Source organism: Hirundo rustica, chromosome 3 (genome assembly GCF_015227805.2).
Source record: "Hirundo rustica isolate bHirRus1 chromosome 3, bHirRus1.pri.v3, whole genome shotgun sequence".
NCBI lineage: Eukaryota > Metazoa > Chordata > Aves > Passeriformes > Hirundinidae > Hirundo > Hirundo rustica.
In genome coordinates, this window is record NC_053452.1 from 17425217 (window position 1) to 17479795 (window position 54579).

The 54579-nt window shown below is 47.2% G+C and overlaps 1 protein-coding gene and 1 long non-coding RNA gene across 2 annotated transcripts; one reads left to right on the forward strand and one right to left on the reverse strand.

Moving 5' to 3' along the window:
- Positions 1-3554: 3554 nt before the first annotated feature.
- Positions 3555-33479, forward strand: EHD3 (EH domain containing 3). Its single transcript, XM_040058299.2, has 6 exons — positions 3555-4072; positions 10762-10938; positions 15645-15742; positions 28543-28955; positions 29914-30078; positions 31459-33479. The coding sequence occupies exons 1-6, from the start codon at positions 3846-3848 to the stop codon at positions 31984-31986; spliced, it is 1608 nt and encodes a 535-aa protein (XP_039914233.1). The 5' UTR covers positions 3555-3845; the 3' UTR covers positions 31987-33479.
- Positions 33480-35863: 2384 nt separating this feature from the next.
- Positions 35864-43997, reverse strand: LOC120750100 (uncharacterized). The gene is made up of 2 exons (XR_005699907.1): positions 43835-43997; positions 35864-37071 (listed from the first exon to the last, which is right to left on the reverse strand). It is a non-coding gene; the product is annotated as an uncharacterized LOC120750100 (long non-coding RNA).
- Positions 43998-54579: the final 10582 nt, after the last annotated feature.

Consider the following 54579-nt stretch of genomic DNA (forward strand, 5'->3'; position numbering starts at 1 on the left):
GGAGGGAGCTCCCTGGAAGCAAGAATGCTTCCCACTCACTGGATATACATTATCCAGCTTCACATTCCCCATTTTTGGTGGCATTTCTGGGTACCAGCACCTTGTTCCACCTCAGGCAATGAGGGGCTAAGAGCATTACAGGGAGGGTAGTGAAAAGGACTCTGAGTGTGTGTGTGTGTGTGTGTGTGTGTACCAGACACCTGAAAAGTGGTAGGAGAAAGGTAATGGGAAATATTTCAGAGGAATATGAAGGAGCAGTGAGGGCAGGAGAGGAAGGCAGCAGCTTTCTGGGTTGCAAAGGCAAAAGCAATGAGTGAGGAAAGGACTAGACTATGCTGGAGACAATTTTATGTCTCCACATAGGCCATATGGCACCAGCAGGCAGTTGAGGATTTTGATCCAGCTGAACAAGAGGAAACTCTCCCTCCCTTACTTACCAAATTAGTATATTTGGGTTAATTCTAGGGCACTGCTGTGTCTTCCTCTCCCTTCTTTCCTTTCCCACAGCCCTGGTTATTCCCTGTTTAACCCATCGGCACCTGAACTTTTGACACTGTCTCCTCAGGTTTCATACATGGTAATGGACAAACAGTGGCAGTAACTGCACTGGCAGGAAATTATTTTACTGAACTACACTGCTCCCACAAGCTTCTTGAAACTGCTGACTGGTTGGTCTGAGTCACCACATCTTTTCAGATTCTGCGACTTCAATATCCCCATCCTCAGATGATCTTTTGTAGGAAGTAAACCTGTCCAACCCTAAGGCTGCAGGTAAGCAAACAAATCTGTCACGATTTCACAAGTTTCAGTTATACAACATTGCATTTTACCCCCAAAACCTCGGGTTTCATTTTGTGTGCAAGTACTACACGATTTAGTTCAGCCTCACTGACTTTCAGCAAAGTGGAAGTGAATCTTTTCCAGCAAGCTCCTCTCTCCTGGTGAAGGCAAGTCTAAGTGACTGCCAGCCCTGTTATCAACAGCAAAGACACGACTAAGAAAACTCCAGAACTAAAAGTTAAATCCATCATATCTTTAAAGATAAAGACAAATTCTATAGTAGGGGACAGTAGCAGACCCCCACCAGTATCAGACAGGGGTATGTTCTGAGCACTGCAGTAGAGTGGCTTATGTGCAGGGTAATCATGGGAGAGCTTCTACATTTTAAAAATATAAATTACTAAAAACCCCCAACTTACTAAAGATTGCACCATAAGACCAACCTATCCAACAGAAAACCATCCATTAAAGCATCTCTGATTAAGAAATGAAAAGGAATAAATAATAAAAACAGATGAAAACTTTCAGTTTGATTCTCACAGAAAGATAAACCTAATTATACTGTAAACTTCCTTTCCTAATTTTACTTCCCTTTGTTTTTGGCAAGCACTGTATCTCAAGGTAAAGATAGTTGCTGAGAAATCAGTCTCAAATGGCTAAGAAAACAGACTGAAAAATAAATAAAAATCTGCAATGTTTGTGAGATACCTCTAGACAGAAAGTCTATAAAGACGGACAAGTTTTGCTGTGATCTGCCCTGGATATAATGAATCCACAGGAAAGGGACTCTCTTCAGCCAAGGCAAAGAATATATATATATATATATATATTTATTTTTTTTTTGGGGGGGGGGTTATTTAGTCATTGGGTATGCATATTTAAGATTTGTGCATTTTGATGATTAATATCCTCACCTTGTAAAGGGGGAACAACTGTGCTTCTGCCACACCTGTGGCAGTCAGCTCCTGCAGTCTGCACAACAGACACCTTGCTTTGCTCCCCATTCACAGCATTCAGGAAGGGCACCAAGGTGGCCTGGGAAGATTTACAATCAAAGGCTTCCTGGCCTTTACTCAGCTCCGAGGATAACGCAAGCAAGCACCAAAGAGACTCCATATATAGCTGTAGAAATGCCAGAGCACCATTGGAGGAGCACAGCCCTTAAATGGCAGAACTATCTAGAAGATGAAAGCAAGTTGTTTCCTACAAAGTGAGTATTTCTTGCCAAAACATGTTGAATTCTATGCGGCCTTTCATTTTCAGGAGTTTTCACTGGAGAGGAGTCATCAAATTCTTAAAGCCAAAAGCCTCTATTTATAAAACTAAAGAAATGAGGGAAATTTGTCTTTAGGAGGCTTCGAAACATCAGTTCCACTTTCAGCTCTAGGCATTGGCAGGAAAGTAGGGAAATCTAATCTTCAGAAAATACAGTCAGCCTGCAATGTTCTTCCAGAAAAAGAAAACTGGTCCCTGGAGTCATTGCTTGCACCTCCTGGGTCAGGCCATGCCAGAGAGCATTCGGGTGCCTGGGATCACACAATGGGAGCAAGGAAAGTGTCTTCTCCTGCAGTAGAAGGCACAGAAATGGGTCTGGATCATTGCTTGGGCACACAGGGCCACACAGTTGCCATGTGTACCCCTCCTGTGGGGGGGAAAAAAAAAAAAAAAGGTTTTTAATGCAGAGCTGCCTCTGCTTATGCAAGATCTGGGCTCCTCCAGGCTGTAAATGGCTGGGAAAGGGCAGGAACTGCCACACGGCAGGACTGCTTCCAAAATTGCCTCTTGCCACATTTTTTTGGACCCATGTGATGGACTGAGGAGATATTTCAGGAAAAAAAAAAAATCTGCTTTATCCCAGCTGCGCAGTTGAGATGAGGAGAGCCTGGCAGCAGAGCTGATGGCCAGCCCCAAAGACATGCCAACCCTTAAGCAACTCCTGGAAAACAGCATTTTCCTCCAACTTATTGCTGGAGGAATAATTTGGGACAGTAGATAATTTGTCCATCTTACGTGCTTAGATGGAGAACATCTCCAGGTACAGCCAGAGCCGCAAGCCCCATGAAGAGAGGGGCAGCCCAACCACTGGGCTGAGGAAAGAACAGTCCAAGAGACAACAGAGAGCACACCCCGTCAAATGTACATAAATATCTAACGTGGGGCCGTCAAGGGGATGTCAAGCCAGGCTCTTCTCAGTGGTGCCAAGCAATAGACAAGAGGCAACGGGCAGAAACAGATGCGCACAAAATTTCACCTGAGTATGAGAAAAAACTTCTTTATTGTGCTGATGACCATACATGGAACGTATTGCCCAGAAAGGCTGCGGCTTGTCCGTCACTGGAGTATTCTGCAACCATCTTATCAAAATCCTGTACCATGTGTGCTCTGGGATGACCCTGTTTGAGCAGGGGTATGTTTGAGCAGGAGGTTGGATGAAATGACCCACTGTGGTCTCTTCCAACCGGACCCATTCTGTGATGGGCTGGAGACCCAGATGAGGCTCGCAGTGCTCGGGAACAGCCGGCTCCCTGTCAGATCGGCACGGTTCATTTCAGTGGACTTTCTTAAGTCTATTTCGAAGCGAGGCGAGAACCGAAATAAAATGGCGGCCGCGCTGAAAATCCCTCCAGCGGCCCCCAGGGGGCGCGGCGGGACCCGGCCCCTCCCCGCCGTCCAACATGGCGGCGCCCGGCGCGGCTTCACCCGCCGGGGAGAACGGGCGGCGCCTGCCAGGAACGGCCGGCTTCCGGCGCCCGCCCCTTTCCTGGAGGGCCGGGCCTCCGTGCCATGCCCACGCCGGGAGCCGGCGGCCTGAGGGGAGGCGGCGCCCGCCGGTGCCGCTGGGCCGGGGCTGCGCGGACGAGCCGCTCCTTCAGCCTCCCGCGGGGACTGCTTTCTGGCTGAAATCGCCGGCGCAGGTGGCGTGAGGGCGGGCGGCCCTCGCGGGTGGGCGCTGGAGCGGAGTGAGGCCCGCCCGGCCTGAGGGGGATGCGCGGGTAGCCCGCGCTCGCAGCCAGCCCAGCCCAGCCCCGGTGGTCGCCGCGGAGCTGGCGTCAGGAGGCCACAAGATGTTCAGCTGGCTGGGCACCGACGACCGTCGGCGAAAGGACCCGGAGGTGTTCCAGACCGTCAGCGACGGCCTGAAGAAGCTTTACAAGACCAAGCTGCTGCCGCTGGAAGAACATTACAAGTTCCACGAGTTCCACTCGCCCGCCCTGGAAGATGCCGACTTCGACAACAAGCCCATGGTGCTCCTCGTGGGGCAGTACTCCACTGGGAAGACCACCTTCATCAGGTAAAATCCAGCTGCCTGCACCCTCCACGCCCGGGCACTGGGGTGAGGCAGAACGTGTCTCCGCTACCTATGCCGTGCCTCGATCCCCTTTCTGTTACCCCCTTCGCGTACCCTCAGCAGCTTTTCATTGAAAAGTCACCTCTACTCAAACGCAGAGCATTCCTTCGCAAGCTCAGGGTGGTGTAAGATGTCCCATGAAACACCGACGTGGCAAAAAGTAGCCCAAGGCAGGGCTGAGGAGTGCAGGCAGGGCAGGAGTGTGGGGACGTGAGTCACTGGGGCCCTGGCCGTCCAAAGTGCAAAGGCTTTGGGAAACCTCGCGCTGGGCATTCCGTGCCTGCACTGCCCAGGTTGACCCTTGTGGTAGCCATTCTTTTCAATTTGCTGTAGCTTTTGAGTGGTGAGGCAGCTTTAAAGGGAGTGCTTCTGTTTGCCCTGATCACTGTTACACGCTTGCGTGTGTCTGTTTTTCTCTCCTGTCCCGGAGGCAATACTCAGAACCCACTTAGAGAAGCATGTGTGCCTGTGCACAGAGAGACCTGCCCCTCTTCAGGGCTCCAGAAGCAAAGCCCTGTTTTAACTGTGTCCTGCTCGGCCGAGATACTGGGAGCAGCAAGTTCCTTTCGAACTTATGTAAAGAGCAGCTGCAAGTAGCCCTTTCGTTTAGACGATGTGAAACTGTCGCAGAGAGGGTTAAACTTTTCCGGGCTGGACTTGATTGCAGGGATCTCTGTTCAGCCATGCTGCTAGTTCAACTTGCAGCAGCCTTTCCCTTGGGATCATAGCTGAAGCTGCGCTGTCCGTGTTTCCTATGTGATTCATAAGCTAAGCGTTAAATTCCAGCCTTTTTCTGGTGTGGCTGTGTTGAAATCTGTGGAATTGCCCCAGTGTAGATCTGGACGCAAGCCACAGGCAGCCAGCCCTTTGTTCTACCAGTATTTCTTGGTGAAGGAGGGAACTGCAGAGAGTAGAGAGAGGTGAATTGAATTGACTGAACCTCTAAAGGAATGACCTTGAGAAATGCAGGGGCTTTTTTTTTTTTTTTTTTTTTTAAATGTGCTGTAATATTCCTGCTGCTAAATTTCCTGGTCAGGAGCCAAGAACAGAATGCATTTCTGCCGCCTTGGCATGTACCTGGCAAACAAAGTTTAAGGATTAAATTTTCTCATGTGAGCAGATCAGGTGTGTGGTGAAGGGATGCAAAAGACCCAAAGAAGCTTTTTGCACACGTTTGCAAAGGGAGTTACTCTTCTGAAAAACAGAGAGGGTAGCTAGCACAACTGCCTGGTTCCACCCCAGATCTTTGTTCTGTGACTTGGTACCAAACCTTGTGTTTGTAAAGCTTTTTTTTGTCCTCTGGGTTACAGACACTCAGAGCCTGAACCCGAGGATTTGCTGAATTACTGATAAGGCTGTCTAACCAAAGCATCTCTTCCTAATTCTTTTCTCTGGGTTGCCAGCATCAGCTTTTCCCTGCAGTCTCACCTGCATGCTGTTAGCAGAGACTTCCCTGCCGTTGCCCCTCTTTGTTCAGTGAAGTCCTTTTTCTGTAAGCCTCAGCTTCTCTTGTTGGAAGTTTGGGTGCCTAGAGCATGTTCCAGGCAAAAGAAGACTGAGTCTTGGCTCATATGGCATGGCAGAAGCGGCCTCTTAGCTTGTCAGCAGGTGAATCTGAGCCTCTCTGACAACTGCTTTTTCACTCGTGCTTGTATCCTCTTCTCCCATTTTTCTTCAGGCACAGGGCTGGGATGAGCCTACACAGAGATAGATGATGACCAAGCAGAAGTGACCAGGAGCTCTGGGAGCTTCTACTTCACGGGAGTGCCAAATGGACCTTCCAGAAAGGCAGTCTTCTGTGTAAAGTAGTGTCTAAGAAGAGGTGAAAGTTGAGAACTTTGGTGGAACCCCAGGGTCTCCAATAGTAGGAGAAGTGTAAGACTCTGTTATTCCAGTGTGTTCCCAGTCAAAGGCCAGAAAACCTCGTGTTGCTCATGACAGGCTTCCAGCGTGAGCTTGCAGGCACTGCTCATTAAAGACCTGGGATAAGCACCAGATTAGCCTCCAGAGTTATTGTGGGAAGGCAAGTGGGAGCTAAAGCTGAGAGCTGGGAGGAGTTAAAGGGGGCTGGGGGGAGGAAGTGGGAGGGTTGACAACCATTATGTCTTAGCAGTAGAGTGGAGCAAGAAACAGCCTCTGGACATTCCGTCCACAGTCTTGTCAGGTGAGGGATTATTAGGGTTATCCTTATGTATCAGTTCTACTCTTAAATTGCATCCTGCTTGTACTGCCATGCAATTTAGGGAGATGACTTAATGCCACTAAACAATCATGTGGAATGAACTCAGTCCCAGTTTACCTGGATCCCATGACACCTTACCAAAAAAAAAAAAAATACCCTTAGTCACCTATCAAAGGAATGTCTGTCTTCCAAACCTATTTCCTTGTTTTGGGAATCTGAGGTGAAACCAGGAAGAAATGCAAGGCTCTGAAGCACCTAAGCTGCAGCATCTTGCAGTGAGGCTGCTCTCTTCTCAGGAGCTTATGGCAGAAAAAGGCAGTCAAGGTCAGCAGTGAGAAATATTCCTAGAGGCTGAGCTAGGGAAGAGAGGGGTGAGTTGTGTGGGTCAAAGCCAGTGAAGCGAGACCAGAGCATGGCTTGTTTTCAGTGGAGCCAGGCTGTTCCCTCTTCTACTTGCAGGGACACAGAACTGAGGCTTTCTGTGCTATGTGAAAGGTGTAGGTAGCATTGCTAATGCAGCTTTTCCATTCCTGTTTCCTACTGTATCATCTCTTTGTGCTCACTCCCCTTTCTCTCCTCAGCATACGTTTGACTGATGCTTTTCCACAAGGTTGGGGGCTGAAAGTCGGTGCTGGTTAGGGCAGGGCAACACCTCTGCCTGGGCATATCTGACTACCACTGCAGGATCTCACTGGAGTCTGCCTTTATAACGTTATTGCTTTTTATGTTTCCTGTAAGAGGGTGGGAGTACAGGACAGAACATTACTCTCCTAATTAACTTAGGTTGCTTGGTCATTTCTAAAATTAATCCTGGCTCAAGTCCAGTCATCCTGCTAATAAAATAAACAAGCCTGCCAGAGCTCTACTAACTGTCAACATAGCTTGCTTTTCTGGTGTAGCCACCCCTTCCTGCTACAGCTAATCGTTTACACGTCCTGGCCTCTCCACGCTGTCACAGGCTACCCGCAGAGCTCTGGTGTGACCTCCCCGTGCGGCCCTGAACCTTTTATCGGTGCCTGCATCGGGCAGTTGTCACCATTTCCTCCTGCTCTGCCCTTCTTCCCGTTGCTGCTCGGCATCACCTCTGCTGCCACGCTCAGCGGCATCCTGCAGGGCTCCCGCATGACTCATCACGGGCAGGCAGCCCCTTCCCCCACATCCTTCGGCACTGCTGCCCAGGGAGCCCGGCCTGTCCTTACCCATCTCCAAATCCACCTGGGAAAGGCAGCCCCAGGCTGGCCTGGCACCAATGCAGCTTTCCTGCCCTGGCCCTTCCCAGGAACACGCCTGAAACAGGCAAACAGGATGATGCTTCCAGCCACATACCGACTCCAGACACTTCTCTAAAAAGCACATTGGTCATAAAAAAACCTATTTCCCTCCTGCCTGGGGTGCTCCGCAGACTTCCCTAACCTGGCTGGAGGTCACTCTCCCAGGCCTTTGAAGGTGTTCAGCAGCTCAGCTTAAGGCATGCAGCACTGGCAGAGGAAATTGCTTGCTGCTGGTTGGTGTTTTCCACAGCTATTGTTTGCTTTTCTCTCCCAGAAACCCCCACAAATGTGACAACTGCATGTTGTCTAGCGTGGCTCTGGTAGCCAGGGCAGGCTGTGTCACTGCTGAGCAGGAGTGCCTTCCCCCCATCAGGCAGTGTCAATACAACCCCTTGTATTTGTCCTCTGCACAATGAGATTCTTGTGCAGCTGACACCCTGCTGCACAATGTACCCGAATCTCCCAGAGAGGCCTCTCTTAAAATAGATGCTGTGATAGGGGACAGTACAAATCTTCATCTCTCTGGCTTCCTACCACTTGTTGCACATAAGTCAATAACATTGGTGGGTAGCTACTTCTTTTGTGCTTTTGTTGGGGTTTTTTTGGGGGGCTAGGTTTTTTTAAGTCTTACCCAAGAAATAAACACAGAAATGCTTTGAAATGTTAGCTGAGTGGAGCTATGATAAAATTCTTTCAAGCAGGCTGTCTGGAGGAGTGTTGCTATTACACATAGGACTTTTGGTTAGATTTTCTGGGAAGCTTTATCTATAAATAACGAACAACTCCCCCCCTTAACTAAGATTTACTTTTGCTCAAAAGTTGTCATATTACACGTGCATTTCAAGCCTTTGAAAAAGAGACGAGGTGGTTGTTACAGCAAGGCTGCAACCTGACATTGGGAGTAAGGGGCCTTTCTAAAAAGCCCTCCTTCACTTGCTGTATTTGACCGTTGGTAACACTGCCTATTTCTTTTCTCTCTAGTGTTTGCATGGGGAAAATGCAAAGATTTATTTCTATGAATTCCCATCTGTGTAAAGCCACTGGCTTGACAGCAGTGTCCATCAGGAGCTAGTGTTTGAATTGCCATCTAGGAGGCACAAGCTTAGTTTCCCGAGTCTGACCAAGTGGCTTCTAACCTAGCAAATAGTTGTGCAGTGTAAAGAGCTTCCCAGGGAATTGAGCCAAGAGCATTCATGTGATAGTCTGCAGAGCCCTTGGTGAGAGAGAAGTTGCCCCTCCTTGTTCTCAGGTGCTTCAAGCAAGAGAGGAGTTACTGTCGCTGCCAGGAAGGTGTATTGTGATCGCCAGCCAGAGAGGCGGCACACACCAGCACTACCTGCAGTCTGTTTTTCTTAAGTAATGACCCACTTTCATAGGAAAGTTTGAGAAACCCCTACATAAGGTTAAGATAAATAGGATATATCCATCCTCATAGAGGAGGTCAGAGGTCTGCTCTCTTCCTGGGTTGTTTCAGTTCTTTTAGGAGCTGCTCAACAGCTGCTGTTGCATCTCAGAGTTCTACAGTAAAGAAGAGTCACTTGTGGTGGCCTTCTACTGGGCATGAGACTTGGAAATCACTTTGGACAAAAGAAACAAGAAAATACATGATAATACACCAGTAAAGGAGGTGTGGTCATCTCCTAAGGGAATTATGGATATCATTTGTGGAGGTATTCTTGTTGCAGTGAGTGTATACCAGATAAGTATCAGTGATTTGTCTTGGATATACATTTAGTAGTTTTACCTCTAGATCCAGCTGATTTGGCCTTGCCCATTGGGAAGACACATTTGCTGACATGGTATCAGTAAACAGCCTGCACAATTTTTTTGGTTTTTTTGTTCCTTACCTATGTTAAAATGACAGTGAAACCAGGAACCCCTAAAAAGTTATCACAAGCCCTCATGCCAAAGGTCCTATAGTCCCTCACACAGGGACTTCCCTCATTAAGACTCACCTGAGTGAACCAGTTCTGGTGCTTAGATATATCAGTCTCAATCATGAAAATAATGTCCAGTCCTTCTATTTCCTTTTCCACATGCCCATAATCTACTCTTAACATCCCAGCAATTCTGAAGTAATCTTTCTGCCTACTGAGCATTAGGTCAAAGCAATGGAAGAGGGAGTACCAGCTACCCTCTGACAACCAGCAACGCATTATTATACTAACTTCCATCGTCTGGTAGTCATTTTATTCTTCTTTGTAACTAGCCAGAGCTTATCGCTTGTCACCTCTGACACCATCCCATACTGAGAGCTAGACCAGTTCTAGCTGCCTTCTGCAAGCCACGTGGACATAATGGTCTTAGTTTTCAGCACAGCATCAGCAGGTGGTTTTCTACACCCACACACAAACGCAGTCCTGACCTCAGTGATGGCATTTGGCACCTTCACGAGCCAAAGGGAACTGTCCCATGCACACGCCATTGACCCACCCTGAATTTGGCAGGGTCAGTTAGGATATGCTGCCGGCGTCCTAGTCAAAGCCCTACAACCCCATGGGTGACTCTCTTTCCCTGAAATTTGCCAAACTACGTTCAGGAAATAATAAGGGATGCTGTAGTTACTGTGCTATCTAGCCTGATGTACAGCTTGGAATATACTCCCCCACCCATGTGCGTAGTGCTCAATATGCTTGAGCAGTTTGTAGTGCAGACCTGTGCCTGCATTTCAGAAGCACACAGAGACTGAGACTTCAGTCGAGTGCAGGGGAAGTTGGCATTTAAGCAGCTGTTTTGGACTGGGGGCTAAGCAGATTAGATGGATGAGTCTGCCGAAATGAGCAGCAGTGGAGCAATTGATACTGGCACCAAGAGCCAGTAGGGTTTCAGGATTAACTCTGTGGTTGCAGTGAACTGCTGTCTTTACTTTGCTGTGCTAAGTCTGCTCCAAATGTCTTGGGGATTGAAGTACTCAAAATGATGCAATGTGATGAGAATCTCTTCCTAGCAGCTATAATCATCTCAGTTTCTTAATCCACCTTAAATGAGCTTTCAATGTTGAGATCCTAAGTAGAAAAGCTACCAAAGCATTTATCAGACAATTCAGTGACAGTGCTAAAAATAGTCTCGGAAGGATCCATGCTCTTAAGCTTCATAATTGCCCTGCAATCTTCAGTACAACTCACTTGGGACTTAGCAGTTCATTGTCTCATGCCCACACCCTGTTTTTTCACTTACAGGTACCTGCTGGAGCAGGATTTCCCAGGGATGAGGATTGGACCAGAGCCTACAACTGACTCCTTTATAGCAGTTATGCAAGGAGATGTGGAAGGAATTGTTCCTGGAAACGCGTTGGTGGTGGATCCCAAAAAACCGTTCAGGAAACTTAACGCCTTTGGCAATGCCTTTTTGAACAGGTCAGTACTCAAGAACTCCCTTGGTCTGTGGAGTAAAGCTAGAATCTAACGAGCAGCACAGCAAGTAATGGAAAGGCATAAGGCACTTCTTCTCCTCCCATCCACATGGCTGATGCAAAGCCAGTCCAGTCCTACCGGATGCACCATCAGTCAGTTGCTGAAGGGTTGATAAATTCAATTGTGACAAACCTTCATTTTACTTGAACAAACAAAACAAAAATGACATCACAGCCTAAGCTTATCCTACAGGAGACTAGAGGTAGATATCTTCACTACATTTCTTGTCCCCTGCTTCAGTGTTTCTAGCTTCTTCCATTTGTAATCAAAACCAGGCTCTCTCCATTCCCGTGCCTTATACATACAACGTCAGGTGCAAATTGATGACTGCTCTAATGTGTTTCCTGTAAAAACGAGTAGCAGGGTGTTTAGACAGCAGCCCTGACATGAAGGATATAACCTTTCCATCCCCAAGACCCAGCCCAACCATAGGGCTTGCAGGAAGCCAGCAGCACACACCCATATCCTAGATGAGCACAAACTGTGCTGCAGAAGGCAGCAAAACTGACTACACCCATCACCGACGCCTTCCCTTAACATGGTGTGGGAGACGCTGGAAACATGGCAGCTGCTCAGCCAAACAGCCAGGAAAGCTGGGCTGGGCTCTGGCTCACGTTCAATCTTCCAGGCTTAGAGAATGACTGTCCAGAGGGAGCAGCATCTCCTACCAGCACTGACCACTGGAGTGCTGGTGTAGGCTGCAGAGAGGCAGGGGAGGGGCCTGCAGAGAGGCATCGGGAGAAACTTGCTGGCAGGAGAGGGACCTAGCTGGAGTCACAGCTGTGTGGAGAACCTCACAGTACCTCAGGGTGACAGGAAGCAGTATCTGATCACTGCACAGGAGCGTCATTCAAATATATCAACATGGTCCTGCACCAGAGAGACTTTGAGAAGTTCTTGTTGTTTCATAGGACCCAGAACATCTGCGCCTGACCAACAGTTAGGTCAGGTGACTGCCCACTCCCTACACCAGGGCAGAATGGTTATTTGCCCTAAGAGAATAACAGGCCTCTTGCCTGGGGCACAGAGACCGTGGATAAAGAGGACTTAATTCAGAACAGCTCAGCTGATAGCCAGGAACAGCCACAGCTGACTGACAGTTCACTGCAGAGAAGGAACATCAGGCCAGGCATCGGGGGCAAAAAAGCAAACACTTCTGAACTAGCCTGATAGATGTGTCTTGAATGCAATTTGCCCCTGATACAGCAAGGGATCTCTGCGTGCATTAACCCAGTTCACTGTATCATGCTGTGCTCTTGTTATGCTGCTTCTACTCTTCTTTTCCTGAAGAAAGAGTCAAGCCTGTGCAGGCAGCAGAGCAGAGGGGCACAGCTGTGATTCAGCAGCAGCATAAGTGCAGCCCTTCTAGCGATGCAGTGAGGTAGCCACAGCAGATAATGACACCCTTCTCTTGCTGACATGAAAAAAGAGGGGGTAATGATTTCTAAACTGACAGAGGAGACATGCTAAGGGAGACTGGCTCAGCTGTGTGTGCATCACATGCTGAAAATGCAGATGCTAATGCCCAGCTAATTAGGAAATTAAACACATGCAAGAGTTGACTCAGAAGGCCAGAAATTTAGCAGATGTAAGTCATGGTGCACCCACTAGACCAAATCAAGCCGCCTACACTTCTCCAGTGGGCTTGGTTTCTGGGCTAGGGACAAGCAGAGCTCTCTCTGCCTTGCACATACCTTGCTACTGGTATATATATGCCAAGGCCCTGACCTCAGCTAGGAGACTGTGAGCAAGAAATTTGCAGAAGGGAGCTAATCTGCAGGGGCCACACCTCTAAGCTGAGATAAGAGTGGCCATGGGGAAGTCTGCTTTGCCCACAGATGGTTAAAGACTTGACTGTGAGCATCAGTGGAAAGAAACAGAGCGGCATGAGGCAGTAGCATTCACACAGGCCAAGCTGGTCTTGGCTGAGAGGCGGCAGCCCACAGCACTGTGTGCTATGGGATGCAGAGCCTGCTGCTCCAGGAGTGAGCATCCACCCTTAGCTGGCACTCCCTCCCCAGCAGAGACTGGGATCTGCTGCTTTCCAGGAAGCAAGAGAAAACTGGTACAGGCAGGATTTGGCTGGGAGACATGCAAATTGTGCTGCTCAGAGCCTGTGTCCTCCCTCCCTTGATTGCCAGGAGATGGAGAACCTGCGCATACCTGGGAGATAGGGCTGAAATGAGGATGGCAGGTCTGCAGAATCCTGTCTCTTGTCTGCTCTTTCTGCCCCAGGTTGTTGCTGGGCATTGAGGAGAAGGGTTTGTTTTGCTTTCTCCAAATCTGCTGGCCAAACCCCACCTCTGGGAAGGTTCCACAGAGATGGGGAGTTGCACCTTGTTGTCAGGAGGACTTGTTTGGCACCAGCGCCTGGAGCAAAATCAGGAATCTCACCCATTACTTTTATATCACATTGACTAGGTTGCAAGAATTCCCCCATTCCCAAAGTCTTCTTTTGGGAAGCTAATGTGGATTCAGTCCTGGCAGGAGAGGTAGATAACATGTTGCTCCTTCAGCCCTATACTCTGCCAGTAGAGGTAGTGAAACTCTAGTTTGGCTCGCTGTTCCCTTCATATGGCCCCAAACATAATTAGCTTGAGCTCCCTGAGGTCCTGCACTTCTGCTGGGACTACAAGAGGGCAGCAGCCTTAACTTTGCCAAAAGAGCCAGAATGCACTCACTCATGCTGGCCTCTGACCTTATATCTGAAATCTCATGTGGAGTACTTTTCCTAGAGGAACTGGTGGAAAATCCCCCTGCCCCATTTAATATTACGGCACAAGGAATACTCAGGGCTGTAACAAGAGCAGACTTGGGTTGGCAGAACAAGGGAATAACATGACCTCACGAGCCTTTTGTTCTCTGCTGCTGTGCCTGGCACTCAACAGGATAATCAGGCCAGTCCCCCTCTTTGATATGAGGTATTACACATTCAGAAATGCTCCCTGTTTCCACCTGCCAAGCTGGGGATGTGGGAAGCTGTAATATGTGGTCTGAAATATCTGGCAGCTTAGGGGAGGAGACACTCTTTAACCCATGAGGATTCTCTCTTACCAGAATCTTTTTGGAGTCATAGTGGAGTAGAATGTAGGAGAGTAGAACAATTGGGTTGTGGCATGGCCTGGAGGAATTCAGAGGTGCAGGGGCTTCTGCTGTACCAGACACTCATCAGAGCGCTGCAGGACCCCATCTGCCTTGACTGCACTGAGTGCTCCTTGTGCCAGCCCCCATCCTCTGAGTTCTGCCTCCTCCCCCAGGAACATGCTTTTTGTGCCTGGATGTCACACCACCCTATTAAAATGCTTATGTACACACACTCTTGGAGCTGCATGGAATGCCATCCCAAAAAGGCTATCCATGAAATGCTACCAGGAGCTGTGGAAGCAGACAGGCTTTTACTGTCCTTTGCTGTTACTAGCAACTGAAATAGATGAGCTGCAGCCCACAAAGCACAAGTGACTCTTCTTAGGCAGTGATTTGCATAGATACAGGATGGGGAACAACTAGCTAAAGAGCAGTTACACATAAATGGAGCTGCAGAGGGGGGAGTAGTGAATTACAAAATGAATGTGAGTTAACAGTGTCATACTGCTGTTAAAAAAGCAAACATGTCACTGAGATGTATAAACAGGACTGTCAACTCTCAAGAGATAAGGAGCAATCCATCCACTCTGCTCACCACTAGCAGGGCGGTGGCTGGAGTTCTTCAGATTGTGGCATCATGCCTGAAGAAATATGTGGAGCAGTTTGAGAGGACCCAAAGGAAGGCTGTGATGGTCTTCAGGGATTTAGAAATGAGCTGGAAAGGCAGCTAGAGAGAACTGGAAGAGATAGGAAAAAGAAAAAACAACCACAACTGTTTTCTATAGAGGAAAGACTGAGGGGAGCAGGATGACAGTAGTGTACTTTGTGACAAGAGGGGAAAAATAAATATTTTTCCACATCTACTGTGTTCATGACTGGGGAGCATGATAGCATGTGAAATTTAGATTAGACATTAAAAAAGAGGATTTACTGTAAAGGTTATTAAGAAATGGAGTTAGACTCACAGCAAATGTTGGTGAGTCTGCATTGTTATGGATTTGAAGAACATTTAGGCAAATAACCTGATTGATCTTGCCTTGAGGCTGGAGGATAGACTGAGCAGCCTCTTCAGATCTTGTGTTGCCTATGCTTTACTACTCCCATGGTGCACACTTTTTCTCTGTTTAATACCAGATTTGAAAGAAAACAAGTCCTACAGAACTGCTAATTTTTTTTTTAAAGTAAGTTATTTCAGTTCACTTGAGTTCAGGACTCTACAGGGGAATGTTTAACCAAAGAAAAACAAATACCACTTCTTGTTAAAATCTAAACAGCACATAAATGAAGACCCAATTTTTTTCATAATTCACAATTTGGGGGCCCATAAAAAAAAACTGTCCTAGGTCATGACTGAGACCCATGTTCCAGAGGCAGCAAAATAGAGAAAAGTGCTTAGTTCTAGTTTCTTCCTCATTTCTTGAAGTAACAGTAGCTCCAAGCTCCAACCAAAAACTTGAGAGATCAGAGTCTGGCTTGTCCCATGCTGCCTCTGATGTGCAGCACATCATGACTATGTTTTGCTTTTTTTTTTTTTTTTTAATATAACACATTTATTTTCCACACAGGTTCGTCTGTGCCCAGCTACCTAATCCTGTATTAGAAAGCATCAGTGTCATTGATACGCCAGGAATCCTTTCTGGAGAAAAGCAGAGAATTAGCAGAGGTAAGTCCCAAGTTCAGTTCTCTTCTAAATGACAGTAATGAAAACCAAAGGAGCTCTATGTGATTTTCACTTCAAACTAGACAAGCTGTGGATAAAAGCACTGGTGGGAGCCTCTCAGAGCTACAGCATGACTTTGCAAATGGACACCAAAGGGACATGATAAATCTCCTGCAGAGAATTTAAATGTTTTCAGGGAAGGTTGCTGACAAGATCAGCAATACCTGTGTCACAGTCCAGTATTTCCCCAAGGAGGAGATTTCTATCAGAGTCAAATAATACCTGTCTGCTTTGCAGAAACAATTGCTTTCAGTGGCTTACTGATGATCCATAGCCAGGGTCCCACTGTAATCAACCTAGTTTCTTGTACTGGCCAGGCTTCCTAAATCTAGTGCAGGACTGGATTTGGTTTAAGCACCATTGTCACTCAAGTTCCTCATTGCAGTGGGGAATCTGCCTGTGGATACTAAATCATAAAATCCTAGAGTAGAATTTGGGTTTGAAGGGACGTTAAAAATCCTCTGGTTTCAACCCCCTGCCATAGATAGGGGCATCTTCCACTAGACGAGGTTGCTCAAAGCCCCATCCAACCTGGCCTTAAACACTTGCAGGGATGGGGCATCCCCAGCTTCTCGGGGCAAGCTGTGCCAGTGCCTCACCACCCTCACTGTAAAGAATTTCTCCTCAATATCCAATATAAGCCTACCCTTTTCAGTTTCCCCTTGTCCTGTCACTACAGACCCTTGTGACTGGCACTGAGGGATAGCATAGTCTCCTAGTGAACTTCTGAGGTCACTCTCAGACTCACCATCTGAAGTGGACAACATCTTTATACTTAAAACCTAAGTGGTCACCTTCTTGCTCTGTAAGGTGATGGCAGCATAGCTTGCATTTCCGGAAGGTTCCTTAGGTAAAGCTGGGAGCTATGCAGCATTTGATTGGAGGAAAGCCAAGAGCAATAATCTCAGCATTCAGGTGTGAGATCAGTTCTCATGCACACTGCCTATTAACAGTGCTGGGGTTTTCCACCACAGGAACCTCAGCTAACAAAGAAGTGTCAATAAAACACAACTACAGTTCACAAAAAAACCCTCACATTAACCTTTTTCAGTGTGGGCCTCTGAATTGCTAGAGGGTCAGAAATTCCAAGGTGTGCCAGCCTTCATGAGAAGCTTGAAAAATATGCTGTGCAAGCATTCCTCCTCTCAGCAGAAAGTGTTACAGTGATAAAAAATTTGTATTATGTGGTGTAGACATTTTCCAGTCAAAAATTGCCACTGAAAGCAACCACTTCTCCTGTGGAACTATCACAGTGAAGGAAACTTGCTTAGGAGGAAGTATTTTTGTTACTAAAAAAAATAAAAATAAGGTATAGGTGAGTTAAAATGGACTTATTTCAAGCCCCTTTTCCAAATCTTCTCACTAATTTTAATGCTGACATGTATTGCAAGATTTTCCTACTTTTCAGCTGCTTACAGAACTAAAAATACCCTGCTGCAAAATACACTGGCACTTCTTGCTGCTCCTTCTGCAAAAATTTCTCCGTCAGCTTTCCAGTGGTGTCCCATTCTAGAGCCTGTCAGTCTGACCTTGGTGCTGCCAAAGGTCGTGGAACTGATCATCATCATGGATCAGGCCAGGCAGCACAAGCTTATGAAAGTCAGGTCCTGTTTGACCAGTCTGATCTCCTGCTGTGACAAGGTGACCCATTTCCTGGATGGGGGAAGGCTGAGGATATTGCCTACCTAAACTTCAGTAAAGCCTATGAGCCTGTTTCCCTCACATTCTCCTGGAGAAACTGGCTTGGATGGCTGCACCCTTCCCTGCGTGAAAAACTGGCTGGATGGGCAGGCTAAGAGTGGTGGTGAAAGGAGTTAAATCCAGCTGCAAGCCAGTCACAAGTGGTGTTCCCCAGGGCTCAGCACTGGGGCCAGTGATGTCTAATATCTCAGTCGGTGATCGGGACCAGGGCATTGAGAGCACCTCAGCCAGTCAGAAGGTGACAGCGTTCTAGGCTGGAGTGTTGGGCTGCTGGAGGGTAGGAAGGCTCTGCAGAGGGATCTGAGTGGATGGGACAGATCAATGGGCTGAGGCCACTGCTGAGTTTGCGGTTGGATTCAATGATCTTAAAGATCTTTTCTAACATGAACAATTCTGTACTTAACTGCCGCTACTTTAATAAATGCCAGCAATGCCAGAACATGCTTATAACATAGCTGTGCGCTGTTGCAAAAGTCACTGGTGTACTTTAACCCAAGCCAATAATGCTTCTGCAAACATTTGGAAACAGCTGAGGAGGCTAAAGGGGAGTCCCAATTCTGTACATTTTTGCATGCTATGCATGTTTGTAGAACTGGAGGCCTGTCTCAGCATGTGGAACAGGTTCTTCCTGGACAACTTTTCTGCCCCCAGTGCAATTAAGTCTACTTAGGGCAGGAAATTGTCACATTGGCCCTGTGACTGCAGTGTGTGGTCATTTGACCCTTTTGCCAGGAGGCAACTCTAGATGGTGTACAGCCATCTCCTGATAATCCTGCAATCCCAGGAATCTGCTCTGCTGTATCTCCAGCCAGACAAGGGGGCTGTCACGACCTGTCAACTGATCTAGTTGCAGCAGTTAAAAGTACAGTGTAGGCGGGATCTGTCTTTGTCACCATTTACATCTGGGACAGACTGAACGTGGTCATGCAGGCCAGGTCAGATGGCCTTGCAAGAGATACAGGACAAGATCTTCATCTCATTTAGGCCAATATGGCTTTGTTGAGACTGGGACAACTCCACCAATTTCTGCCTGCAGGGAGCAGAAAGAGTCAAAAGTGGCTGAGGTGCCTGAGTTTGGGAAGGACTGCTGCCAGGCATTGGCTTGAGCTTATCTCAAGGTGTTTGAAAGGGAGTACTCACTTTCTAGCTCCCATGGAAGAGGAACAGGAAAAAGTGGTGAGGTGACACCTTTGCCACCAAGCTTACAAGCCAGCTGACCTCATTAGCAAGTTGGTTTTGGAGGCAGATAGAGCAGTAACATGGGCTAGGCAGAAAACAAGACAGGGCTAAAAAATGCTGACACAACAAAATTATTCTGCTCCTTCTATACCTTCCCAGCCTGCTTAGATTTCACTTGGGAATGAAGCAGTACCTGAGGGAGTCTTACAGAGGTTTTCCAAGAGACTTTGAAGTTTCTTAACTGCTTGGAACAGGAATGCTCTTCTTACCCCCATTACTAGTAGTAGGCTCCAAGACCCTCAGACTGGGATGCAATGTCAGGGAAGAGAGTAGATGGTGAAGCAGCCTTCTATCATAAATTTGAGGGGGAAAGTAAAAATGTAAAAGATGTGGAAGGCTTTCCCAGTCTGCCCATCCCATGAGAACCAGCAGCATTTCTAAAAATAGGAAATTCCTCTCAATGGGAACATCACAAGTCCGTCTCCTTCCCCATTAGATGTCAAGAACATTAGTTAATCTCTACAGTGTCAGCTTAGCAGAATACCATGCTGTCAAAGCTTAGCAATCCACGAGAGCCACCTTATACCCCTGAATTTCAAAGCAGTAGCTGTTCCTTTTATTGCAATCCATGTTTCAAAGAGCAGGAGCTAGGGAACAGGGTTTAAAGGATTTATTCAGGGGCCAAGTCCAGGTTCTGAAGTTTTTCACTTGTGTGAACTCAACTCTGAATTAAATTCACTGTCTTGTTGCTGTTAAAGGTGACACATTTGACAGTCCCTTCAGAGCCAGTGTGTGCACGAGCATAGCGTGCTGGTGTTAGTGCTAGCAGCACTCAGCCTCCTACAGCCAGCAGAAGGGCTTTGCAAATGGCTACCAAGCTTTGCTCCAAGGAATGCTGTATAATCCCAGGAAACAAAGCTCTGCACTGGCTCTCTTCCAGGACTGCATGACCATAAAGAGCCCCCTTCCCCCACAGAGCAGCCCATGAAGTGTCCCAGTAGCAGAGCTGCAGGTTTAGGTCTATCAAGCAATTGAGGGTGATGCAGTCTGTCATAGCTGAAGTGCACATCCCTTTGACATGCAGTGACATCACCAGCACTGACACAGCAGCTGCTGCTGCTCTCAAGCTCTCATAAAAAGTGTAGCCAAGGAGCTGCCTGGACTGATTTGGCCTACTGAGCTCCTGACTCATGCACTACTTTGTGGTCGGCACCCAACAGGTGTCACAGGTGTCACAGGTATGGTAGCCAGACTCCTTAGGATGCACAGGTGTCATTTACAGGCTTTGTGGGAAATATTTCCAGGATGTCCTGGCCCAAAGCACCCTGTCCTTCACTGCTTCTGTAATATCCTTGCCTGGAAGCCAGCCATTTCTCTTCTGATCTTTTTTAGACTGAGGCATGAATCTATGTCCACATTTAAAGGACTAGTGGTTGCATTACCTTGTCCCTTGCTCTGTGTCCTTATCGTTATTTATTGTTTCTAAGGAAGCATGAGGCTGCAGAGATGCCCATAGGGGAGGTGTTTGTACCAAAGCAGCACAGTCTTGACTGCTTTGACAATTTGGTAATGATACAAATGCCATCCACTTCCAAAGCATTGTCCTGGTGTCACATAATGAGCTCAGGCCAGCCCCCTGGGAGGGAGAATGAGGAGGGGATGACTGTACTGACATAAATGAGGACAGAGGGGAGGGCCACAGCTCAGGTCATTCAGAGCCAGGACAGGAATGAGGACTTCCTCATAATTCATCACTTTGTGCAGTCTGCCCTGCTAATGGAGCCACCTGGCAACAGGAACTCGTGTGCTTCAGTGGCATTGCAGTCCCTGGGGGCTCAGCCTTGTACACTCTGCTGCCCATCTGTCTCGACCTACCTCTGCCCTGAGCAGAGCAGATCCAAGTCTGTCAAGTTCAGTGATGCCTTGGCCAAGGTGTGTTTGATCCCTCTTTTGGGGCAGTACTTCTTGGATATATCCTGAACACTTCATATTCACTCTCGGTATGCTGCCTTCTCCCTTTCCTGTTCCTTAGCAGTGACCACAAGGTCCTAGCCAGGAGGTAAGGACTGGCAGTGTCGTTCCTCATTGGCTTTCTTTCCAGTATTACACTATTCCACCATTTTCCCAGCCAGTTCCATTCTGCTGGCTTCAGTGCAGCTCTAAGCATCCCATAAACCAAGGGAAAAAATCCTACTCACCAGCCTCGCCCTTCTCCTGGGAAAGTGAAATTCCCAAATGACCAGCAGCTTCAGCACCAGGGACACTTAGTCACTCACCAGTCTGACAGCAAGAAGAAAAATGCTAATAGCAACAGTCTTGGGCAGTGCAGAGCCCTCAGCCTGGCTGTGTCTCAAATAGCCATGCTTGGAAGGGAAAGGCAAACACCAAGGGAATTGATGTTCTCCCACTTCATGCAATGCTGTTTAGGGTACAATGGCAACAAAAAATATTTTTTCTGAGGAGCTTTGTCACGTGTGCTAGCAACAGCATGATACAAACTAAAGGCATCCACCCTGAAAGCCTCTAAAAGGGAGGCATTTCAAATATTTGCTATAATACTCCCCACTGGTGATGTTTGCTTATGTTCTGTATTTCACTCTGCCTGGGAGGGTGAAAGTGCACTGGTTAGTTTTGACTTTCCAGTTCACCTCCATTACAGCTGCCCTGCCAACCTGCCTGATTTTATCACAGTCTCACTAAACACATACTGTTCCACTGAAGTGCTCAGCTCTTACAGGCACACTATTCTGCACTTCCTCTTAAAAGCAACAGAAAAATGAGCAGAAAATCTGCACAGTTCTCATTTTTATTTCTAGAAATACATGAAGCCATGAGCCTAATTCTTCTGACCTGAAAGCAGCATGCAAACAAAAGGTCCAGATTATATTTGGGGTTTAAGAAAGCCAAATCATTATTTTGTTTGGTACTGAGGGAGAGAGAGACTGTCTTCCTGATTAGGGCTGGAAATACTGATGTATTTTGCAAAGAGAGCAAAAAAGAAGAGCAAAAAAAAGTAACACAAAATAACAAGTTTATATGGCACAGATAGAAAGAGCTGTGCTTTTTTCTACTCCTGTTAACATACAGCAAGCATTTAATTTGTGTTACTGAACAAGTCTGATTTTTAGAACAGCTGTGCAGCTTGTCCATTTGTTGTGCACTGTGCACTCCAGAAATATTCTAAGTATTGCATTGAAGGAAGATGGTCATGCCATCAGCATCTCATCAGTTTGCATTATTTATGCCCATCATGCATTCTTTCAGCATCCTGAGTAACAATGGAGAAGGAATTTGTTTCCTGGTCACTGGAAGCTATCAGTTACGGGTAGCCATTTCAGGCTGGCTTTTCAAACATGATTTCTCCTGAAATTTAAATATGAACACAGGAAAATTCAGCGTGTGTGTGTGGATCCTATAGTAAAAAAAAATTCATTGGAATCCCAGCTGTGCATTAACACTGCTATGCACTGACTTCTCTGGAAAACTTGGCCTGTGTTCAGGTGCCTTCTCAGAATCTGGCTAAAAACTTTTCAGAATTGGCCCAAGTGCCAGGGAATGCACAGGCCCATCTGTCACGAGTGGCAAAGATATGAACTTGTAGATGGGACAGGTTCTGACTGACCACAGGAGCTAAACAGGCTATTATAGGGAAACTTAGCTCTGGACAGTGCCCTCCCCAGTTTTGCTTGATTTGAATGTGCCTGGTGAGGTTTCCTTCACTTCCCAGTGACAAAGCGAGAGCCCCATCAGGCTCCCAGTCTCTTCCCCACCCTGAAGCCCTTGCAGTAAACAACATGAAAGCAAAAGGCCACAGTCTGGCACTCCAGGGACTGCTTAATATAAATGTTAGTATTGTTGCTAGCTGAGAACAGAGATCTGCTGTGCTTTGAGTCCTTTTGCTTTTGCTTTGGAAACATTAAAAGCCTCCAAAACGTATTTAATGTTTCCATTAGTTCTTGGTACAGAGGAGGAGGAAATGTGGAGCACTGGCAGGAGGATGTAGCTACCAGTGCTCTGAATCAGCAGCTCCAGGACAGATTATTTCTTTTGAGAATAGGCACAGGCAGAAGTGACTGGCAAGCTGGGCCTGCTCTAGAAATTAGGGCATGCGACATTCAAAGAAATCTTTTCATCCCAAAGGCCTTCTGTGTACTTCCCAACACACCCACAGATATACATTACAGGAATCTCTCTATATTCCCTTGGAAGGCAGCCATTTTCAGAGAGGAGTATGGCAACTTTTTACAAAGGTGTTTTAGGATGAGCTGCGGTGAGGTATATCCAGTACCCATCCCTTGCTTTTCATCATCCCTTCTGTCCTCCTTGTTGGCACCCCCAGCTCCTCACCTTAAGAGAAACTTACTCAAAACACTGTTCTTCCACCCAGTTCCAGCTGTTTCCTCTCTGACACTGTTACCTAGCACCATTCTCTCTTTAGGACACCATTACTCTCTGGGTCTCATAACAGCCGCCCAACCCAGCTTCCCACTCACTTTGTGTGTCCTCAAAGGGATGTGTCACTTCCCCCTCCCTTCCCTCATTTTTCTTCTGACCTTCCTTCTCCTTTGCTCACAGCCATCTGTCACATTTAGGTAACACCTGCCCCTCCTGGCACATTCTCCCCCTCCAGTGGAGGCTGCCTGCATGTTCTGCAATGACATAAGTCTTCTTCCCTGGGAAGGGCTGTCAGGCAGGACATCGCTGTGACCAGTAAGACTAAGCCTCAAAACCCTCTTACTCAATTACAAAAGTTTAAGTCATGGGCTCCCTGGAATCAGCATTCATTTCATTTCATTTCATCTCATCTCCCCAGAGCTGTTCCCTCTCTAGGCAGTCAGTGTCCTGATGTCAGCTCTCCCATCTTGGGATGTTGTCCTCAGACAGTCAGAAACGGTCTCCCACTTGACAAACAGGGACACTGCCATAAAACTCTGTCCTATAGAGTGGCACAATCTGGTAAACCTTTAATCTCTAGATAACACAGCTTTAGAAAGATGAGAAGGAAGCTCCCAGTGACTAAAACTCAGCAGAAAAGAGGTGAATTGCTAAAAGCAGCAGCACAATTTACAGCAGTAGTAACAGCAAGCTGTGAGATATCTGGTGCAAAACAGCAGCTTTGGGGTTTTCAGCACTTCTTGATTTGTTTCTAATCAATCCCACCTGAACTCCACTGCCACAGGACCTGTGGCTAGGGTTCCACAAGAAAGGAAATCAATATTTTGCTTGCTACCAGCCAAAAAAATAGCACAAACAAAACAAACCTAAACCAACAACCAGTTGTCACTACATGGTGAGAAATGCTGAACTCCTTGCCCACTCCCTGCTGGTTTAAATTGACTTTAAAATCTTACAGCCAGGCAGATTTTATGCTGGGTCAGGTATCATTCATCTTCCCACAGTCAGCATAAAGACTGTATCATGCCTGATCTGACTTGGCAGAATGTAATTGCATAATCCTGCCAGATCTTGATAAAATGCATGGTGCCAGGTATTCCAGTGGTATACAGACAAGAATTCATTAGGCCAGCCTGCTTTATGGAGTCTAGATGGCAGGGTGTCTGCAAGAAGATCATTTTCTCTGCAGGCTGAACCCACTGACAGTCCTGCTGACTTGTCAGCTTTGTGTTAAGTCCGTTGAGTCCTTTCAGTGCTGTCAGAAGGAAACCTGTCTCATGAAAAAAACATCTGATGGAATAGAATTGTTACTGTGTTCATCTTGTCCTCCTAGTACTGTATGATTTGGATTCATTTTCTCTTCACGTTGACCTTATCTGGAGGTTGTGAAAGAAACTGCATCAGTGATGTTAGAGAATGTTTAAATATGCAGCATATTTTTCAACAGGGATGCAAGTACAACAGGCAGGAATTACTGAACAGCAAATTCTTCCCTTTACAGTTCTGTCTGAACATCGCTGTAATAATGGTTTTGCATTAATGCAGCTTTGGCAAGCAGATGGCTTCCCTGCCGCCCTGTAAGTTCACAATAAAACTGTGCTGAGTTCTGTGGAAGCTTCACTCATCCCTGAAACATTGCCAAAGCAGAGACAGTGACTGCCTGCTTTTGTGAGAGGCCTTAGCAACACCCTACAACACAGGGAGGCGTAGGGAGATATAACGCATTTGCAGCAGAATGAGCAAGGGACACCAGGAAAACTCCTAAGTTGACTGAGGATGAAGATCAGTTCTTGGTCTAAGCTCACACAGTAATAAACTGCCAGAAGAAAGAGGCAGGCCCAATGTATCTGTGAAATGAAAAATGGGCCAGGAGGAAAGAAACCAAAGTGAAGCTATAAGGTTGAAATTTAGTTACAGAATGAGCCTCATGTTTTCAGGTGTTGCACACCTGAGCCAGACAAAATGCCCCAAGTTCTCTGTGCCGTTGAAGAGCCCTTCAAAAATGAAAGCTCCAAATTAAACATTAAAATATTAATCTAAGACCTTATTTTTAAACACCTTTATTAATAGCTTGCCCGTAGCCATTTACACTGTCATCCTGCTATCCAAATGCTTTGGTAACAACCTACTCTGTTATATTCTAAAAGCAAGACTAAAAAGTCAAGCCCATGAATCATACCCGTAGCAATTCTCTAGGCACTGTATGTGAAACCACCACCACTGTCAGTGATTCCAAGTAGATACGTGTGACAGAGCTCTCTGTCCCATGTCATGCTGTGTGTTAAGGAACTTTACAGCACTCAGGATAATTTTTCCCTCTTTCCCTCTATAGGGTTCCATCACTCAAGAACAGAATCCATACACTTACACCTTGTTTTTCCTTCCAAGTACCTCCTTAGAGAGGAATGCAGTTGTGATCAGTAGCACTGCACACACAGGACTTGTTTTTGCTCAGCTGGGCACCAACAGGAGAGGTTTCCCACAGCCAGAGCAAGTGGCACATACAAGGGGAGGGTGTGGGCTGGGCTTTTGTCCCAGCATGGGATGTAAATGAGTCCATGGTGATATGTCAGAGCAGTCAACAGCAAGTGTTACTCTCCAGGGCTTTGTTCTCTCTTTAATGGAGATATGCAGGACAGCTGTCAGGAGAATATTTCTGAACAAGCAAAGAAGCCAGGAAAGAAAATCTGCTAATCAATCTAGACATTTAATGAAGTCCACAGGGACATACAAGACTCATTGCATATTACTGTAGCAGCTGGGAATACACAAAGGGTCTGAGCAGATATTAATTTCCTTTTATTGCTGGGTAAAGCAAGATTTTTGTTAATAGGAAAGAGGCTCAGGAAATAGATACCTTCTAAGTACTACTGTGGATGCAGGCTTGATACAGGATAAAAATCATCATTATCCTAAAGATAGTTTTGGACACACCTTGAGACCCAGGCTAAGGTCAGTCTCCCAAGTCCTCAGTTAATATCAAAACTACGATTACACTTTTTTTCTATACCTCCCTTCTTTTAAGTAATCAGTTTCCACTTTCACTAAATCCCTGCAAGGTGGACTGAGTGTCAGGTGCAGACACTTTCCCCAACACAACAGAGAGCGTAACACTCTTCTTCTGCTGTCAGAGGGAAACATTCCACTTGATCTGACATCACCATGGCAAGGTAGCCTACAGAGCATGACTGTTTTCCACTTGATTCTCCCAAGAAAAAGACTATCTATGGTACAATTCAAACATGTGCCAGCTTGACAAGAAAACCTCCCAGTCCATGAGATTTGACAAGGCTAAACACATAAACATCTCCAAATAAAGTCACCCTGACTCACTACTTCCATGATGAAAAAGCAAGTTGTGCAGCTCTGCTTATGAGGAACAAACTGTCCTGCCATGCCAGATGACTTCCAGCCGTGTCAGAAGTGAACATAAAGTCAGTGTATTCACTGTTTAGCAAAGTTTGAGGGGGCATGGGAGATCCCTGTTTGCACATCCGTGTTTGATCTGCTTGCAGAGGGATGACAGCCTGAACCCAAGCCAGGTGAAGTGAGGTATCAGCATCGACTTTGCCCTGCTGCCACTGCCCCCAGCACAGGTTAAGGAGTCAGCACACTGATCTTTGCAGCAGATTTGCAATTGGAGCAGTGGAGTAGAGCTTCCTGCTGTGAGAAGACCTGAGGTTAAAAAGCTGAGGTTAGCACCTAAGGTTTAAAAAGGCTATTAATAATCTGAAAGTAAGCAGGATCAGGTTTATTTCAGTTTTAAAAAACTGACTTGTGACTGTGTGAGGTCAGACACACAGACTGGGCAAGATATACAGCCATCAATATAATATATAGAATGATCACCAGGTCTTTGTAAAAGCTAATTCTCTGAAGTTCTCAGCATCAAATGTAGCTGAGCAAAGAGCCAGGGCCCAGCATTGCTTGCACTTGTTAGAGGAGACACTCGTGTCCGAGTGAGCAGGACACTGGTGGAACAAACATCTTTCATTGGAGATTTCTGTAGATCCCATGGAATAGAGCAGGGCAAAGTGCCCACATCCAGGAACACACACCTCGCATGCCCACACTCTGCCACCCCCTTGTCCTGTAAGGAGCAAACTGTAATTGACCAAAGCAGAACATGGCCCAGTAATAATACTTCAAAGTTGTATAAAAGTTCTCAGTGGCAAAAAGTTAATAAGAATTTGTCTAGCTGAAGAGAAAGTTCACACAGGCTCTACTCCTGACATGAGAGCAGGATTTCACTCCAGTTTGCTTGGTCATGGAAGAAAAGGCCAGCATGCGAAAGCAAGATCAGAGCTCAGCTATCCTCCCTTCTGTAGTCCCAGTCTAATGATAGGGATGCACTGGCTGCCCTCTAGGTTTAGAGGGGACAGAAGGAAAAAAAGGAAGAAAAAGAAAGGGGAGCAGGAGGAAAAAGCACCAAACTGATTATCATGTATTTATTCATGAAAGCCAAGATTAAAATAGTTTATTAAAGGATTTGAATGCAAAATAGCATTTGCTCTGTCCTGATTTCCCATAACAAAGTGCAGCACTCCAGTGACTCAGATAACCCCAAATGTTGCACAGAATAGGAGAGCCTGACAGAGCAGGGGGAGAGAACCAACAAGACTTTAAAGAAGGATAAGAAAAGGCCACAGAGCTAGGAAAAAAGGTAATTTTATTGCTTTAATTGCTGTTGTTTTAGGGACTTTTCCACACACTACTTACCATGCCCTGACTGCTTAGAAGTGGACCTAGTCTGACACTGAATCCATTATCTTTACTCTTGGGGCGCATGAAATTTGAGCCCACTGTTCATGGCCTGTGTCTGCCTCTGGTGTTCACAGCAATGCTGTCTGCTAAGCCTCAAGCTTTTGGCTAAGTAAACACAAATCATTTGGCTTTGTGCACATGCAGCAGGTATGACAGGATGATAACTCTTGTAAGGAAGGTTATTTGCATGCTGGGTTTTGAATTGGACGGGCCAAAGGTAGCCTTGCACAACTAGACAAGACCTGAGATTTGTTAAGCAGTGGAGATAGGCATCTCAAACCAGTCTGGGTGCAAGTATTGCCATTACCCAGCTTTCTACAGCCTTTGTAGGCTATGCTGATGGCCAGTCATCCACAAACTAGACTGCTCTTGCTGCCACATATAAGACTTCTGCAGTAGGTATTTGTATACAGCAGTTGTTCCTTGATGTGCTTTTGAATGAAGATCTGGGGCACAAGTTCAAGACTTCTTTGGGTGATCTCTTAATGTGGAGGGGACAAGAGCTGTCCTTAACTGTGCTGTGACATTTCCATGTGAAGGACAGTGCCTCATCTCCTCATTAAGCTACCTGCTGTGCTGGGAAAGCCACTTCCTTGCAAGCTTACCCTCAGTTAGCATTGATATACAGATACAGTTTGAGTACAGCAAGTAGGCTCTCTACTCCCCTGTTCACTGCATCTCCGCTCTTCCTCCCCCCCTTGCAGGTTATGACTTCGCTGCTGTACTGGAATGGTTCGCAGAGCGGGTTGACCGCATCATTCTCCTCTTTGATGCTCACAAGCTGGACATCTCTGATGAATTCTCCGAGGTCATCAAGGCCCTGAAGAACCATGAGGACAAGATGAGAGTTGTTCTCAACAAGGCCGACCAGATCGAGACTCAGCAGCTGATGCGGGTATACGGTGCCCTCATGTGGTCCCTGGGAAAGATCGTCAACACTCCCGAGGTCATCAGGGTCTACATTGGCTCCTTCTGGTCCCATCCACTGCTCATCCCCGACAACCGCAAGCTGTTCGAGGCAGAGGAGCAGGACCTGTTCAGGGATATCCAGAGCCTGCCCCGCAATGCAGCCCTGAGGAAGCTGAATGACCTCATCAAGCGAGCACGCCTGGCTAAGGTAGGTGTTGGTGTAGAAGCCCCAAGCATTCACTTTGGCTGCCTGCAACATGCAGCCTATGGAGAAGTGGATTTGGCCAGTTCAGCTTGCAGAGCTGGTGGATCCTCCTCTTTTTCCATCCCATTTAACTCAGGCCCAGCATAACAGTCCTATGCCAATACGGGAAGAAAACAACTCCTTTGTTTGGTGTGTCAGTCATGGCAGGCCAGAATGAGGAAGGTAACTGCAGATCAAAGCACTTGAAGGGATCTGGAAAGCAGTTGCTCTGTGGTAGCAACTTGAGAATTAGGACCAATTCAGTATATCAGAATCATACACCAAGGGAATTGATAAGCTCTAGGTCTTTTGCTTTAAACTTTCTTAGCCAAGAGAGATACCTGGTTTAGATTGATGCAGAGGAGGTGGAGACACACAGATGATAAATAAGCCTGTAGTATCCCTGAGTATTTGAAATAAACTGAAAGAAGCCCCTAAAAATACAGGAAAGAGCCCCACACCAATTGAGAAAAGAGATCAAAAGATCCCTCAAAAGCTTTCAGTGCAAGGGTCTTCATTTCAAGAAGAAATGCTTGGTTCACCAGTTAAAAAAAAAAAGCCAGAATGTTGCATAAATTAAGGACCAGTATTCATACTAAAACATTGAACCTCTATGGTTGGACTGAAGGCCATGCCCAGTGGAAGAAAAAAATCCCCACCACTCCCTCCAGAAAGTTCACATGAATGTCACAGTCTGTATGTTCAGGACCTTATTTTTGCCTTGTCTCAGCACAGCCAGAGCACACAGTTCAGCATTTAGTACTGGAATAACAATCCATAGGTCCTGGCAAGGTGAGGAGTTGAGCTTGCTCTTCAGGGTGGGGCAAGATGGAGTTGAGTCCTAGGCACAGTCATTCTGCTGAGAAGAATTGTCTGATATGCTATTTAACATTTGCCTTCATTCCAAATTAATCCCCTTCAGGTCCATGCCTACATCATCAGTTCCCTAAAGAAGGAAATGCCCTCAATGTTTGGGAAAGACAATAAAAAGAAAGAGCTTGTTAACAACTTGGGAGATATTTATGCTCGGATTGAAAGGGAGCATCAGATCTCACCGGGAGACTTCCCTAATCTGAGAAAGATGCAGGTAAGCAGTGGCATCCTTGCAAACATCCAAGGAAAGAGCATTAGAGTAACTGCAGGGAATACAGCAGAGGCATGCTGACATTGATTGTTGCCACCTGTGGGAAAAGCTTGCTATAATGTTGAAATATGCCTTAAAATATGTGCAGGCTATATTTGGGCATGAGCACTTCTTACACATAGAGCTCATGTGAAGCATTACAGCTTCACATTCATTTCTCATATCTTTGCCTGAATAGCACTTTACAGCAAATTATTTCTTTTGTTTTTCTTTATTTTTAATTCTGGGTTCCATTTTCAGGTTTTTCAGGCCTAAGCATGCTATTAATTTATAATACAAGGAAAGCTATGTCCTGAAAAGGCTATATATGCCACATTCCTCAAGAGCTATGTTTGTCTTGTACTTCACTCTTTGTTTCTAGAAAGAGAGAAAGGAAGGAGTGAAAACTTAAAGCCCCTTCTCTGTTTTAAGCAGAGAAGCAGGTTTTCTGTTCTGCAGACTGGAGACCTGGCCCAGTGTTCATGCAAGTCAAAAACTTGTAAGGACCTTGGATCAGAGCCTTGTATTGTACATTCAAGCAGTACTGGACACTGCTGCATTGCTGCGTGGTTTCAGTCCAGGCAGAAACCTTTTCTGAGTTCTAGCTGTTGAGGTTGCTGCTAGTTACCTATGGAAAACAACATTTGCCTATTTTTTTTTTTTCTTTTTGAAAATATATTTTCCCTAAGATTTTGTGAATAAGATCTATGGGGGTCTATCCAATAGGAGATCTCGTTCATTGCTTGTTAAATTGCATGTTTAAAAAAAAACTGTATCAATCCAGTTGGAGTGAATAGTGTGGAGTTAATGAGTGGAGGGTGAAAGATAAAGCTGTAGGTCATTTTGCAGCTAGAAGAAAGTTCTCTGCAGGCCCTGCTCCAAGCCCTTTTGCTTAGCTGTGGTATTACAGAATGTGAGGCATGCTGTAAGGACATGCTCACCACCTCTTACAGATGTGCTACTGTCTTGATGGCATCTGAAAGATGCACTGCATGGTGATGAGTACAATGATCTTTTGCCAGGTGGCATCTCCTTCCCAGAGTACAGAAAGGAGAGAGAATGTAGAGCACTGGCTGGAGGATGTAGCAAGAGCACACAACCAGTTTGCCTTTGGTCATTTGGTCATTTTCTGTAGGACTTCAGAGGGGATTAAACAAGGCCGACCAGGGAGACCCCATCCCATGCTGAAAGCAGGGCTGTCAGAGGAAGGAGTGCCAGGCTCCCCACTCCTCTGCAGTAGCAGCGTTTCATGAGCCAAGCAGCAGGCAGCCATCCCACTGTACAACATTACTCCACCATACACGGCCACATCGCTCACCTCTTGCTCTGTTGTTCCATTTTAAGGATCAGTTGCAAGCCCAGGATTTTAGCAAGTTCCAGCCTCTGAAGAGCAAGCTGCTGGAGACTGTGGAAGACATGCTGGCCAACGACATCGCCCAGCTCATGGTGCTCGTCCGCCAGGAAGAGTCCCAGCGGCCAACCCAGATGGTGAAGGGAGGAGCCTTCGAGGGCACCTTGCATGGTCCCTTTGGCCACGGCTACGGAGAAGGCGCCGGAGAAGGGATCGATGACGCCGAGTGGGTGGTGGCCAGGGACAAGCCCATGTACGACGAGATCTTCTACACACTCTCGCCTGTTGATGGTAAAATAACTGGTGCCAATGCCAAGAAGGAGATGGTAAGGTCTAAGCTGCCCAACACCGTGCTGGGCAAGATCTGGAAACTGGCTGACATCGACAAAGATGGCATGCTGGATGATGAGGAGTTTGCCTTGGCGAATCATCTCATTAAAGTCAAGTTGGAGGGTCACGAGCTGCCAAATGAGCTCCCTTCCCATCTCCTCCCTCCATCCAAAAGGAAAATAACAGAGTGAAAGGAAGGTTACAGGGGAGAGGGGAAGGGAAGGGGAAAATAAAAGATATAGAAAAACATGTTTACTTAAATTATACGTTTAGATGTGAGATCACGTTTGGATTTATACCTACACTTTGCTGTATGAAGAACAAAATCTAAAGCAGAACAAAGTCCAATCCTTCATGGTAATACGCAATTAACTCTTTCAGTGTACTGTCCACGCTTTCTAATGTGTAGTCTGTAAATATGAAGGTAAAGAAAGGATGTTGCAAACTAGGAGACTGTTAAGCAAGAGTAGAAGAAAACCTGAAGTGGGCTGCATTTTTGGAGAGTGGAATAGGCACTAATAGAAATCTGCTAACTGCCAGTATCACTCCTGAGCTTTGGCTGCACCTTCTGCCTTTTAATGGGTCTTACAAATTTCAGGAGACTGAGACACCACAAGGTCTTCAAGCTATTGGCCAAAATAAAGAGCATTTCCTAATTAACATAAGCCCACACTAAAATACTAGATACTAAACCCCGGAGTTAAGAACTTTAGGAGCCTTGATTCACGGTTAGGATGCAAATTTTACGAACATTCCCCTGTCCTTAAAGAAAAATACATCAATAAAATCTGAAAGAGCTCTGAACTGGGCAGCTGGAGTTCCTCATTGTTCACTGTGGGACAGGCACTCAAGAGTTCCCAATCATCGCTACCTCCCATTCAGTCCCCGGGGAGATTTGTTCTGTAGGCATGGCCAAGAGAACCACACCCCAAGGGAAGCAGAGGGAGCGGGCCCTAGAGGTGGACATCAGGTGGGTTGGAAGGGAGGAACACCGCTTCCAGGCTCACCCAACATTTCACAGCCAGCGGGTAGTGTTTGCTCCTTGAACAGTTGTGGTGTCTGTGATTGCTGTGAAGTGATGTGTTTGCTCTCATTGTGCACAGTGAAAGCTACCAGGCCCCATTCTCACTGTACAGATACAAGCCCCACAGTCAGGTGGATCCATCACAAGGGCGGAACACAGAGGGGCACTGGGCAGAGCTTGCTCTGCTCTGTGCTTCCACAAACCTAGCCAAGATGTCAGCCTTCACACACTCTCCTCGCCACACAGTAACACTTGATCCCCTCCAGAACTTCTACCCTGAGCCAAGAGACCTTCCCCACTTCTTTCATGCTCTGTGAGATTTTTGTTTTCAAGACCCAGTTTTAGCAGAAATCCCTCAATTTCCTATTTCATTGCCTAAACACACATGTGCGCACACACTCTTCTGGTTTTTGTTGTTGCTTTGGAGCAATGTGTTGTTCCAATCCTGTTGTCACTTTATATAAGCTGAGCTCCTACTGTGATGAAAAACCAAGATAAGTATAACTTATTTTATATCTCTTGTGTTCATATTATATAGAGAAATATATTCTGTGTATGTAGGATGTGCTTATTGCAGTACATTTATCACTTGTCTTAAAAATTAATGCATTAACCTTTTTTGTACCCTGGTCCTAAGACATTATTAAAAAAGAAAGGCCATATCTGTCTATTTCTTTATATAGCAAAATGAAATGCAGCTGAAAAGGAAAAAAAAGCTTATTTCTGAGTGCAACAAAGGGAAGAGATTATCCTTATGGCACATTCCCAAATGTGCATGTACAGATCAGCCCAGCTGGACTCGAGCGTGCACTGCTGAATGACTGGTTGACATCTGCAACATCTTTCTTTCTTGGCAGTCTAATCACAACCTCCTCCGCCAAAGCAAGAGGAACTGTACCCATGATTCACCTTGTTCAACGCAGGGGAGAGGTAACAACCACATTTCAGTAGAAAAAGGAATATATTGAAGGAGTTTCTTCCTGCCAGTCACAGATGAGAATGCTACAAATTTATCAAGATCTGGAAAGGATACAAAAAAACTCAGTCTTAAATCTTACTAATTCTACTTCTGTCTTCATTCTTTCTTTTCTGTAGATGTACATGACAGTGATAGTGATTCCCATAGTGGAACAGTGAGAGGCATGGAGTAAGGAAAATCAGTTAGGATAGTCCTGGGGAAGCACTTGGAGAAAGTGTGAGCTGTGGTAGTTGACAGAGTTTCCATTTAGCATCTGTACAGGATGAGACAGGAGAGAGAGGAAATCATAGGGTGGAGAGCAAAAGCAATAAATGCAAATTGAGGGAAAAGCCAGCAAACTGTGTCATTCCAGTTCAGCTGCCCAGTAGCCCCCCATTTAACTGTCAGCACAGTACACATCTGCTAAGGCTGTCCCGGTCTTCCTGAGGAATTTGCATCCATCAGACTCCAGCTGAAGCTGAGCAGAGCACCATGAATCAACCCTGCCTTTGTGGGCACAACTGCCTTTGTGGCCACTCATACGGCACATTGCTTGTGCCAATCATGTCATGCTGAAATTTAACTCCTTAAAAAGCAGAACATGACTGGTTCTTTCAAAGGGGATGGCAGAGGGGGAGGTCTAGTAGTCTTTTCTTCCATGTACCTTCAAGCAAGGTGTTCAGGTAGGCAAAAATACATTGTAACAGTAATCAGCTGATTGTGCTTACAAGTTGACAAGCCAAACCACTGGCCTGTTGTAGGTAGCAGGTTAGTTATCAGTGCCTGCGTGCAGTTGTACTTGAGACTAATCTCAAAGCAGGGCTCACTGTTCGACAGGAAACATTTCCTGTGTTGCTGGTAGCAGCAGTTACCCCTACACCACGGCTGGGATATGCCAGCACATTCCACAGCTCCTGCCTGCTCCATACACCGCTCCTCGTCCCTGTGCCAGCCTCTCCAGGATGTTCCCACAGGATTCACCCAGAGGGGCCAAGCAGGACAGAGGCACAGAGAGCTCTGCCCGCACAGGTCAAGTGCCGGGTGGGGGTTTGCTCTCAACGCCCCTCAGGAACCACTTGGTGCTGTCAGAGTGCAGCTTCCTCACTTGTGGTGGGGAGAGAGGAAAAAACACCAGCAGTCCACTGACAAACACACTGTTACCTAACAGGACTGCACCGGGGTCTGCCAGCAGGGCAGGAGACAAAGCAACCCTGCTGCAGAGGGAACAGGACAGCTGCTAGGAAGGCCGTGTTTCCACAGAGGCAGGTTATGAACAGTAGTCTTCAGTCAGATGACTTTATCCAGCACATTTCACTTTTGCTAGGCACTTCAGGAAATTTTAAAAGAACAACAATCAAACAAAATCCCACTAGAACACTGAAAATCCACACCAGACCTTAAGCAACCTGACATTCTCTATATAAAAATATATGGAATCCTGTCTCTCCACTATGGCCGTAGGAAGGTGCATGTGTTTCTCCATCCCCTTCCCAGACGGCAGCTGCGAATGCACAGCCCACCCTTTTTTTCCTTTTCCCTTCCGAGTTATGACTCCCTGGGCAATCCCAGCCACCTGTATTGTTTCCCACATGTGTGGAAGGATGTGATTTCCCAAGCCCACCACTGCACACAGGCCTCCAGCCAGCGCCTGTTCCCGCCAGTTCACAGAGCCACACTCCAAAGGCAGTTATCTGTGTCCCACAGTGCTTCCTTTTTCCAAGAGCAGTTCCCAATTACCGAATAAGATTTCCCCAGGAGGTTATACAGAGGAACCGATTCATTTGCTGTCTGTGGGTGGGGGATTTTGTCATGTGAACATACCATTACCACTCACTTCTCTGATCCTCTCATGTCCTTCTCTACCCTTCCTCACAAAGAAGAGCTTTCTGAAGGTCAGAAGAACAAAAAGGTCTTTTTTTTTTTTTTTTTTTTTTTTAACCCTCTAAGTAGGAACTGCATTTGGTCTCTCTGGGAAGGATCTAGAGCAGAAACATCAGTACCTACATGCTATGTGGGCTAATATATGAGTTATTTGAAAATTAAATTCTCTCTACTGTGGAACATGACAGGCAGATTAGATCAACAGTGCTATAAAACCATTTATTTGAAGGGAAGGATAATAATTACACTAAGTTCCCGGAATAAGGTTTCACAGGAGGTGCGTAGCTTAGCAAAAGGCAATTACTTCTGAGAGCTGGAATTTAGCCAGCCTGAAGTTCAAATGGATTTTTAATCAAACAGAAAAGGTTAGAATCAATTTAGTTTCCAACGCAAACTTCATACAACAATGAAATTCAGATTTAAGTCTGGAAACTGTTCTTTTAAGTTGCTCTCCTTATTATGCCTTCATGCTTTGTCCATATGACAGCAGCCTTTGGTTAGTGAGCAAAAGTTATGGGTTGTTTGACCTTAAAGAGAAGGACAGTGTTCCTACAAGCACAGCTGGAACCGCAGACAAGCTCCTCTAGAAGATCACGCTACACCTCTTACATCACTGATAGTTTCCACCTCTGCTATTTTTTGCCTCATGTTTCTTTTATTATAGAGAGAAGCTGTGGCTTTACATTCAGGCTTTGGTAAATCAGAGGACACAACAGACTATTTAAGCCTTTCCTAGATGCAGAAGTCCTTAAGTCCTTCAAAGCCTGACAGATGGGTGGGAACACTCATGGAGAACAGCACTGAATTAATTACTCCAGAGGAGCAGCTTGGCCAGTAACATCCAAGTTATTTTTGTGGTGTTTTCATAACATAGCATAGCATCTATTATTTTCTGGTCTTTCCCTTTCCTTCCTTGTGCTTATGAGCCTTTCCCTTCTCTTCCTAGTCCGTCCAAGGGTGGGGGAAAAACGAGGCTTAGTTAGGAATCTCAACATGCTAAGAAGTTCAAGGCTAGTGCAGGCAAGTCAATCACTGTGTAGCTTTCCAGCTTCTCCAGGCACTGCTGATAGAGTAACAAATCCAGTATTTAAAGCAGGACTTTGATACAATTCCTCGGTGCTTGAAGGGAGAGAAATCCCTGCTGAGTACAGCACACGTCCTCCACGGCGTGCCCGCTCCACTGAGCCCTTGGCTGTCAAACACGGCACGAGTTGCTAGGTTTAAAATGGGCTCCTCTCCAGATGCTTACGTGTCCTGTAAACAGCCGTCAGCGAGGCCTCCATTAATGTCTGCTGAGGACGTGAACGTGGGAGATATTTATAGGCCTTGGATTAGATCGCCCTCCTTGCCTGGGCCATTGCGCAAACAAAGGGCGTGTACGTGGAATTCCTCTCTTTACGCCACACAAGTTCCCTGCAAACAAATGCCAACTCTCTGAACAGCTTTCACCCACCACCCTACACATCTACGAGCAAGATGAGGATCACAGAAGCTCCTTATAAGGTGATGGCAGCACAGAGGCCGCTAGGAAGCACAGCTCCCAGGGAAAGCTCCCTGGCCATTTTCTGACTGCCTTCAACCATGAGTTTTCAGGCAAAGTTTCAGCAGCATTTTTCCCAAAGGCAGTGGAAAGGTATCAGAATTAAGAGTTTTCTGCTTGTCTGCCTACCCATGTTTAAGCCATTCACAAAACAGACTAGGAGGAATTTCCTGCATCCTACCATCTTTAAAGCTTCCATGTCCCACAGCCCAAGCATTTTCAGTTGTATCAGAACTGCAGTTCGAGCAGTTAGCTGCAGTCCAAGGTGGCAGTTCACTGGTATGTTTTCAGAAGCAGAATTGTTCCCCAGTTAAAATTGCAATATCCAATCCCTCAGTAAAGAGACCCTTAATATGCCCAGCTGGGAATTTCAATTCTTCTGCATGCACAGAAAGGTGATATGCAGCTTAAGCTTCCATGCCAACTAACTAGCACTCCTCAATCCAGTTCTAGCATGGAACAAACCCTTGGCAAACTAGAGAACCTGCACCATTTGCCACCAAAGGAGATTAGTTCTCTAATTAATATCATCTTTGATGACTCATCATACCAAAGGGATAAAAAACAGACCAATGATCATCTTCTCTGCCAAGAAATTACAGCTTGCAAACTAAACTATAAAAAGAACTGGTGGCATTTTTCCCAGGTCCCACCAGCAGCCACCAACATAAAATAGCAAAGCACACCTAAAGATCTTCTTCCTCCTCAACTAAGCAAGGATTCACTCTTCCTCCTGAAATTAAGCAGCCTTGGAATGGGAAAGGAGGTGATCTACTGGTTGCCGTTTAACACTAGTCTAGAGCTTTATAGGCTGCTCAGAGGCAATAGAAAATCCAGTGACTGGAAGAACAATCAAGAAAGTTTTACTGCCAGGAGATGTCTCAGTACAGGAGCAGAGATCTTTACATAAAAAGAGTCATGCAAGCAGTGAATGTCAACCCCAAATCTCACAGAAAGCATTAATCAAAAAAACCATGTGATTCAAGTACTGATGGCACATTGGGACCTGGTTTTTAAGGCCTAGTTCAAACATGCTTCAGCCCAAGGCAGGCAGTACGTGGCATACCCAGCAATCAGCTCTCTGGACGAGTACTCTGCCTTACCAGCTGCAGCCACCACGTACAGCAATGCTGTGCAACACAAGGGACTGAATGCCTCAAACACCAAGGCCCACAGCAACCAAACCATGGTCCATGGATCTGACAGTCCCACGTCTATCTGTGCAAGAATGCGACCTTTATGGTGGGAGGGTTTTTGCAGGGGGCTGGGGGTTTTTCCCCGCTGTAAACACTTCACAGGAGTAGAGACTGATGAGGCAGTGAGGTACAGCAGCAAGGCTTTCCTTTAAGCTCTGCTGGTTGAATTGCTCCAGCCCTTTCCCTGCAGTGTTTTCCCAGACTCAGGAGCTCTGTTCCCCATATCTGTGAAGACAGAGGGCTCTGCCAAGCTTCAAGCACAGCATTTCAGCAGAACAGCACAGAAACGAGACCACATGCTGCTTATGAAGTGGCAAAGCTTAGGCTTGAAAAGCTTTTTCCTCCCCCTCCATCCTCTACACAGCTGAGTCAAACCCCAGAAACACCACATCATCTCAGGCTTGGTAGCATTTCAGTACAGACCCAGGGACAGTTTCACATCTCTCATGAGAATCTGGAAGGAGCAGTCTTGGGCTTTGGTTGTGGCTTTTCTCAGACATTTTGCTTCTCAAGGCCACTCTCTGTCCTTCCTCTCTCACAAGGGCTTTGGGGAAGTACAAATCTTCATCCAACCTGCACCATGGGAGGGGGGAAGAAAAGTGCTTTTGATGACACCCCAAAAGCCTTCCTAGAAAGACAAGAGTGTTGTTGCTTGTTCTATAGCCTCTGGAAAAAGCCACTCCATGCAAGATCCCAGCAACACAGCAGAGGTGACTTCCCAGCACAGCCCTCAATAGGAGCTGACAAAGATGCAAAGAGGGTCCCAAGGCTTGAGAGGAGGGACTGGAAAACATCGGAAACCTGCTAGAAGTTGGCCAAGGTGCCATGTCTATACAGCCAGGGCAGGCTGGTGCAACTAGAGCTTGCTGAAACCAGGCTGTGCCTCTGTGGAGGGCCTGTCCAACCCTCCTGGAGAAGCTGCTCTGCCACAGCAGGAAACATGGACGTCTCCTTCACAAGGGAGACAAGCCCTGCAGAGCATGGATGATGAACTGCTAATGTGACAAAGGAGGACACGTCCTTTCCGCCTGCTCCTCTCCCAGCCCTGCAGAGATCATTTAAGGTCACTAATATTCCTAACGATCTCCTTCCGATGGGTCGCCTCACTCATTTCACTCCATTTCACAGAAATAAAGGCAGCCTGGCTGCCTTTCACCGCTTCCTTTCAGGAGGACAGAGGGGAACAAAAGCTGGCGCAGCCCTGCCGAGAGGCGCAGACCATCATTACGGCGAGAGGCACGCGCCTCCAGGGCTCCAGCCCGTTCCCTTGTCCCGAAGGGAATTTACTCAGCCAGCTTCTCACTGCCATGTGAATGTCAGAACTGTGATTGGCACGGAAAGGCTGCCAAAGTTGGGATAATACTGGGCTGGTGGGCTCACCTTGGCCACTGGGAGACCCCCTCAGGAAAAGACAAAATTCAGACCATCTTCCCACCCAGTTTCCCACCATCTCCAGAGCTGGTCAGGAGCAGCCCATTTTTCCACCTCTAGCTAAGGAAATGCCTTTCAAGGACCCGACCAGCCTGGTTGGAAGTTTGCAATTCTGCCACCAAACATGTCAATGAGCGTACAGCATTAATTACTCTTGAGGCACCTCAAGGCATCAGATGCAACTTCATCACATGCTCCAAAGTCCTTTGCTGGAAGGACAAGGGAGGCGAGCACCTCCCAGCCCTGCAAGAAGCTGCTGACTCCAGCAGGAGTGAGCAGCCAAGAAGCTGTTTCCAGAGAAACAAAATGCTGTTTTCAGCTCCCCAGAGATGAGTGTGCAAAATACCTGGCATATCATACTCCTTGGATCATTTGTATTCAATTGTATATCCAAGAGGGAAGGGGTGGGGGGAAAGAGGCTCTTGACTTTTGTCCAGGAAGAGGAGATAAGGTACAAGGAGAGGAAGAGTGATTTTTTACAGCCACAGCAAATAGCTATTTGCTTCCTAATGAAGTGCTAGTGCAAACACTGAATGTAGTCCAATGAGTAAGAAAGGCCACTGGTTACTGGGTTTCAAAGAAATGTTTTCCAATGCCCCATTAGAGAGAAAAGTGCATATTAAAGGAGAAGAATGGGTTCACAGACCACTGCAGTCAGGATACTGTACTTCTGTGTATCAACAATGCTTGGCCAAAGACTTCGAGTGATCATGGAACAACCTCATTTCCCAGAAGAGTGGGACATGGAACACTCTGTGTTTAAGATCATTATTTAAAAACTGGAGGGTGAAAAAGCAGAAAAGGTGAATCTCTGTAATTAAAAGATCTGTTTAAGAGAGAAATGCCAGCCCAAAAGCCAATAGGCATAGCCAGGTTTCAAAGTACACTCACTGTCTGTGAGTGGAAGCATGGAAATGATTCACCTCCCTGATGCTGGCTTTACAGGAGACAGCCCAAGACATGCCAAGAAATGCATTGCTGCCCCAAAAAAGCATCAGTCCCCATACTGCCAAAGCCCGGTCACACCATGATGTGTTTCTAAATGCAAGGCCAGAGTCCATGGAAATGAGCTCTGCATCACTGGTGGTGCACAGTGAACTCATCCAGGACGCATCCCAGCTCCTCTGCACAGCCCTGCTGCCAAAACGCATTTCAGAATTTGGTCATGGGTTATGAAATAATTTTTTCTCTTCATGGCCCAGAAGCCCAGCTTTCCATACAAAAGTTTAATGCTTATTTTTAAGCAAAAGAGATTTGCCAGCGCAAACTAAGAGATAAACAAGCACTTTAGTCAGCAGTCAACTTGACAAACACGATAACCTGGCAGCAGCATTGCACTTCCTTCTATACATCATGCTGCTCCATACAGCCTGGGGACACAAAATGCCTCTGGTGGAAAGATCCCCATTGTGTTGGGTGACTAGAGGAGTGACAGCAATCCATGATGCACAAGAATACACACACAGGGCACAAAAAGGCAAAATAAAAAGAAACACTGGGCCAGGAGCCTGAACTGTTCAACACAACTACCTGGCAGGTTTGGGATATGAACTCCTGATCTCTCTACGCAGAGTGCATGCACACAGAGTTTTCAGATACATCTTCAATACATTGCATAACACTGTTTTCTTTATTTTTAAATCCAAAGACACAGGAACACTTTTGAAAGAAATTATTCTGGAGATGAACAAGTGCTCTGTGTTGAAGATGGGCACACCAAAACTGGGACACAAAAGAGAACCAGACAACCCCCTCCGACAGGTTTTAATAGGTTTTAGATAAGTTTTTATATGATTTTCACAAAGACACCTGCTTACATTTGGAATTCAAGCACACAGAACTCCGTAAGGCAATAATTTAGAAATTTCCCTGCCAAGACGTTACGTATTATCCCAAGTCCCTCGATTACTTCTGCTGAATAACAGTAACTGAACACTAAGCCTGTGCATTTTTTTGAAGACATGGGTTTGCTTTTTCCTGATCCAAATACAGAACAAAAACAGGATCATAATTTACCATAGAAGACAATGAAAATCTTATCATTGTAAATATATGTAGTGAGATAATACAAATCCTGTTCCTTGGTATTTCCCCTCCACCCTCTATTCCTACCACTACTCCTTCCAGCTTTAGGGCCTCTCCCCTGCTTACATGGAAGATTGACGCCCATTTTAAAGCCATAAATTACTCACAAACAGCTACTGAAAGTAGCAATGACCGTAGGGTAACACTTCCACAAAGCAATAGAGCTTCCTGGCAGGCTGATAAGAGTTTCCTGTTTTGAGTCTTGGGTTGGGTTTTTTTTTTTTCCCTCCGATAAAAATTTGACTCTCAAAACATCTCAGAAAGGAAGGACTGACAGATATTTTTTCCCCCTCCTCCCCTAAACATGTTGTGTTGCAAAATTTGTTCTCTTTTGCTGAATGTGAAATGAGAACCAGGTTCAAGAAACTCAAATGCACCAGCTGAGACAGCAGGTGGGAGAAGCACATGGAGTCCTTCTCTGCCTCAGGATGATGGACTGGCCTTGGAGCTCACCTCTAGTCCTGCCCTGCACTCTCAACTCTCAAGTTCTGCATTTTGCACTCTGGCAACACCCACAGTTTCTATCACAGGCCCAAAAAAAAAAAAAAAAATAAAAAAATAAAAAAAATCTCCAGGGACACAAGATCTGCATTTACCCCTCTTACTGCGGTGGCATGACTCCTGTCACCTCTGGGCACCTGTGCATGCCTGAGGAGAATGACCGGATGGGCAGCTCGTTCTGCTTAGGGCCAGCCTGCCCTGTGTCACATGAGGGACCTTGGACACAGGTTTGCATCTGAAACCCCAAACTCCCCAGCGAGCTCTCCTGACACACTGTGTTGGGAGCAGCCTGGGTTTGCAGCAGCCCAGGGGTCCTGGAGGCCTCCATGGGAAGCCCACTACTTTCCTCTCCTCAGGGCACCTCCTGTTCCCAATTTCTGGGGTCAGACAATAATTTCAATATCTGGGACAAACAGACTGTATCAAATAAAGGAACACCTCTCTTTTACCCCTTTCCTGTAGGTGCTGAATTCCTCTGGAAGCCTCTTATCCAAGGGATCTTGGCAGAGAATTCACTCAGGTATCCCCAAAGACGTTCACAGATACCCTTCTGTTCACTGGCCTCACATGCCTCTCTTTTTCCCAGATAAGAGAAAAACCACTGCACAGGCTTGATAAAACATCGAGTACGGATACACAATATCCCCTGGGAACACCACAGCACCACACAGGATTTTATCACTGAATCCCCCAAAATCACCTCTCGTTGAAAGGGGAACAGCCAGCAAATATTGTCCACTGCAGAAAATGAAATAAAAATAACTTTAAATGCTCTATTTGTGCTCTAGTATGTAGCCCCTACCTCTGGGAAGGACAAGGGCCAGGCTAGAGCCCCCCAGGTCCTCCGTAACAGGAGCAGCCGGGACAGCTTTTACAGTGACTGCGAAGCGGCAAAACAGCAAGGTGATGTTTTACAGCACAAAACCTTTTAAGAATAAGCAAGATAGATGGTGGAGTTCAAACTAGATTGCACTCTGTGGAGGAAGAACAGCCAGTGTTTTCTTCCAAATCAGACTGGGCAACATTTCACATCACTTCTCCTTTAAGCCAAATTTCATCACTTCATCTTACGGTAAACGGCAGAAGTGGGAAGCACTTACACAACGGAGCAGAGATCACAGACCTGCATTTCTGGGGGGCTTTCAGACATTGACTTTCCACTGCACAAAAGCCACGTGCATGCATTCATTCACACACAGGGCTGCCCAAAACAATTTAATTGCTTGCTCACATTAGCTGGCAAGGCTGAGAGGGGCTCTCCACATATACCACTTTCAGCGCATGAGAAGAAAAGCAAACAATGCTGCAACACTAAATTTCAAGCCGTGCAACTGTCCAGGCCAGCCACAAACAGGAGCAGTGGTGAATGCTACAACTCTACCTTCTCCCAAAATCAAAAAGCCATCTTCTAAAAATCACACACCTGAGACAACCCAGGCAGCTCCCTCTAGCTCCAGATACTCAAGAGTATCCAAGACCGTGACCAAACACTTTCTCTTCATTCACCCTCCTCCAAGTTTCCGACCTGTTCTCCAGGGGCCATCCCCCCTAGACAGCCTGGCTCTCAGCATTGGCCCAACAGCACCATTCTCTATCCACCCTTTCAAATCTTCCTGTAATTTCACTAAGTAGGAGGAGACCAGCTCAGGTGAAAGAAATTCTGCTCTCAAATTCCCATGCACCTGAGAAGCCACCACCCTGCTAAAGCAGTCTGGCTAACTCAGGCTGCTCTGTGCAATATTTACTGGGATTTCCTCTCCTGATGGAGGTTGAAAATGCCCTCAAATACTTGTTCCAAGCAAACAACCTTTTACAATATATTTTGCAGCCAAAGGCTCAGATGGAACCTTTGCTGCAGAAAAAAAAAAAAAAAAAAAAAAAAAAAAGCAGACAGGAGATAGGTTGAACACACACACATATATATATACACACTTATATAAAATCTCAGTGTGGTCAGACAGGAGAACTGCACCTCATGATTCATTTTACCCAGTGACTTTTCTGGATCCAGTTTAATAGCTTTTTGGAAGCCAAACAAAAACCTTTTTGGTCTGAGGTCCAACACAGGAAACTCTGAAATGAGCTGCCTCACAGAAATGCTGACCAAGTGCCATCAGGGCTACCTTCACTGCCCCTGTGGGATCTGTCTCAGTGCCACCCTGCGCACGGAGCTGGTGAAGCTGGTGCAGCCCAGAGGAAAGCCCTGAGCGTGGCTTCAGCTGGCAAAGGCTTGGGATGTCGAAGAACAAAAGCATAGCTGCAAATGGGCTGCATTTGTTGTACACATCACAGTGGTAATGAAAACACACAGCCACAGCGCTGGTTTTGGCAGTCACTTTTCAGTGTTGGACTGCAGGAAAGGAAGAGGTTTGGGGATTGTGGCTTAGGGCTTGTTTCATTACTATAGATCCCAGAGAACTTTGTAAAAAAATGCTCAAATCCAGACTAGATGTGCCAGTTCATCCCTTTGGGGAGCAGACCCAAAACTGGAAACTCTCATGATACATCAGTACATCTTGTGGTACCACCTGGATGCAGAAATTTTGGTCAGAGAAAGGCCTGGAGCGGGCATAGGGCAGTGAAGCTGACAGGGCAGTCAGAAATGGAAGGATTTGGCTTAGAAATGTTAAGGAGCCACATGATGAAGGGGCAAAGGAACCTCTTCCCGCTTGCCCAGGGCACAGGCCTTGGCCACAGCACTGATCCAAGGTGATTGGTTTATTTAAGCCACACTCGTAGAGCTCGCTGAGAGGAGAGAAGCCCCACAGCAGAGCAGATCCCACTGAGAGCAGCCAGGGATAGCAGGATCCTTCTTGTTCACCGTCAGATTCTCAGTCAAGGGAGTGGCAGGAGCCAGCCATCAGAGGAGAAGCTCTAGGTTTAATTTTAGCCTGCACCCACAGAACATATATTTCCCTTTTATTTTTATTCTGAACTTCATGTAAAAATAGGATTTCCTGCTGCCCGATAAGAGATTCCTGTTTTTGCGGCAGGTCTGCCTCCTTGGGAAGCCGGTGCCTACGGGGTTATGGATGGGCGCTTCCAAGCACAGCAGCCCAGCTGAGGGGGTAGCTCGGATAACATTCGGGATCCACATTGTTCCTGCTCGCCTTCAGGGAAAAAAATAGAGGCTGTGCCCCCCTCCTTCGATGAATCACCACCCAGTTTAGCATTCCAGAGCTCTGTTTTGGAAAATCTCTATTTGCCTGCATATTTTTAGCAGGGGGGTTTGCGTCCTTCCCAGGTAGTTTTTTGTCAGTTTGCCGAGCCCCAGGGAGGCGTATCCTGCTTTGTGAGCCTGGTCATCAACCGGGAGATAAATATAAGCACAGAACAGTCATTCCTCCCACCCTTCCCACTCCCCCATGGCACAGCTCCCACATTCCCCAGCACACCCACGCTCCCCAACAGCCCCTGGAGCTGCAGGGAGGAGCAGCTCCTGTGCACCTGCCTCGAGGAGCTGCTCCCCACCTCTGCATGTGCTCTGCAGGACACGGGAGTGTCACAATCCCAGGACAGGCTGTTTTCAGCCCGAGTGCCCATAATTGTCAGCCTCCTGTCATGCAAAGGCATCACTCTTCTCAGCTATGTCTGCCCTGGGGGTTACTCACACAGCAAAAACTTATTCCAAAGCCACCAGGGTCACCGGGAAAGCAAGAGCACTGCCAAGGGCTCTGCTGCCCACCGGCTCTTATTTTCCCCTTGCCTGCTTTTCTCTGTGGCCAGGGAAAAAGTCCTCAAGTGCTAAAAGGAGATGTGCCAGGAGGTACATGAAAAAGAATTCATGCACTTGCCTGGTGCTGAGCAGAAGTTTCCCTCAACCCCTAGCAAGCCGTTCCTGTTGGCAAGCGAGCAAAAGGGAGTGAGAGTTTTCCTTGCAAAAGGAAAAGTGCATGTTTTTTTCCATTTAAGAATAAATCTCGATTCTCTCAGTGGGGCAGTGGATGTCAAAAATGTGGCTGTCAGGACTGAAAACAGCTCTGGCTGCAGCCCATCCCCAAGACGCCCTTTAACGTTGCAGGGAGCTGTCAGAGAGGCACAGGCTGGAGGGGCTTCCCTCCGCCTCTCACGGGTTTGGATCCAACGGGGCTGTCTGTTCCCAGGGACTTGATCTCACCATGTGAAAAGATTCAGAAAATCAGTCTGGGCAAGGGCAGCACAGTAAAGAAATGTCCCTTTAGGTCAGCCTGAGAAATAGCACTGCTGCTATTGCCCGGGGCAGGGGGCAAGAGCCGGGGAAACTCGAGTCTTCAGAATGGAAAGATGTGTTCTGCAGCCATGGGAAGCTTCATTCTGACTCCTCCGTGAAACAGGGAAAGGGCAACCACAGGTCTGACCCACCCATGGACATCTGAGCCCAGCTCCCAGGCTTATTGCCACGGAGCTGCAGCACTTTGGCATGCACGCAGGTCTTAGTTGGCTTTCTAAAAATTATCTGTCCTGGTACAAAAGTTGAAATATTTGACTTATATAAGACCAAGGGAATGGATATGTTGAACTACCAGAGAACCACGACTGCATCACTTTTATTAATCAATGGAAAAGGGAAATGTAAGCTTTCTACCAAGGCATTAAGAGCTGTTCCTCTTGTGGCAGTGCTCTACAGCTTGTGAGTTTCCATCCCGGCACCCTACAATGCCGTGATCAAAGGCAGGACTGGGCCTGCCAGGGATGGAGCTCTCTGAATTTATACCAGGGGTATTTATAGAGGCAGCTGGCACTGGCAGCTCTCCGGGGACACCAGCACGGCCTTCTGCAAAGGGGCTGCGGGAGATGCAGTAAGAGAGTGGGAATGTGCTGGAGCAACACCAAACCACCAGCCAAGGCTCCAAAAAAAGCCTCAGGAGTACCTAAGAGCCAGGTCTCAGGGGCATTTCAGTGCTCTGCTCCAGTTAAACCCAACGGGCTGGGGCACCATTCCCACACTAATCCCAGCAGTCAGCAGCTGGCAAAAGTGTTGTTGAATCATCTGTGTTGAAAAAGACCTGTAAGATCATCGAGTCCACTAAGCTATGTCCCTAAGGGTCACATCCACATGGCACAGATTCCACAGAACCTTCTCACCTCTTCTCTGCTGGCTTGCCCTCCCTCAGAGGCTGAAGCAAGTGGTGGATGCCTGCCTGAGGGTGTTTTACCCAAGGGAGCCACCTCTCCATCATTCATCTTTGTCTCCTTCTTCATCTTCATCAGGATGATGAAGCTGAGGATGCTCAACCAGGATGCAACAACCAGTTCGGGGTCAGAAGCTCCCAAAGGCAAAGCTCCCAATGCTCCCCTGCTGCCACGTCATAGGTAAGAGTTAGCAGTGGTGCATCTGAAATCTGTTTCCAAAACATTCCCAAAATGCAATTTCTTCCGACATCTTGCATTCACAGGCAATAGGTGTAGGGGAAGATGAAGGCTCGTAGAGTCAGAAGGCTGCTGGGTGAAAGAGGTGTTCACCCCTCTTGGGTCCTTCCTTCAGGACAGAGATCCCTACCCCTCCATTTCATGGCTTTCCTGGCCTGTCAGCTCAGAGTTTCATTGCCTGCTTTTGAATTCAGCACTCGGGGCAGGTGGAGCACCAGAGCGTGACTTTTAACAGCTGCTGCATTTTAAGCCCTGGACTAGGAAGCAGAGCTGAAATCCATTGGGCTTTCTCAGACCAAAACTGCCTTGACTCCCAGATCTGCTACCTCTTTAATTGTGGCAGTGTGTGAAACAATGGTGATCTGCTCATTTGCAATTTTTTTCTTCTCAAGTGGTTTTTCAGTGTTTTCAGGCTTTTTCATTCATTGCATTATGTTTTTGTTCTGTGGAAGTGTGGTGCTGCAGGTGACAAGAAGGTGCTTCTCTTGTCTGCAGCCTGTTTGGAAATATTTAAATCAAATGAACCGCAGCATGTATGGGGGGACAAACATCAGAGAGGAGAGACTGGGGACTGGTTATTTCCACAGAATGAAAATAAATGCAGAAATGCTCAATTTACAGACAGGCAGGATCTACTAATAGAAGTAAAATAGAAGTAAAATAATTGGAGGAGGAGGAGGAGGCGAGTTTTGGCTGCATTTGCCAATTTTGAATGAAGGAGGAAAACCACTTCCCCTCTTACTTCTTCCAAAAGCTCTGGGGGAAAAAAACAATAGGAAGAGAAGTTTCTCTTTTCTTCACTTTTAGGTAAAAATAACCCTGAGGAAATTTAAAAAAAAAAAAAAAAAAATCTGACCAATTTTGGCATCAAGAAAGGGGGTGTTGGACCCAGCTGGAGTTTCAGACTGCAGTGGAGCTGTGAGTTCCTGGCACTTTCTCACAGCACCTGCCCCAGGGTGAAGCCAGCAGAGTAACCCCGGGTGCTGCCAAGGCTCTGTGAGCCAAGAAAATTCCTCTTCCCTGACCTGTTGCAGGGCCATAGTGCCTCGAGTTCACTTGTTCTTCCCATTGCCTGACCTCTCCCTATGGGACAAGCAGGTGGTGCTTTCTGCGAGTGAGAGAGTTAAAAAATAAATATAAAAAGAAGAAAATGGTTTTGGGGTAGTTTTTGGAACCTTCATGTTGTGATTTGCCATGATGGGCTGCTCAGCTCCTGTGAAAACACCTCAGGTATGCATTTGGAGGAGATGAGGGCAGAGCATCCCTCAGCTCCGTGCAGCTGGACAATGGCAGGAGGCTCCAAAATCCGTAAGACCCGGCCTCAGGACAAGGGGGACGCTGAGTGTGGTGTACCCCAAATGAATCCTGTGCTCACTCGTGCTCAGACAAGGCTTGTGTTGAGGCAGGGGGCTCTGCCAGTCCCAGGATGGGGCTGGACACTGATCCTCACTGGCTCTGTCTGGGAGCTGCTGTCAGTCCTGTTTGCAGCTGCTGAATCCCATTCATTGCAGGAAGGTGTGAGAGAGCCAGAACAGATGGGGGGACAGAGGTACGGCCAGCTGGGTGCCTCTGGGGGGGTCCAGGCACCCGGTTAGGGGTGGTGGGAGCTGAGCAGAGCCAGCCCAAAGCCCTGCAGCCAAACCTCAATGCCTCGTGTCTTTTCCCTATGCAGTGCCATGCCAGGAGGGGCTGAGCTTCTGGGAACAACACAGGAAAACAGAATTTCAGTTTGTGCTTCACATCCCACAGCCTCCAAAAACAACTTGTTGGATGGGAAGTCCGATGAGGCTACCTCCCAGCGTCTGCAGCCCCACATCCCAGTGGGAGAGAAGGAGGCAGCAACGTGGGGCTGGCACTGGGGACCAAGCTCTGCCCTTCCTGTGCATCTGGCCCCAAACTAATGTCACCAACAGAGAAAAAACAGGCATTTGTACCCCTGCCATGCCCTCCCCATCTGGACCACAGTGCCAGTGCCGTCTCACACAACCCAGAAGTGGCATCAAGAGGCTTCTGGCAGCCACACCAGGAGTCCATTTGTCCCACACCATTTCTCCCCAGGAGAAGTAGTAGATGTGTCATTTTCCTTTCACAGGACACGAGCGGCCTTATCCAAATATAAACAACCTGGGAGTATTTGCTGGCTTATTGTCTGGACAAGAAAGTAAAACAAACAGACCTTAAACCCTTTTCCCCCTGCCACTTCTGGTCTGGAGTCAGGGCCATAGGCTCCAGAGTTCCCGAAAACATCGCTCATCAGAAATAGCATCCTACTAAACCAGGTGTGGAGGTGTCCCCAGCGAGCCATGCTGCCACCTCCTCCTCCACAAGGCACTGAAAAACCAGTCAAGAGATCTCTGAATATTTAAAGAGTTGCTATATGAATAATGGAAACAACCAGCAACCAAGAAAATGTGATAGCCTGCAGTGTCATGGGGCAGCACTCCCTCGGGAGAGGCCAGGAACAGTGGGCTGATGTCTGGGTGCACCCTCAGACAAGTCCAGCTTTCAGGAGCATCAGCAGAAGCCAGTCCCTGGGTCAAAAGCTGCCTGAGAATCCATTCCCCCATGTTCAGCAACAGACACTGGTGAGAGCTTTCCTCACCTGATCAGGCAACAGCACAAAAAATGACACAAAAAGGGAAAAATGCTCCTGTAAACAAAGCAAAAGTGCTTCTCTCGCCCAGAAAACAGGGCAGGCATGGGATGTGAAGCCTGGGGAAGCCATTTTGCAACGAGAGAGTTCTGGCTCAGGAAAAGAGGACCCATAGGAGACACAACCCCAAATCCCAGGAGATCCCCTCTTCCTTTGCCCATGTCATCCCAGCCCACACCTCCCCTTCCCATCAGGGACTGCAGCAGGAGATCAAAGTCTGGTTCCGGCAAGTGATGTTTTACAACAGAGGTTTTCTTTCCCCCATCCTGTTTTTCACTACCACCAGCTCTTTTTCAGGAGATTTTGAGATGTTTCAGACCCCAATCTCCTCTGTGCTGACCCCAGCAATGCCACTGTGGCCACACAAGTAAAAACCCTCCCACCTCTGTGAAGCTGGGGGCTGAGCAGAGGCTTTGTCCCCATGTTGGTAGGGTGGGTAAGTGACTCCTGAGGGCTCTTTTATTCACGTCTCAAAGGATGTGAACAGTCCAAAGAGCAGAGCTCTCTGCATTAAATAAAATTCATATTAAAAAATAAATGAGAAAGAAAGGCTGAAGGATTAGATTTTCCAAATTACCACACATGCACGGGCACTGCCTGGCTTGTCTGGGAGCACTTTGGGTTTCTCCCATGCAGCGCTGAAGAGAGAGGAAGGCCAGGAGGAGCTTGGGACACAAAGCAAGACTGAGATGTGGTTGGAGAAACACTCAATGGTAAAAGATCCTGGGCTGTTCAGGTGGCACCACAAAGCTCCATGAGGAGATGCAGGATGGAGGCAATGGCTGCTGGTCCCATGGCAGGTGATGGGATGGAGGCAATGGGATGGCTGGCTGCTGGTCCCGTGGCAGGTGATGGGATGGAGGCAATGGGATGGCTGGCTGCTGGTCCCGTGGCAGGTGATGGGATGGAGGCAATGGGATGGCTGGCTGCTGGTCCCATGGCAGGTGATGGGATGGAGGCAATGGGATGGCTGGCTGCTGGTCCCATGGCAGGTGATGGGATGGAGGCAATGGGATGGATGGCTGCTGGTCCCATGGCAGGTGATGGGATGGAGGCAATGGGATGGATGGCTGCTGGTCCCATGGCAGGTGATGGGATGGAGGCAATGGGATGGATGGCTGCTGGTCCCATGGCAGGTGATGGGATGTGATGGCCCATGAGCATCCTTCCCCTGCATACATAGATCCAGACACAGGATATTTTTTCCCATAGGTTTCCCATCTTCTGCTGCAGAGACGTAGTGGCTGCAATCCCCATATTTTTTTAAAATGTTGTCTTGTTGAATCCCTTTTCTCTTCCCTTCCAGGAAAATGCCCTTATCCTTAATAAAGCAGGGAGAGAGGGCTCCTCTGGGTGGGCACATGGCAGAGGCTGCACGGCTGCCCCATCCTCTCTCCACCACCACTAGGTGCTCTGGTTGATGTGGGCCTGGCTGAGACAATGCAAAATTCAACAGCTTATGGAGTAATTAAGCAAAGCCTCTCAATACAGCATCATGAATTAGAGGAATCCTCCCTAAATTACCAGTAGTTCATACACCCTGTAAAATCCTTGTGTAATAGCCTTAGGAAACAATGACACTCAGCGCTGGCATCCAGCCACACAGCTCGATGGCAATTGAAAAGCACTTCGGATGTTCATGAGCCTTTTCTAAAAAAAAAAAAAAAAAGAAGAAGAAGAAGAAATCTAAAATGTACATTTCCCCCAATGACTTTGCTCTGGGGTGTATTAAAAGCAGCACCTTGACTCAGCCTGCCACATAAACATCCTGCTGCCCCTGGACAGCCCGATGCTGTCTTCCTCCCAGGATGAGGAGCTGAATAAGAAGTGACAATCACAGCTCCTGCCCACGGGAAAACAGGAAGCGCCAGAGCTGTACAACCACTCCAAACATTGTCCTACCTGCTCCACTCCTTGGGTGCAATGGGAACTTGCTTTCCCTTCCTTTCCATGTTGCACAACTATTTCTGGTCCAGTGCTGCTCAGTGCCAGGATGCTGCTGCGTGGGGCAGTCCCAGCAGCCTTTGGCTTCTCCCTGCCTGCCCAAAGCCAGCCTGGTGCTCCCTGTCCAATGCAAAAGGACAAACGTCCACCTTCCAAATCCACTGCTAACAGTGGCAGCGCTGAATGCAAGCACTGGAGGAGATGGACTCAGGGCGCTGGGCAGATGGGCTCACCCACATCTGGCAGGAGCTAGAGTGAAGAAAATCCCTAATTTCACCAGAAAGCAGCTGAGTTGGCCCAATTTGGAAATGACTGCAGGACTGAAGGAGCTGATGCTTAGACATAGGCTCCAGCTCATGCACTGAAGTGCTAAACCTCATCCCTGAGAATAAGATAGCCCTGTGGGCGTGTGATGGGGGGGGTGTACCCCACCCTCAAAGCAACCTGAGCAGCCAAGGTTCTCCACAGGCACAGAGAGGAGCTCTGGGAACCCAGAGGTATGATGGAAAAGAAGCCACTTGCAGAACCACCAGTTTATTCACAAATATCCGCACCCACCCTTGACATTTTCAGTTGATTTCAAGGAATCCTCGTCCACTCGGTGCAATGCATCCCCAGCCAGCAGCCTGGCAGCCCTGCTCTCAGGACCATCCTTCCCAAAGACCAGAGACTTTCCACATTCCATGACGCTCCGGGAGCAGGGAACTTTGCTCCTCCTCCAACTGCTCCCATATTTCTGCCGAGGGACGGGCCCAAATTTGCTTGCTAAACACAGATGTCATATGCAAGTTTCCAAACAAGAAGAGGGATAAGAAGGTTTCCTCTCTGCTCTTCCTTTCCTTGCAATGTAAAAACATCCCTCGCCAAACGAGGCAGTGTTTGCTGTCGCTTTGCAAAGTTCACATTCCCACAAGGCAGGCATGAGGAGGAACAAGGGGAGGAACCATCACATCAGTGCCCGCGGGTCATGGTCACACAAGACAATACTTTGCAAAATTTGGAAGTGGAAGGAATGCGGGAAGGCTGAAGAGGAGGATGTTTATTAACCTGTAAGAATATCTCCGAAGGGTTTGCGTCCTGTGAGGAGAAAATGGGAGCCCAAGTTGTTCAAGATATCGGTGGGAAAAAATCTGGAAATCCTTATTCAAGCAAACCTACTGCTGGTGTAAAGAAAAAGAATTTTTCTCACATTCATGGCATTGAGGGTTTTCCTAAATTATGGGAAGCTCCATATGAATATCCCAACTAAGTCCCTTGTGTAATTGCATTAAATAGTAGGATGTGAATGCATTTCCACACCTGACTCAGCCTCTGTGCCCAAAAAGGCTGCAGGCTCCCTACAAGTGTATAGCAGGAAGCCTTTCAGACCAAGAAGTGCAGTCTCAGCCTTGCTGGCTGTTGCTGAGTGGTGAATGGAAGGCAAACAGAGGAAGCCCAACAGTGAGTTTCAGTCAGCGTCTACAGACACTTGAGAAAACTTTTCAGCACAAATATATATATTTCTAAAAAGAAATCCCGGGGGCAAGAAAAAAAAAAAAATAAAATCACCATTTAAATTGCAGATGCAAATTAGATGGAGGAGAGATGAAACCCTGATGTAACTTGGGAAATTCCGTTTCCTCGCAATGCAAAGCAAAAGGGGTTTTCCACTATTTCTTTCTGCCCCTCAGAGAATGTCTCTTTGCTTTCACTTTATGATTGTAAAATGAAAACCAGCCGCATTTCTCCCTGCCCATTGCAGCCGCGCCTCGGCTGTCAGGGGTTGTGCTTGGGACAGTCCCTGCCGAAAGGCGTGAGCAGATGATGGCCATCCACACCTGCCCCCAAACACCGCCAGCTCTGGCGGTACCGGGATTCTCCCACATTTGGGAGACATGCAGCAGGGACGCGTGCGGCAGGGTCTAGCCACAAGACCTGTAGGAAACATCTCCCGCTCGCTGTAGAAAGACTTTAAAAGGCACAAACGCGGCCAGGGCAGCTGTGAAGTTGATCCCCTCAGCCGCCGCGGGGAAGGGCTGGCAGAGCCCGCGTCCCTCGCCTCCGGCAGGGCTCTCCCGGGCACAGAGCACCCTCTGCCGGGAAAGCCACAGGGCAGGGGCTGTCCTGGAGCGCGAACCCGCCCGTGGCACAGCCCCCAGCAGCTCCTGCCAGCTGGGCTTCCATCGCACGGGGTGCCTCCTTGCCAAAGGAGGGAGCAGCACGTCTGTCTGTCTGCCCGCATG

Excerpts from the sequence above, each read along its gene's own strand:
- EHD3 (XM_040058299.2), top strand. The coding sequence starts at position 3,846 with ATGTTCAGCTGGCTGGGCACCGACGACCGTCGGCGAAAGGACCCGGAG. Across the intron at positions 4,073-10,761 it reads GGGAAGACCACCTTCATCAG|GTACCTGCTGGAGCAGGATT; the intron begins GTAAAATCCAGC and ends TTTCACTTACAG. Across the intron at positions 28,956-29,913 it reads AGCGAGCACGCCTGGCTAAG|GTCCATGCCTACATCATCAG; the intron begins GTAGGTGTTGGT and ends AATCCCCTTCAG.